Source organism: Meles meles, chromosome X, assembly GCF_922984935.1.
Source record: "Meles meles chromosome X, mMelMel3.1 paternal haplotype, whole genome shotgun sequence".
In the NCBI taxonomy this organism is placed as follows: Eukaryota; Metazoa; Chordata; class Mammalia; order Carnivora; family Mustelidae; genus Meles; species Meles meles.
The window spans coordinates 130,390,918-130,461,534 of NC_060087.1; the positions used below are offsets into that span (position 1 = coordinate 130,390,918).

Here is a 70,617-nt window from a genome sequence, read left to right on the forward strand (position 1 = left end):
GCCTCACGTCCTGGCTTTTCCGATCCCTTGTGATGAGAGCTAGACCCTTCTTGCTATGCTGAGATGTGAGTTTCCACCAAAGAGGGCTTTAGCCAGCCACTCCTTGACCCTGCTCAGGCAGCCTCTGAACTCTTCCATCCAATGTCTCAAAGACTATTTCTCTTGAGGAGATCAAGGCAGCTAAGCACTCGGGGAGGTTTCCAGAAAAGACTAATAGGAAAGCATACATCCTGAAAGACGTGAGTCACAGTAACCTGGCTCTCCTGTGTAAAAGAGTTTCAAGAATCCCCTGCATTTCCCCTTTCCAGGTAGGCATTTCCCAAGTGCGAGGGAATGCTTAACCAAAAAGAACAAATCAGAAACTCTTGGAGATGGACAGACCCTCAGGTTGCTGGGGCCTCAGCTCTACTGGCCAGTGGTTTAACCTGGCCAGGCTTAGCAGGGTCCCCGAGTGAGAGCTCCCATCCCTGCCACACAGATCTGTTCAGAGGTCAGTTTTCCCTTGCAGCCCGCTCCCCACCCCCCGCCCCGCCGCACCAGGTTCCAGCCCAGAACACCAGTCATGTCAGAGGCTCTCCACACACCCCAACACCGAGTCTGGCCTTCCTGTTTTTTGAGCAGGTGGTAGCTTCCACGCCGTTTTTCTTCTGGGCCAGTGCTCACAGTGCAGTGGAAATCAGTCTTTTGAGTGGGTCCTGAGAGTCTGGGCTGCTTCTGGGGCATTAGCAGGGCCTCTAAGGGGCAGGGCTTGGGACTGCCTTGGGGGAGGGGCTCTCAGCAGAGTCGGACAGCCTCCAAATTCCCCTGTCACTGGGACCCTCAGCATGGCCCCTTGCCCAGAGTAGCTGAGCTTGGGGAAAAAGGGGCACTGGGCAGGGAGCCCACCGTCTCCTCCTCATGACTTCCCTTCCTCCTCATCCCAGGAGCCTCCTTGCCGGCCAACTGTACTAAAACTCCGGAAAACCATGGCGGGGAGGTTTTCCAATTAGAACATTCTTTTTCCGATCTGTGGATGATTCTTAAAGCAGCAAAAGCCATTCTTCAGGGCATGCGAGGATTATCTGCCACCGAGGCCTTGGCTCAGCCTGTGCACTCGTGCTCTGGGGGCCTGGCCTGGGGCTGCTTCAGAGCCAGAGATGAGAAGCAGTCTGAGTTCTGGGGTATCAGGTCACATAGGCCAAAACTGATGGCAGAGTGTTTCTTGGACTTAGTCAAAAGCAGTGGACAGTCCAGCCTTTAGGGGTGGGAGATGTCAAGTTGGTCCTGACCTGCATGACCTGACCTCCCTGCTCCCAGGAGGGCCACTGTCCACAGAGCAAGAAATCCCAAGGCATGGATTCCTCCCCTTGGAACTGAACTGGTCTGCCTTTCCCATCAGACTGGGAGCTGCTCCAAGACAGGACTGGGTCTGACTGGTCTCTAAGTGGGTGGAGGGTGTGGCAGTGTGGTGGGGAGCAGGAGGCCCAAAGGGGACACTTGGTGAGTGAGAATCTGCATCTGTGCCAGGGAAGGGGACCAGCCCTATAGCTGGGAATACAGGCTGAGGGCAGGGTGGGGGCCCCTCAGAGGCAAGACTGGACAGGCGGGGTCTCCCAGGAACCTGGAGAGCTGGTTACAGATTCGGAGGTCTGGCCCTGCAGGTTCAGAGCTCCGTAGGGGCCACTGTGAGTGCAGCCATGCCTGGGGACCCCTGCCCCCAGGTGACCCACCCTGCTTGGAGCTGGCAGAGTCACCCAGCAAGTGGGAACTGGTTGAAGAGCTTAGGAAGATGAGGCAGCAGGGTGAGCCCTGGAAGGACGGAGGGAAGAAGGGAATTAGGGTGCAAACAGGAGCCCAGGCCTCCCCACACGTGAACCTGAGTGACTTAGCTGGACAGGGGCTCCATCCAGAGGAACTGGGGACCTGGCTTTAGTCCTAGCTTGGTTTCAGACTGCCCGTGTGGCCTCAGCTAGATGCCATCCCTGTCTGGGCAGGGTCTGGGGCAGGGCTCCGTCTCCAGTCCCCTCCAATATGAGGATGCTGTGCTGGGGGATTGGCTTTGGGGCCTGACAGCTTTCAGAGCCCCACCCATCAGCCCCCTTCCTGAGCCTGGGAACTCTTTGGCTACACTGGCTTGCCGGAGTTTTTTCCCGGCCCTGGAGCCTCCCTAGCGCTTAGGAGCGCTGCTGGCCAGTTCCTTCCACACAGCCACTTATACCCCTACTCCCCTTCAACCTAGTCTCCTAGAGAATCTGTCTTCTTGCCTGCTCATGGGCTGTGACCCCCCCCCCTGCTTCGGAGGGGTTGTCACGTGCCCTCTCCTGCCTCTGCCTTGCAGGCCCGGCAGAGGCAGAGCCCAGTCTGGAGGCAACCAACAGCCACGGGGTCTTGGCCCTCAAGTTGTAGGCCAAGGTGAAGTTCATAAAGAAGCCAATGTTGTGACTATGAGTAGGTAGAAGGTCACTATAAAGAACACATCTTGTACAGTGGTGTGAAAGCACTTGGTGTGTCTGGGCCCAGATCTGTGAGGACAATGAGTCAAAGAAGAGACTGATGAGGTTGGCCTGGCCTTGAAGCCTGGCTGAGGTGGCTGGGGGTGGCCCTGGCAGGAGTGGGGGGGGGGGTTCTGGTGGGGCAGTGAACAGGTGGGCAAGGCAGGGCAGGGTAGGGCAAGGCAGTTACCATTCGAGTCAAACCCGTTTTTGGTGAGATCAGCTGCAGGGCCTGGCAGCCTGGGAGGGAGGGAGGAGTTGAGGAAAGGCTGGTCTCTTAGGCTGGTGCTGTTGTGGCATATCTGGCCGGGGCGAGGGCTGAGTCACCTGGGACATGGGAAGAGCTCAAGGCCCCAGGGCAGCCCAACCCAGGACAGCCCTCATCGAGTGGCCATTGCTGTCCTTGGACCCCACTCTAGCTGGTGCTCTCTAGCTGGCCCACCCACACTTCAGGCTCTGGGCCAAACTTGCCCTTTCCCACTGGTGGCCTTGGGAGGCAAGGGCCACCCTCTTCTTCACCCTTCCATCTACCCATCACTGGGCCCTCCACATCCTACATCTTTAAGCTAGGGGTTTTGAAAGGGAAGGGGGCCCAGGAAGAGGATGTGACACACCTTAGGTCATACAGTGGGTATATTTAGGAGTTACGATGCCAAGCCAAATCCACGGCCACCAGCAGCCCAAGGTGGGGGATGGGAAGGCGTTAGATGCTGGGCACCAGACTGGAAGCAGAAAAATGTTGACTGGCAAGAGACAGATGAACCAAAGTGACTTTATATATAATTCCCCCATCACCACCCCCACACCCATCGTCACACAGACACAGGGTCATCTCCTCCCCACCTGACAAAACCCAGGAAGAGGAAATGAGAATACTTCAGAGTTTCAATCACCCTTCAATCCCCTCCTTCTGCAGTTCCTCTCCAACCCCTTGTGCTTGTCTCCGTGCCCCAGTGATGACTCACATGGGGCGCTGCCCTCCTGGAGCTCACCATCTAGAACAATAAAGGGTGATGTCCACTATGCGAGATCAATGTCAGCAGAGGAAACTGGGGGAAGGAAGCAATCTACTTGTCTGGGTGGCCCATGCAGTCAGAAAAGGAGCTACAGCCACTTGAGTGAAGGCTTGGAGAATGACCAAGACAAGGGGACAAAGAACATTCTAGTTAGTCTGGGTGCCAGGAGCAAATGCCCCCAGGGGCTAGGACTTGCGATCTATTCAAAAGGCAGAAGGAAGGGAGTGTGGCTGGATCTGCACCACATCTCCTTGTTGCAGTTGGGCTTTTATCCTGGGAGCAATGGGAAGCCATGAAGAGTGGCAGGCATCAGGACTACGTGGCGGCAGTGGGTGTGCATGGGAGTTTATGGATTGGAGGCCACTTGGGACCTAGCCTTGAGCCTGTCAGCCTGATAGGCCAACTTTGGCCAACTCTATTGGACTGATTTAACTCGCATCGGAGGCATTGCCTGCACCCATAGGTAGGGCTGGGGCTTCTTTTGATGCTTTCTCCTTCCTAGCCCCTAGCCCCGTGCCTTGCACTTAGCAAGTATTGGGTAAGCATGATTCAATGACACAAGCGCCCAAAGGGTATGAATGAATGGCACTTCTCAAACTGCACTGACCCTAGGGGTCTGGAAGTGTCGCCTGTGAGGTGGCCCTGCTTGCTGACTGGGTGCTCTAAGCATGGCTTTCCGGGCTGAGAACTTCCCTGGTGCGGTCGGTGAGCCCAGCTCCCTCACTCTTCTCCTTCCCAGCCTCTGGGACTTCCTGTATGACCTCAGCCTCTGGGCCCCCGACCCCCCCTGCCCGACCCTGTCTGGGATTTTCATCTGTAAAATGGATCTAGGAACAGCAGTTCTCAACAGCATTAACCCGCAGCGTCTGTGGAAGTCATTGGCCCTAGTGGGGGCCGGATCCCGACGGGTGCCGGCAAGGGCGTAATAGGCCGCCGGGGCCCTTCGTGTGGCGGAGACCTCCTGGCCTGGGGCCGCAAGCCCGAAGGAATTTGCCTGTAAGTTTTCCGCCGTGGCCCTTCGTGTGGCGGAGACCTCCTGGCCTGGGGCCGCAAGCCCGAAGGAATTTGCCTGTAAGTTTTCCGCCGTGGCAGAGCCTTCTGGAGCTTGCTCAGGGCTCCGCGTGGGGAGTGCCGGCCTTGATTTCTCCAGCAGCCCCGCCGGGCGGGGCTGGGAAGGGGCGGGCCGACCGAGGACACTGGCGGGAGAATGTGCGGAATGTGCCAGGCGCATCTACCTACCCCAAGAGAGGGCAGGGGAAGGGGGCCGGCCGAGGGGAGGGGCGAGGGGCGAGGCACTGGGCGCCGGTGAAAACCTGTTTGTTCTCCTGCGGGTGGAGCCCAGTCCGCGGCTTCTCGCTGCCCTGCGCGCTCTCCGCTGCACCCGCCGCCCGCTGCCCCGCACCAGCCGCCCCGGCCCGGCCCGGCCCGGCCCGGCTGGGCGCTGTCCACCTGACGGAGCCCGCGCCTCCTGCCCGCCCGATCCTCTGCCCGCCCCGCGAGCCGGGCACCTGTGCCAGGTAGGGCTGTCGAGTCGCCATTGGCGCGGCCCGGTGGAGAGGCGGGGGGGGGGGGGGGGGGGGCGCCTGGCCCATGGCCAGCCAGGTGGCAGGAACAGCTCAGAGCCTCAGTTTCCCCTTCCATAATCCTCACCCGCTCTACACAGTCCTTCTGGGCTTCCACCAGGGAGGCAAGGCACTTGCTTTTCTGGTTTTTCACTGTAAGCAAAGATACTACCCTAGAGAGGCAAAGAAGTCTGGCCTCCTTACCCTTTCTGGAAAAGAGGGATTGATTGTTACTGAATGACCTGGGCCAGGGTGCTCTGGGAGTTGATTTGCAGGCGAAAGAATCAGGACATTTCAGATCAGCTAGTTAAAATGTCCATTTCATAGGTGAGAACACTGAGAGCCGGAGGCTGGCTCACCGCGAAGCCCAGAACAGGGGGCTGTGGGGTTGCTTGTGATGAGGATGCGTTCGCCGCAGGTCAGCCTCCTGGAAGCCTCCCAGGAAGGTAGCTGTCCCAGACAGAAGGCGCCGAATCAAGTGTCACCGGGTGTTATCAACAGGCTCTGTGGCCGAATTGTTCGGAGTGGGCAGGGGAGCCAAGAGCCTTGTCCTCTTTGGAAAGGCAGAGTGATACCTGCCACTTCTCAGCTGGGGGCACCTGGGCAGCTCCGTGAGTCTGAGGAAGGAACACATCAGGCCTCCTCCCACCCAGGCCTCGTGGGGCTCAGAGGAGTTCAGTGTGACTGGGAATGGGCTCTGGAACATCTGAGGTGTGGTAGGAATCGTGTTCTCCCTGAGCCGTTTGCCCTTTGCTTGGACATCGTGGAAGGCTGTGCATCTTAGCATCCAAGGCTGTGAACCCTGAGAGAGCCCCTCCCACCCGACTCCGCAGTGGCGGAGGCCTCCAGCACCTGGACCCACTGTCGCTTCAGTCTCACGGCCCTTTAGCTTTCTGGTCACGGTACCTGGCTGGGGACAGGAAGCAGGGTCCCATGGGCTGGTTGATTAGCCTGGGCAGCGGGGAAGGGCTCTGGGTTCCCACTCCCTCCTCACCAGCTCACACAATGCTGCAGGGCCAGTCTGGGCGGAAGGGGAAGAAGGGGATGGTCCTACCTTCCCAAGGCCTCCACTGCCCCATCTGAAAAATCAGGGGCAGCCCAGGGGCCGGCTCAGAGGCCCTGCTTGCCACTTAGAGGCATCTCGCCAGGACACAGATGCACAGACCAGAGGCCAGCTTGCTGGCTGGCCTTGGTGCCTGTGCTGTTTGACTCATTACCCCTGGGCCATCCCAGATGGGAGGAGCAGATCCACCTCACTTGCCCTACCCCCTCCTTCCACCAGTTATGGGCTCCGGCCCTTGTGCCTTCCTGGCCTGGACTGCAGATGCTCCGGCCTGCCTGGGGGCTCTACACGTAGCTGTGGAAAGCTGGCGGAAGGTACCCAGGGCAGCACTCAGCGGGTGCTCGAGATCTGTTCATTTCCAACCTTTGGCTATTCCCAGCTCAGTGACACCATTCTGGGTGCTGCAGCTCTGAGTGGTATAAACACAAGGGGCTTCAGAGCCAGAACAGAGGAGCTACTCTGACTCGGAGGGTCAGGAAGGCTTCTTGGAGAAGGAGGGCTTGGAAACAAGGTGAGGAACTCAGCAGCTGCGAGGTCAAGGTCTCCATATCCTTTGAGGCTGCACGAGTCTAGCCTCCCTCTTATTCCTGAAAAACCAAAGGCAAGTTCTTCCCAAGCCCCTGTATGTTCTACCCAGAGCTGGGCAGTGGCAGCCTGGAGAGAAATCAGATGGCGGCCTTGCCCCAAGGAGTGACAGTCTGGCTTGAAAGATGGACAGCAACTCAGTAGGGAGCTGCTGCCGGCATGGAAAGCGTCTGCCTCACTACCTCCTCCGTTAGAGTCCAGATCTCAGACAGTCCCCGCCCGAGGGCAGTGAGCTCAGGGGTGGGCCGTGTTTCACCTCAGCCTCCCTCAGCATGCCTGGCACCCCTTGTGTTTCCACCTAGTGCCCCTGTATCCTCCCAGCATCTAGCAGCCCTGGTCCCTGAACCGTCCTCAGTCTCATGCCAAGAAAAGTCCGAAATCTGGCTCGGTGTCCTCTGGAAGCTGGAAGCCTGCCTCCTTCCTTCCACACTCGGCCTCCCCCGGTGACTGATCCCTTCCGTCTGGATCTTGCTTCAAGCCACGGCCCATGCCTAGCACCGGCTTGCTTTCTGCTTGCGGAGCCCCGAGGCTGCCCCCCCCCTCCCAGCCAGGCCCTCCGGGGATGGGCTGGGACCATGGCTGGAGAAGAGGAGAGCTTCAGAGCTTCGGAGCTCTGAAGAGCAGCCCACGTGGTGGCCCAGACTTTTGGACATCACCAGGGCCTCCGCATTCATTTCCACTGGCCTGCAGGGAACCGGGGGCAGGACAAGGGCACTGCACCGGGGGGAAGTAGGCATCTACCCTTGCTTCTGAGAGTCACTGAGCTGGCGGGAGCTCAGGAAGCCGAGGTGAATGGTGGTAGAGTGTGTGCTGGAAGAGGGAGGCGCCTCTACAGCCTAGTGGTGAGAGAGCAGCTCAGAGGCCGGTCTGGGTTCGAACCCCAGTTCAGCCACGATCCAGTTGGACAAACCTGAGCAGATCACACAACCTCTGGGGAGGCCTCGGTTTTGTCACTGCTGCAGAAGGGAGGCTGACGCACAGATGAGCCAAGACCACGGTGTCCCCTAGGGGGGAGGTTGGGGCCAGGCTGGGAGGAATGTGGGCTCCCCACCTAAAGAAAAAAGGGTTTAAAAATCACTGCTAGTCTGTCCCAATGATGTGTATAGTGTGTACCCACAGTTTAATTATTTGCCACAAAACACTGAATTCTTAGATCATTTCTGGATGCCTACTAAAATGTGATTGGCTTTTTTTTAATGTTTGCTGTTTTCATTTTTAACTGTTTATCCTGGATTGATTTAACTCACAGAAAATTTGTGAGAATGGTACCAAGAACTCCGTCAAAGCCTCATGTGGATTCCCTCTCTTGAACTCTTCTGACGATTTTCTTTAGGGACACTTGTGTGATGGTAACGTTCGTCGAGGAGTGGCCATGGAGGGCTCAGGAAGTGGGCAGGGTTAGTGTCAGGTCTTTTTTCCAAAAGGGAAACTGAGGCATAGAAGGGAACTCGCTAAAGACTCATTTGGTGTTTGCTGATTACTTGCCTGTGCTGCGCGCTGGGGCACAGCAGTGACTGAGAGAACGAGAAGGTGGAGGGGTAGGAAAGCAGGAGGGACAGGTCTGGGCGGAGAAGGGTCTGAAAAACGAAAAGTTAAGAGGCCCATTGTCAAACTCTTAATGTGGGGAGGCAGGAACCTACAGCTTAAGCACATGTCCCAGGAGTTTTGGATTCTAGAGGGACCCAGAGGTCACTTTCGGGAGCGCCACCTAGGTTTTTCCCATGGGAGGCATGCTCACTTCCCACTTCAAGGGAGAGCCAAGAAGCGGAGCCTTTGGTGGTGATGGTAGAGGTGGCTCTGGGGCCCGGTGGCCATGTCCTGGGTCAGAGAGGAGACGTGGCCTCTGGGGCCAGTGGTGGGCAGGTCCCATGTTGCCTCAGGTTGTCACGGATGGTCCCGGCCTTGGACCCCTTCATCTGGTTCCTGTGATCATTGGCTCCGCACACTACTTTTAAATGACTAGGTCAGTTTTCCAGAGAGCTTGATGTTGCAAGGGGTTCCAATCACGAGAAAGGGTGAAAAGGCTTACATCAGGCTGTGCCCGGTTTAGACTAAAAAAAACAAAGCCCCAGGATTTGTCTCACTACTTCTGCCTGCTAAGTTCCTACTCATTCTTTCATTCTTTTGGGAAGGCCTGAGCCACGGGCACTTCCTTGGGGGGGAAATGCAGCATTCTGGCAATGCTCTAGAAGGGCAGCTGCAGGTTCCTGACTGGCTGGCTGGCTGTCTGTCTGCCTAGCATCCAGCCCGGCCGCCAACTTTCCATAAATGGTTGTTGAATAAATGGAAATGTGGCCTTGGGCAAATGCTTTCTCCTCTCTGAGTGTCCATATTCTTATCAAAAATGGGGACATTGATAATGGGAAGGTGGAGTGCAGAAGCCTGGGTCTGGGCGGGACCGGAAGGGGCGAGAACAGCGCGGGGAGGAGGCCTGTTGGAGCTCTGCTGCGGTGGGAGGTGGTGTTGGGTGAGGACAGGGAGCTGGGGACGTCTCTTCCTCTGGAGCTTTACTCACCTGTAACTAGGACAAAGGGAATTCTTTGGCCAATGTTAGGGGCCAGTGGGGGGGGGACTTTCTCTGGCAAAGGCTGACGAGGTGGCAGCAGTGAGGGTACAGGGAGGGGGCGTCGGTTGAGCTGGGGCTGGGCTCCAGGACTGCTAGTCCCTCTCGGCCCCTGTGGCTGTGTGCGGACTGGGACAGCGTCTGTGCCCCGCTGTGATAGGCTTAGGACCGGCTTGGTTCCCAGGCTACGAGGGAGCAGGGAGTGGAGGATGGCGCCTGCTCAGGTCCTGAAGGAGGACTCGCGCCGTTCTGCTGGGCCCCTTCGCACGCGGCGGCAGGGGAGGTGGAGGCCCTGGGAACAATGGGAATGATCCACACGGGAGGCTGTGGCGAGGGGTTGTGTTTGGGGCGAGACCTCATGGGCTCTGCTATCCCCGCCATTTTGGCCCGGCCCAGGCCCCTGGCCTCCACAGCGCATGTCAGAGGGCCCTGCCCAGAAGCCCTTGCTGGCCCTTGAGGCTAAGCCACGTCCGAAGTGCCTCTGTCACCCCAAGCAGTCACTTGTACCCAGCCTGTAGACAACTAGGAAATGGGCACAGGAGAGCCAGGAGAAATCCCAGGCCCGCAAGAGGAACAGGCAGCCATGGGCTCCCTTTGCCCCTTTGGGTCTAGAATTCTCCATTGTCTCTGGAGAGAGGTGGCCTCCCTCAGACCCTCAGACAGCTGCCTCCCAGGGCCCTGCAGCACTGACGCCGAGAAGTCTAGATTCTGGGATGTTGGGGGTGGGCTGCGGGAAGGTGAAATTCCAGACTTTCATGTAGAAGTCATTTACCTGTAAAGCGCATTTACAAATACTCGCCTCGCAACACACACACATTCTTTGGCCACATTGCATCTTTGCCTCTGTGATCCAAGTCCCCTCCGGCTCTTTCTTCCACGTGGTGCGCTTCCTTCCTCCTGCCCTATGAGCCTCCGTGCAGGAGTCCCTGGGTACCCTGCTCGGCAGCAGGCTGGGTGGTGGGGAGCTCCGACACAACCCAGCCACGCTCTGGCAGGCCTCCGAAGGGCCCCCTACTCCTGGAGGGCGGCTGGGAATCTTTGGAGCGGCAGCACAGGGCCTGCCCCACCCCTGCTGGAGGCAAGCAAGCGGTCTGTATACCGTCGTCTGGCCAGACGCCGAGACTGGGAATCAGGATGTCCTCCATCGTGAGACCTGGCCACGGGCGGCTGCTTCATAAAACATTTGAGCATTCCAGCTATTGGCTGCCCGAGTGTTGGCCTGGGTCTAAACTTAGACATTAGGCCAAGTACCTTCAGAAAGGATTGGGTGAGGGTCACACCCAGTGGGGGGTGGGGGTGGGGTCAAACTCCCTGACTTTTGGCATCCCTGGCCCCTTCACACCCCATACTATATCCTGCCTGTGGTCTCACTCCATTCCTCTCTTTGTCCAGGCCTTTCTCTCACCCAGTGATGGGGAGCCAAGGTTCCATGGGAGAAAGGAGTCTCCTTCCAGCCAGGCCAGCTGTCTTCTGTGAGACCGCCTAACAGTGCCCAAGGGAATGATCAGAACTGGCTGGCTTTGCCCATCTTAGGAACAAGTTGCTGAGAGACAGGGGACTTTTCATCATTTTACCTCTTCCCTCAGGACCAGAGGAGAGCACTTACATTTTTGCTGAAGTGATTCTTGGGCTGTCCCTCTGTTAGGGCTCCCTGCTTTGAAGCCCCATGAAAGTTCTCAGAGAGAATTTTACTCAAACGTGGCCTGAAGTTGGCCTTGATACCTTCGAGTAGATGTCACTGGCCACATCCGTATTTGATCACTCGCCTGACTATATGGGCGACCCTCTTGTCCTAACCCACTGCTTCCTCAGTCAAGCCCTGAGTTACAGTTAAAGGATCAACCCAGACCTGAGCTGTGGGCTCGGGTTCCAAAAGACAGAACTGCATGTGACTCCTGCTGGCCAGGGATGGGGCGCACAGAAAGCTGGTACTCCCTCTCAGCTCCCTCTCAGCCCTCTGGGTACAGATCGTCAAAACTCACTCTGGGGAAGAAGTCCTGCCCCTGCTCTTCTGTCTCTGGCGTGCCCGCTCGTGCTTGCTCTCCGTGGCCGGCACCCAGCACCCAGCACCCACACATTCAGACAAGCCCCAGCACCTGTGTCCTTTGGCTGTGGCTCCTTCATGTGTGAAGTTAAGGGCGTTTTGTTCCTCTTCCCTGCCAGTTTACCTAGGCGGTCTCTGCCCGGCGTCCAGCACTCCCCCAGTCCCCAGCCGCCCACTTGCTCAGCTTTCTGTCTTCTTTCACACAAGCCCTTGGCACAAAGATCCCAGGCCACAGTCCCCAGGGCTGGGGTGGGGCGGTGGGACCAAGGGCCGGGCTGCATATGTTCACAGGCTCAACAGCCTTGCCCCCTTGTTGGTGTTCGCCCGGTCGTCTGGAAGAAGCCAGCCTGTCCCAGCTGTACGGGGGGCAGAGGCGGAACAGGACATTTCAGTCTTGGGGCAGGCTGGCAAGGCTCCGGGGGGGGGGGGGGCACATGCTATGCTGTCTGCCCGAGGTGGGCTCTGTCTCTCTACGCCTTCTGCCTCCCTATGGTCCCCTTTCCTTCCAGGCTAGTGGGCAATGCAGACGTTTTTCTTGCAGTTCAGCTGAGACTGGGACCAGGCTGTGTTCCTCAGCCAAGGAGCTGTGGGACTTGAGGGCTCCCCTGGGAGATGCTGCCTGGGCTGGGGCTTGAGGCCATTTGGCAAGGAGGTAGCTGCGAGGGCAAAGACACCAAAGCCTGCTTGAGAAAAGAGGCGTGTACGACATGGAAAATCAAGCAGGGTGGCAATTCCAGAAAATTTTCTCTGAATTAGTCTTCTCATCTTGGAGGCAGAGCACGCCCTCTCCTTGTGGGGTGATGGGATGCCCCTCCTCCTGCTGCTTCTCTCGCCATCTCTGTCTCCTGTGCATCAGCCAAGCATTGGCGTCACTGTCTTCCAGCTCCTTGGCTCGCTGCCTCCTGCTGATCTGCCCGCATCAGCTCCACCTCCACTCCCTGACCACACCACGCTTGCTGTGGCCTGGGGAGAGCAAGCTCCTGGCACTCCTTCATTGGCTTCTTGCTTCTCTCTATCTAATCAGGGCCAGAGGCCCCTTCCTGGGAGGTTGCTGGAAAGCCTTTGAGAGGCTTCCGTGGTAGGGAGGAAGGTACATTTGGAGGCCATCTGCGTCAGGAAGGGCCTGTCCCCATCTCCCCCACTCCTTCTTGCTACGCATGCACCCCCGGATTGGCCCAGGAAGCATCTGCAGGCGATGGGAGGGTAGAGGGAAGGGTGCGAAGGGCCATCTAGGGTCTGAGGTGGCCTGGCCTGCTCAGGGGATTAGGACCTGGTCCGGAACTGCCTTGGGACAGGCTGGTGTGGTCTGACTGTGGCGCCTTGCTTGGAGTTGGCCAAGGAGTTGCTCTATGAGGGAAAGCTAGGGTGAAACGTGGCAGATAAGCCACTGTTCCTAAGCAGGGCAAGATGGCAATTCCTACGGTACCGGGAGACTTCTCCATATCAAGGTTGAAACAGGAGCTGTTGTACTAGAAGTGTACACGGAGTGGCTGTCCTGACTAGAAATGGGGCCATTTGGGAGATGGCGACACCCGCTGGCATCATCACACCCAAACTGCGGGATGGCACAGAGCTGGCACCACATTCTCGGCAATGACACGTGCTCAGGCTTAGGGGTCTCCTAGCAGTATGAGACCCAAGGAGTAGGTCCATGGGCTTGGTGGCTTGGCACCACTGTACAAATGAGGAAATTGAGGCCCAGACAGTAGGACGATGCCACAGCCATGTGAAGCCACTTAGGGATGAGGAGCAAAGATGTGAGCTGTCAGGCCAGGTGGCCCTTCTGGATGGCAGGTCTCATGTGCCAGGGGGCCTAGAAGGGTTTGAAAGAAGCCCAAGTACCCAGAAGAAGAGGAAGACTAGAAGTGGGTGGGGCTCCCCCATGTGAGCTATGGGCAAAGAGGACCCAGGATTCTAGAGGAGGTCACGTGTGTGCCTGCAGGTGACAAGGCTCGGCTCAGAGCAGCACAGAGGGTCCCTATAGGCCCAGGGCACACCACCCCTACCCAGGATGTCTACCCTGAGGGAGGGAGAGAACTCCCCGCTGCATGCGTGACTTTCCTCACTTCCCAGTCCTTCCTCAGCACTGCTCCCGTGGCATCAGCTTTTGAGAGCCATCCTTGGCTATCCAAGCAGTCCCCGCTCCCATTTCACTTGCTTAAACCCCTGTTCGTTTAGTCTTTATCACACAGGCAATGCACATTCATTATAGGAAAACTAGAATACACAGAAGAGCAAAGTATTTTGGTATATATCCATTCAGGTGTTTCTTTCCCTGTGCACTGTAATGTCCTTTCTTTAGAGATCTTATTTATTTATTTATTTATTTATTTAGAGTGTGGGGAGAGACAGAATCTCAAGCAGACTCCATTCTGAGCCTGGAGCCCGATGTAGGGTTCAGTCTCACAACCCTAAAATCATGACCTGAGCTGAAACCGAGAATCTGACGCTTAATCGACTGAGCCACTCAGTCGCTCCCTACATGTCTTTTTTTTAAGCTTCTTTCACTTAATGATATAAGGAAACATGAAGGCATGTTAAATATCACTATATATCAATATCATTTGTAATGACTACAGAGTATTTTCTTGAATGATGAATGGATCAGAATATATTTAAACATGACTGTTGGGAGTTTAGATTATTGCCTGATTTTCACTATTTTACTCAACACTGGGATGCCACCCCTCTAGTATGCTTTATTCTGTTTACTCATTTGTGTCCTTAGGAGACATTGCTGTGATGGAGAGCTGAAGGACCAATGGTCTTACCCTGCTAGGGTTTTCAATACATGTAGAGATTTATCCTATGAAAAGATGTGTCCATTGACCCATGCACCAACAGTGCATGAGAGAGGCCTGTCTGTAGTGAGGCTTTTTCTGACTGTCCGTTGATTGGGGATGAAGGGGATGGCAGGTCTGAGAGGAGACCTGGATCCGAGGAGGGTGGCAATGTTTGGTTCATCAGTGCTGGGATTCAGTGCAGGCTGTGTGTTGGGGTGTGAGCTGGGGTGCCTGGGTTCTGCCATTGCTGAGGCTGGTAGAGGGAGCAGGTCTTGTCTGGGAAGACTTCGGTCAATAGTACCAAGGCACTCAGGTCAGAAGAGAGGAGAGCCCAGTAGGAGCAGAAATAAGCAAGACAAGTGGGCTTCTGAGGAAGGGGCAGGGCTTAGCTCAGCAGGAAGAGCTGGAGAGCATTCCAGGTGTGTGTGTGTGGGGGGGGGGTACCAGTATAAAGAAAGGCATAGTGATTACCATGGCAGGGCCACCTTCCAGGAATATTGAGACACACTGTCTTCGTGGAGCACACTGTCAACATCTAGGGGCATTTGTGAGAAAAGTGGCTGGGTCAGGGGACTGGGGGTTTGTCCCCAGGCTTAGAGACAGCGGAGAGCCAGCAGAAGCTGAATGAGAAGCAAGGGTTGATGTGGGCCAAGCTGCAGGAATGAGGCACAGATGAAAGGAGTCCAGGGCCGTGTGGGGCGGGGGAAGCTGGGAGTGCTGAGGTGGAGGGAAAAACCAGCTCTGTAGCTGGGACATGAATTCAAACCTCATGTGTCCGTCTGTCCATTTCAAAGGCTCCTTGGTCCAAGAGCTGCCTTCTTCAATCCCATGGGAAGACTCTATTTCCTCCCTCTTTCCGTTTTATCGTCCTATTGAAAAAGGACATTCGACTTCTGAGATGCAGCACCGAGCCTGCTCTTTGCGTGGTGAAGCGGGAGCACTAAGCCTTGAGTCTTCTGGTTGGGGTCTTAGCTGTACAGATGGGACCTGAAGCAACTCCAGTCCGCCTTGCTGTGGGCTCTTAGACGTGTGTCTGTCCCTTTGGCCAGTGAGTTCCTGTGGGCCCTCGTCTCTGTCATTCTGCATGTGTGTGCATGTGTCCTGATTTTGGAGGTGGCTGGTTTGTTCTGATTTGGACAGGAAACTTCTAGGCAATGTGGGCCACAGGTTTGTCAAGGGGCAACTGATGACTTCCTGCAGGAACCTAAAGACTCAGCAGTAGGAGGCCCTGAGCTGGAGCCCGGAGAAGGTGAGGACTTGCTCAAGGTCTCACAGTCAGTCGGAGGCACACTGCGGGGCTGAGATCCCAGGCGGCGACTCTGTCTGTGTGTCCCGCCCGGTAGGGTTACTCCATGGGCTGCTGGGATGGGAGAGTTGGACCTCTGAGGCCCAAGGATCCCCTCTGGAATGAGTTCTGCCCAACAGAACTCTGACGTGGCAGCTCCGGTCAGGGGCCGGGCGGTGGGGCTGCCGTTCACTGTGATGAGGTGCCGTTCCTGGCACGCGGCGGGCTTGGGCCTCCTGGACCGCTCATCCAGTGTGGTTTATGGGAAAGCCAGCTCTTGCTGACGCGGCAAATTTGCTCTGCTCTTGGCCCTTGCCTTACCTATTTTGGTGTGCCCCTGACCTCTAAGGAAACATGTCCAGGGCTTGCCAGCTGGCAGCAGGGCCTGGCCACTCTGGGCCTGGCCCTGGTGAGGCCCAGAGGGTGGCAGACTCCTAAGAGGGAGGCCGCTCTGCCTCAGGACTCTTCTGTGCAACCGTGGCAGCTTCAGCTGTGCCGACTGTGCCGACTGTGGCAGGCCGGCGCCGGCATCAAACTCGCCATGTGGGCCTTCCCTCTCCCTGAAGCACAGCGCTAATCCCAGCCTGCAGAGGCAGCTTCCTCACCCCAGCCCGTCCTGGGGCAAAGACCTTCATGGTGCTGCGAAGGCCTCAGAGAGCGACCACCGTGGTCCACCCCTCCCTGGCCACAGGAGGGAAGCAACGGCGAGAGGGCAGAGAAGAGGCAAGGAGGGAGGCAGGGCACGAATACAGAGAGGAAGAGAAAGAAAGCAGCACACCCAGGACAGGCTGAGAGCCCCTGCTGCCTGGCTCCTGTCCAACTGCCCTGAGATCTTTGCTGTGCCAGGTGGTGCCAGGCATTTGCAGGAACACGGGTGCATTCTGCGTTCATAGCAGTACTGAAGGGGAGACTTCTTAAAATCCCACTTGCCAAATGAGGACACTGAGGCAGACTGGAGAGAGGAAGCGGCTCCGGGCAGACAGTGGCAGACCCAGTGTGTGCTCAGTCCCTGGCCTCTGCCCACCACCCAGAACTCCGTCGACTCTTGCCTCCCAGGGCCAAAAGGACAGTCTGGACGGTGCTTGCCTTTGCCCCCGGGATCCCAGTGGAATCATCTGAGACGGGATCTGCAGAGCAAGCACCATGAGTATCTCAGCTCTCGGAGGCAGCGCCAAAGGTGAGAGCAGCAGACTGGGGGAACTGGGAGGGGATGAGAGCCGCAGACTGGGGGAACTGGGAGCGAGGCCTCATGGTTCTGGGGCTGGGCTCCTCTTCTGAGGCTGCCTGGCCCTGCCCCTTCCAGGGAAGCCCCTGCCGCCTGGCGAGGAGGAACGCAATAATGTCCTCAAGCAGATGAAGGTTCGAACCACGCTGAAGGGGGACAAGAGCTGGATCACAAAGCAGGACGACTCGGAGGGCCGCACCCTGTAAGGCCGGCTGGGGAGGGCGGAGCATGGGCAAGCAATCATGCTGAGGCCAGGCCCGAGCCAAGCCACCGGGTGGGAAAGCCCTGGGTGCTGCGTGGGCGTGTCCCTGCAGGCCTGTGGCCCGTGGAGGCAGGCCAGGGAGGGCGAAGGTGAGGTGGGAACGGTGGGCCGAGTTACCGACGAGCGTGAGCTGCACCCCGGCTCCCCTGCTTGGAGTCAGCAGCAGCCTCTAGGATGGTAGGGCGCCCTGTTTTCACAACTCCTGTTTCCTCAGAGAGCTGCCTTCTGGCCGGAGTCGTGCCACATCCTTCTCATCAGCTGGGGAGGTCCCGAAGGCCAGGTAAGAGGGGGCGCCCAGATGGCCGGTGGGGGGACCTCATGCTGCGGTCTTGAGGGGATAAGGAGGAGCCCAAGCTTGGAAGAGATGTCGGGGTCATCGGTGAGTCATTTCAACTCCACAGGAAGGACAGGCTTTTCTGCTCTCTTTCCTTTTGGGAAAGGGAATGCAGGAGTCACTGGGTTCAGGTGCCTGGCCTTGCTGTGTGACCTTGAAGCTGGCTGCCTCATGGACCTCCATGGTTCCAGCTGTCGACTGGACACTGAGAAGTCCCCGTAGGGGGTGAGACAACGTCTCTCAGGCGATCGGGCAGCTGAGAGTCACACATGACTCTCTCTCATCTGGAGCCCGGATTGCTGAGGACACTTGGTCATCAGCACGTGAGAGGAGACGCACACATTTGGTCCAACTGTCTCCCAGATTCAGGACGATCTATTTTGACAGCTGGCCAAAGGGAACAGCCAGTCACCTCTCAGTTTTGAGGACTTTCACATATTGGGCCTTTCTCAAGTGGTGGGAGAGGCAGCGGCAGCAGCTGGAAGGGAGGGGTCCGAGCACACTGCTGAGTCCCAGGGGCTGCCCCGATAACAATGGACATGCCCATCACCACTGTTCACTGACTCAGTACCCACAGAGGACACAGCTCGCTCAGGGAACTGACATCTTAGCAGGGAACACAGGCACGACCCAAGGAGAGAGAAGATTATAAAAGAGAATTATGAATTGTGACTGCTGCCATTGGGCTGCCGTTGGCAAGGTTGGTGAAGGCCTGAGGACGGCTCGAAGACTGTCTACTCACTGGGGCACTTGTTCACTTTGGGGGGTGCAGGTCTCGCCCAGGGCTTCTGTTTAGAGGTGTATTTGGAAAGCATATCCTGGGACCGTGATTCGGGGCCTAGAGCAGGGGTACCTGAAAGTCTATTAAACTTTGGCTCTCATTCTCTCCAAGGCATGGGTATTTCAACCTAAATGGGGGAAAAAGGACCTTTCTTTCTCAGGTCCCACCCCAAGTGTCCTTGCAACCTTGTCACTTCCGGGGGGCTGTCCCTACTGAGGGCAGGGTCTGTCAAGATGGAGAACGCTGGGGCTCTGTGCCGCCCTTAGACCCACTGCCCCGCCCCTGCTCCAACACTAAGCTCCTCTGTTCCTAGACAGAAGGGCCATCTGCCGAATCCTTGTCCCCTGTCCCTGCCCCTCACTTGCTCCCACGGAGGTGGCACCCAGCACGTGCGCTGTGTTTGTTTGCCAGCCACGCCCTCCAGTCACAGACGCATCCAGACTGTGATGTGGGCGTCTCAGGAGCTGGAGGAGGGAAGCCCCAAGGAGCAGGAAGAGAGGGGCCTCTGGCTTCAGTTCTACCCCTGGGGCCCTCACGAGCCTCCCCAAAGGAGGCCGCGCCTCAGGTCAAGGACCATGGCCTCTGGCCATGGAGCCTCCAGTTCTGACAATAGAGGGTGAGCGGGCTCTGTCAGCAATCCCAAATGACCTCTTCCTCGTGGGATTGTTGTGCCCTAGCAGGCCAGGGAAAAGTTGGAGTTTGGAGGGGAAACGCTCTTCAGGAAACGCTCAGCCATGAAATACACCTGCCTGGTACTTGGTGTGAGCCAGGACCGTCCTGGGGCCAGTCCTGGAAGAATCAGCCATAAGTACCTTTCCTGAGGGAGCATGAGCAATGGGCAGAGCAGAACAGGCACTCTGGCTTGGGTGAAGGGGTGGCTGCCCCTCTTGCTGTCTTCACTCTGACCACACTGGGACACCCACCGGCCGATCCACTCTGCTTTCTCCGGATGCAGGAGAACGTAGGGCATCTTCGCTTCCTCTCATACCTTCCTCTCCCTCGGCAGGCCTCCAGGCACAAGGGCTCCCACCGGCTATATCATCCGGTAGGTGACCACAGGACCCTGCCCACGTCCCCATGCCTGCCCGCACTGCTCCCCGGCTTCTCACAGGGGAGCTCACTGGACTTCTTCTGGGCTTTCTTTCAGGGGCGTGTTCACCAGGCCCATAGACAGCTCGTGCCAGCCCCAGCAGCACTTCCCCAAGGCCAACGGAGCTCCAAAAAGGTGTGTGTCCATGGGGTGAGGGCCTATGCCAAGCTCATGGCAGAGAGATGATTCTTCCTGTCAGCAAGAGGGGGCGGGCAGGAGGGTGGGAGGTGGCCGCTCTCTGCCTCCATGGGTCAGGGCCCTGGGTAGCAGTGCTGGGACAGAAAGGCTCGAGGTGGATGTATGGTCCAGCCTGACACTTGGGTTCCCAGCAGCCATGCCTCTGGGAGATCCTGGGCCACCACCTGACTGGTCCTCGCCACCGGGGCAGAGGCACAGGGAGGAGGCTGACTTGCTGGCTGACTGCACTGCGCTGTGTGCTTTAGTTTGCCTTCTTCCTGGCAGACCGAGGTGACACGTCGTCAAAGCACCTCAGTGTCAAGGTGAACCCGGGCTCCCTCAGAGAGGCAGGGCTAAGGGGCTTGGGCCTACCTATGGCAGGAGGGCTGCCCTGCTCAGGGTGGTGAGAGAAAAGAGGAAAGGCCCCTAGCCACATGTCTCCTGGGCCATGTGGGCAGATTTGGAAGCAAGACGGGACACACGGAAACTCCTTTCCTCCTTTTCCTCCTCCTTTCCTCTCCAGTGCAACCGGTCTGCTGAGAGCCACTCCTGCTGGCCCTCCCCGCCCCTCGTCGTCTGGCTATAAGATGACCACTGAGGATTACAAGAAGCTGTAAGTATGGTACTGCAGACCTAGCTCGGCTCCCTCCAGGGACCAGCCCAAACACCAGGCCTGCTGAGGGCAGCTGGTTGCTTGCCTCTGCACATGGCCCAGGAATGCCAGTCCCACCAGCCTGACATCGCTGCTGCCTGCCACTGTGACCTGGAGGTTACCAACAGAGTGACAAACCCCAGAAAGCTGGGCAGCTGTACACGTTGCACTTGCGATCGGAGGCAAAGCAAGGACTGTAAAGGAGCTTATTGAAGGGGCCAGTGGGTCTGCGGAAGGGGTCATGGCTCATGGCTGTGGGCCGCTGCTGGTTGGCTCTGTATTCTGGACATGCCTCTGCATGCCTCTGGGGTTCAGGCTAGGCTGGATGACCCCAAGCATGCTCACGGTCCTGGCAGCCTATCAGTTACTGGCATTTTGTGCAGGAATCTGAGTGGCTTCTTGGATATAAATCTTCTGGGCTCCCCTTCTGGCCCCTGTCAGAGAAGCCCCCCACAATGTGCCCAGGGAGGGGGGATTGTGGACAGAGGTGCGGGTTGTACCCGTACTTCCCAGGGGCCCCACATTTTTATATCCCTTGTCACAATCATCCAGTGACATGGAGCAGCTAAGAAATCTCTCTGCAGAAGGGATGTGAGAGTTGAGAGGCTTCAGCTGGGTCTTGAGGGATGGTTAGGGCTGGCCCAAGGAGAGAGGAGAGGGCTGGCCCTTGAGGAAGAAGTGGCATGAGCAAAGGCTCAGAGATGGGGGAGGAGGGGCCACAACCGACAGTCACCTCCTCCCCACCCCTCCCCCAGGGCACCCTACAACGTCCGGCGTAGCTCAGCCTCGGGGGCCGCCGAAGAGGAGGAGGTACCCTTCTCATCTGATGAGCAGAAACGGAGGTAACGGTGCCCACCCGACGTCCCACGGGCAGGGCAGGGGCCCAGGTTTGCGTGGCCCAGTGACAGGAATTGCGCCAGTTGAGGTGACGAGGTGCACAGCACGTACTGGAGAAGTGGCCGACCAGCAGCAGGTGCCACTGACTGAGGCCCAGAACCACCGACTCAGGGCTGGGCCAGCTCAGAAGACCCTATGAACCCTTTATGGAGCAAAACCTAGGAGATGAGGGTCTGTGAGAAGCCTCCACTGTGGGCAGACAGGCTGGAGGGAGGAAGGTGCTTTGGGACTTTATATCAGTTTGTTAAAAAGGGTCCTGAGCAAATTGGACCCAAATAGGCCCTGCCCCTGGGAGGTCTCTAAAGTCACTAAAGCTCCCTGGGCCTCAGTGTGCTCCTCTGTAAAATCTGGGAGCAGGTGCTAATTTGGCAGAGTGAGTCCCGCCTTATGGCATTAGATGCCCCCTCCCTGTGCCGCCCCAGGTCGGAGGCCGCAAGCAGTGTGCTGAGGAAGACGGCTCCCCGCGAGCACTCCTATGTTCTGTCAGCCGCCAAGAAGAGCACCAGGTTAGTTACGCAGCGGGAGACATGGCGGGGCCTGGCTCTGGGCCAGCCCAGCTACCGACCGGCTCCCCTCCCCTTAGGGCTCCAGGGTTCCTTTGGCTAGTGAGGGGTTAGTTGAGAGAACCCTCCTAGCCAGACCTTCTGGGATTCTCGATGTACTTTCTGGAAAACGGAGAGGTCTGGCTCCTGCCAGCAGGACCAGTGGGAGAGGAGACCGGGTCCCTGTAAAGCAGAGTGGTCATGATGTCACCTGTCCACGGGTTCTGTCCAACACGTTGCCTTTTCTGCTTCCTTTTCAGCAGCCCTACCCAGGAGATGCAGGCGCCGTTCATTGCAAAGAGGTAAATGTCAGCAAGGGAAGACTTGGAAGCGTCTCGCTGGCTGCAGAGACGGTCTCCTGGCCGCAGGGGTGGAGGATGAGCTCTGTGGAAGGCAGGCCTAGAGTGGGAAGTTGGAGGGGCCGGTAGCTTCTGTCGAGAGGCCCGGCGAGCAGCTAGGTGGCTTCGGTGGCACTTGGGGGCTTCAACAGGCAGTTCTGTGTAGGCACGATCCGGCCAGCAGAACGTAGCTTGTGGCTGGAAACTTCTGTTTGCTAACAGGGCTAGGGCCCAGACCCCCAATAGAGTCATAGTGTTTCCAAGGGCCTCTGAAGTTTTGAAGCAAAAGTAGCTACCAGGGCGAAAAGGACTTGTTCCCATCCCTCCCGCCCTGCCAGGGATAGGTTGGACAATGCCGTGGCAGGGGGGATTATGGGGCTGGGGTCCAGAGGTTTGTCATTGGGATCCTCGGCCTGGCCAGGTCCTTGGAAGTGACAGTGACGCTGGAGATGGGCCCTACAGTGTGAACAGGGCTCACAGGGAATGATCGGGATGCTACGTCACAGGCTTCTTTCCCAGCTTCTGGTGACCACAGGCAACCCTTGACATTCCTTGGCTTGTAGACATATTCCTCCAGTGTCCGCCTCTATCTTATGGACCTTTTCTCTGTGTGTCTGTGTCCACATTTCCCTCTTCTTATAAGGACACTGGGCATTGGATGTAGGGCTCACGCTACTCCAGTGTGACCTGATCTTAACTTAATGACATCTTCAGAGACCCTATTTCCAAATAAGGTCACGTTCACAGGTTCCAGGCGGACATGAATTTTGGAGGCACACTATTCAGCCCAGCACGCCACAGGGGACAAGCAGTGCATCTGTTTCTCTTCTTGTCCCCAGGGTTGAGGTGGTGGATGAGGACAGGCCTCCTTCTGAGAAGAGCCAAGACCCACCTGCTCTAGCAAGTTCCCCTCCTGGCTCAAGCAGGTAATGAACCCCTCGTCTCTGCCTGGGGCTGGGGGCTTGCCCTGCCGGCGTCACTGCGGGACTTCTGCTGGGTCGCCGCCTTGCAGGGCCTCAGGGTCAGCGTCCCCATGTGCCCAGCGACAAGATGGGGCACAGAAATCAGTAAGAGCCTGTGTGGTTGGATGTCCTAGGGCTGAACGGAGCACAACAGCCTGATGTCCAGAGACAGCGTGTCACTCTTGTCTGTTCGATGCTTATCTGTGTTAACCTAATGGCAGCCACAACATCTTAGAAAAAAGTACTAGCCTTAGGGTTTGAGAGGGCCTACCATCAGGGTCTTAGCCCTGCCATGCTTGAGCTCGTTTAGAGCTCTACTGTAAGTTGTCCAAGTTCAACGTGCCAACGTTGAAGGTGGAGCTGAGTGCATGCTGAGTCTGCCCAGCCCTGCAGGGAGCTGGGAGCCCAGGTGGGTGCTGTGCGCTGGCTCCGGCCTGTGAGCCAGTCATAGGGGAGGGTCTGGGACTGGAACGCCAGGGCAAGAGCGGGCTGAGCGCTGGGGATCTCACTGCAGAGGGGGCCCTGATTTGCTCGGATTGCTGAGCCCTGAGCGTCTGCGCACGTGACGGCACTCTCTTGTCCGCAAACAGAGAGCAAGCAGTACTTCCTTGTACTCTGCAGCGAACTGAGCCAAGTCCACTTCCCGGCAAGCTGCTACTCCCCTCCCCAGTTCAAGTCCCACGGCCATCTGTGTGTGCCCACCTGCCGTAACACAGACTGTGGGGGCCAGCGGCGCTGCAGACCTTCTGTGCCCGGGGGGAGCTGAGGTCACAGCCCCCGCGGCAGCGCCTCCTCCTCACTCCCTTCCTCTCTGGATACTCCCTTGCTTTTCTGTTTTTTGGCTTTTTTTTTTTTTAAGATTTTATGTATTTATTTGACAGAGACACAGCGAGAGAGGGAACACAAGCAGCGGGAGTGGGAGAGGGAGAAGCAGGCTTCCCGCCGAGCAAGGAGCCCCATGCAGGGCTCGATCCCAGGACCCCAGGATCATGACATGAGCCAAAGGCAGACACTTAATGACTGAGCCCCCCAGGCGCCCCGATACTCCCTTGTTTGCACGAACTCTCATCTGTAAGAACTTTGAAACAAGTGGAAGATTTGAGAGCTCTTCACAAGGCAGCACTGATGGGACTTGGGGGCTGCCTTCGTTTGCTAGGGCTGGCAGAACAAAGTGGCGCAGATTGGGGGACTTAAAGAACAGAAGTATCTTGTCTCCTGGTTCTGGAGGCTGGAAGTCCAAAATCAAGGCGTAAGCAGGATTGGTTCTTTCTGAGGCCTGGGAGGGAGGCCTGTCCTTGGTCTGTAGATAGCCACCCCTGCCTGTGTGTCTTCACGGGCTCCTGCCTGTGCGTGTCTGTGTTCTGATCTCCTCTCCCCATAAGGTCGTAGGTCATTTTAGATCAGGGGCCTGTCCTACTCCCGTAGAACCTCATCTTCACGAATACCATCTGCGATGACCCTGTTTCCAAGTAAGGCTCCAATCTACGGCACTAGAGGTTAGAACTTCAACATATAAATTTTGAAGAGGACATAATTCAGCCCCAAACAGTGTACATCTCTGATTTCTCCTTATTTGTGTTTTGTGTAAAAGGAAAAAAAAAAACAATGAATGGTTTCAGGTGTTTTTTTAAAAGAGGACATAGAAGAATTAGGTTGTTCTGTATTATGTATTTGAGAGGCATTTTAACATTTATTCTAAAAAATGACTTTGGATGTTTAATACCCATCAGCTGGCTGTCACAGCAAGTTGGCTGCCGTGGTTTGCTAGGGCACCAGTAGCAAAGTCCCCCAAACTGGTGGCTTGAACAACAGAAATATACTGTGTCACAGTTCTGGAGGCCAGAAGTCCAAGATCAAACTTGCCTGTGAGGCCCCAGGAAACTGAATGGGGACCAGATTACAGAGTGTTCTAGACACCAAAGATGTCTCACAATGGGGCAGCCTCCAACCGGGTGGAAGGAGTTGTCCGTAGTGTGCGACAGGGGCTGGTCAGGGAGGCTCCGTGTGATGTTGCCCTCAGATTCTGCAGTCGCAAAATGTCTGCCATCCCCGACAGCTTCCAGGTGAGCTGGTCCTGGGTTGCCTTCCTTTCTGACCCCGCTGCGTCAGGAAGGTCCTGCACTGGTCGGGTCAGGCAGCCGCCATCAGTTTCCCACACCCAGCTTCGCTCTGCCTGGTTATTTGAGAATTCCAGGCCTGGATGTGGCCTTGAAGGAGCCACGCCCTGTGGGGAGCAGTGACTTAACCAAATTCTGGGTTCTGTAACACTTCAGAAAAAGCTGGCTTACGGCAGAGTGGGGCAGGAGAACATCACAGCCTTGTCCCCAGCTACGGCCCTGCTGAGGCTGCCGCAGTAAGTTCCCAGGACGGAAGGCCTTGTTCTAGGTGCCAAAGCCTACAGGGACTTCAGGGAGGGCTGAAAGTTTGGGACCTGCAGGCTGTGTCCTTGGGGCTGTCCAGCTGTCACTTTCCTTCCATCAGATACCAGACCTGCCTGGCATCCCAAAGGCCTCTCAGCTCCAAGTTCATCTGAACTCCTTGTCTTCCCTCCATGCACCCTGGGGCTTGATTTCTTGAGTTCATCTTGTCTTGAACCTTCTCATTGTGGAATGACTCGTACCTGCCTTCTGGACTGAGCTTATTCAAATACATTATTCCAGAGAAAGTGGCTGCTGTCCCCATCACAGCACTGGTCAAGCTTCCTTGGCTTTCTGCCTCACCCGATCATGGCAGGGCCTGTAGGCTGTGCCCCAGCGTGCTGCCCGGCAGACGAACTGGAGAGCAGTAACAGCACAGCTTCCGGCACAAGGCTTTGTACTTTAACCCCCTGTGCCTCAGCATCCTCGAGTATACAACAGTGAGTAGTGATACTGACCTCGTGAGGCTGCCCCAAGTTCTAAATGCCACAGGCATCTGGGGCCACACTAGAGGAGTGCCCGTGACCTCCAGTGGCTCTCAGCCTAGCTGAGGAACTAAGGCTGAACTAGAGCGATCTGTGGCTGAAGCTCTGGTAGGGGGTGGAGCTGGCGGGCCGCTGCAGGAGAAGGGAGGCTGGAAGGTCCCTGTACCAATTTGCTGAGGCTGCTGTAACCAGTTACCATCACCAGCTAGAGGTGGGGATGGTTAAGGGAAGGCTCCCTGGGAGAAGTGGCATCCAAGATGAGGCCTAATGGATCTCTGTTCCTTTACTCTCCTCTTTGACTCCTCCTCCACATCCCCACCCCAGTCAGGCACTGAGTCCTACCCATTTTACTTTAGGGACATTTCCTATTCTTATTCTTCTATTGCCCCATCCCTAGACATGCCACATCTCTACCTGGTGAGATTTCTAAAAGGCAGAAGTAGTTATGCCAGCACCCTGGGGAAAATCCTGCCGGTGCACAGTTGTACACGAATAGATCATTGTTCCCCAAGGACTCTGAACACCTGCCCTTAAGTGTTCCATACATTCCCTTTGGACCAGAACAGAAATGCAGGAGTGTTTGTTACTGGAATGATTTCTTTAATAAGGCAGTATCGAAACCTGCTTCATTGATTTCCCTAAGGTGACCAATCTCTGAGAAACAAGGGCAAAGTGACCCCAAGAGATGTAGGAGGAAGTCAGGCTGCCTCTAGTGAACATCCCTGGTATGTCTCCTGTCTTCAGAACCCACAAGGCTTCGGGTACTTTGTCTGGGAGCGGCAAAGCTACAACAACCCATTGATCTCCCACTTGCCAATGGGAGAATCAAATTGGGGGAAGAAGAAAGAGGGAAAGCTAGAATTCACCAAACCCTACTCTGCCCCAACAGCCTAGCAGATATCCTCATGCAGGATGTAAACACAGTCACTGTGTCCATTTAATAGATGTGGAAATTGAGACCCTGAATGGTCAAGTAACTTGCTCAAGGTAACACGGCCAAGAACAGGCAGATTCAGGACTCCCACAGAGGCTGCTTGACTCCCACTCTATGCCTTTTGCTTCATACTTCAGTACACTCCTGGGGACCAGGGTGAAGGGGCAAGAAGGGGTGATATAAATACTTGTTTTTTTTTTTAAAGATTTTATTTAGTTATTTGACAGAGAGAGAGAGAGATCACAAGTAGGCAGAGAGGCAGGTAGAGAGACAGGAGGAAGTAGGCTCCCTGCTGAGCAGAGAGCCCCATGCAGGGGCTTGATCCCAGGACCCTGAGATCATGACCTGAGCTGAAGGCAGAGGCTTAACCCGCTGAGCCACCCAGGCGCCCCTAATACTTGGTATTTTTTAATGAATATGTGATTTCACTTGTGGGCATCCAAATGCAAATTGCCAGGCGGTATTTGGGGGTTTGAAGTTGAAGTTTTGGAGAGAGGTTAGGGCTCAAGAAATCTCCTTGTTATGTGTAGACAGATTAAAGTGAAACAATGGGATTCAATGTTAGTGTTTACATGGGGCACAGTGTCAAGGGAGTCAAGGAAAGAAGGGCCAGCAGGCTGAGCACAGACCCCTGTGTGGAGGTGGCAACTACCTGGTCATACCCCCTGAGGGCAGCCTGATGGCATTGGAGGTATGGGTCAGGAGCACAGAGAGGTCAGAACAAGCGGAAGTCACTGGTTTGAAGGTAGCAGTTGATGCCATGAGAACAGAGGAGGTGGGCAAGGTGGTGGAGCATGGGCATGGAAAGGAATGCTGAGAGCACCAAAATTACAGAGCAGAAGAGGAGAAAAGGTGAAGGGGACTGGGAAGGTATGGCAAGGGAGGTAGGAGATGGTGTCACAGAGTTATGACAGACAGATGGAGGAAGGAAGCCAGAGGTGTCCCACTAGGTCAGAAAGAACAGAGGGAGGTTGAATTAGGAGGTTAAGAGCAGTCTTAACGTCATGGAGAATTATAGTCTAGAACTCTGCAACCAGAGTTCTGGACTAATTTGAACCATTTGGGTTCAAATCCTAGCTCTTCCCCTTGTTACCTGGGGAACTTGGGGCACATTGCTTGGGCTCTCTGTGCCCTCATTCACTCATCTATAAAGTAGACATGAACAAATACAGTGTGCATATCCTGGGGTTTACGTGGAGGATTAATGCATGCAGAATCATGAGAATGGAGTCTGACCTTCAGTCAACAGTCACTATTAGTAATGAGAATTTGAGAATTGGCCAGTCCTACAATATCAAATTTTAAGTTCCTTGGAGATAGTTGGCATTTAGGGATGAGCTAACTGTCTTCATCGAAGTGTGGGTGGCTACTGGGTGGTTGACCTATGTTCCTTTCCTCCATAGTTCTTCCCCAGGCTCCAAAGACAAAGAGGGCCCCAGCCCTAGAGAGGCCAAGAGAGACTTGGTTGGTGAGGAGGCCTGCAAGAGCCCCAGTCTAGACCCTGAAAGGTAACTTGGTGCAGGGACGTAGAGCCCATGTGGCCTTTGGTCTATGGTCAATGGGTAGAGCTGGGACCAGGACTGTCCAGTTCCCCACCGTGTCCCCAGTGTCTGAGGCAGTGCAGGTCCTCAGTGAATATTTGTTGAAAGAATAAATGAAGGAATGCATGAGGCCTGGAGAGGGGCAGGCCCCTCCCTCAGGGAGCCAGTCGCAGAGCTGGACAAATCTCTAGGCCAGACCACCCTGACCCCAGCCCTTGGCCTGTCTTCACTGTGGCTTTGTCCCCATTGAAAGCAGTCCTGCTGATGGCCAGGGCAAACAAGGCTGCCAAGTCATCAGTTTAGGGTAGTCAGTGACCGAAGAGTACATGGGCCTCAACAGAGTATCTAGCATGGACTTCCAGGATGACCTGTGGCTGAAGGGAGACATGGTAGAGGCTGGTAAAGATGCGAGGCAGAGCTAGTTGGGGACGGTGAGTCCAGAAGGGGTGGTTGTGCCCAGCCATCCTGTGACCATCTCATTGAGTTGTCCTCCAAGACAGACCAGGGAAGCCTGGGTGTGATGAGCAGTGGCTGAGAGTTAGACATTTCTTTTTTTTTTTTTAATTTTTAATTTATTTGGCAGACAGAGACCACAAGTAGGCAGAGAGGCAGGCAGAGAGAGGAGGAAGCAGGCTCTCTGCTGAGCAGAAAGCCCAATGCGGGGCTCGATCCCAGGACCCTGGGATCATGACCTGAGTTGAAGGCAGAGGCTTTAACCTACTGAGCCACTCAGGCACCCCGAGAGTTAGACATTTCTCCAATGAGATGCTAGTAGCCAGTAATGGATAAGAGCCACAACCTTGCCTGCCTGCCATCATTTTCTCAGTGTGGCATTCTGGACCCCCGTGGAGACTCAGCCATGGAAACGAGGGAAGGGAATCTAGGATGTCTTGGGGATCTTGTTTCTGCCCTGGGCTCTATGGTTTATTAGTGACCCCAAATGCCTTGATCCCTCCATTGTGCCAGCCTCCTCCCGAGTTGCCACTTTGTTCTGTTTTTGGTTTTTGGCTCCACTCTTGCTCCCAGTCCATCACGTTTGGAAGAAAAGCAGAAATACCTGCTAATGTCAGATTGACTCTAGTTAGAACAGCGCAGGGTGGCATCCGAGAGCCAGGGCTTCTAGTCCTTGAGGCTTGCTCTCAAGACATCTTCATTATATTAGATCAAAGCCTAATCAGAGTCAGCAAATGCTTCTCTTCCCAAAACAGGTCAAGTGCACAGTCAAGTGATGGCAATGTGGGATCCGGAGCCATGGGCTTTCTACCTGAAGGCTTGACTGGAGCAGACATTGGCTCTGAGAGAGAAAGGTAAGCTGCCTGGGGGAGACAGGTGGCCCCAACTTATTCTCTCATGTCTCTGGTGACAAGCCAGGGTCAAGCTGCCAGATCTGCTTGGGTTGCTGGGGACTGAGCACTATCATTTCCCATAGTCTTGTTTATAGCTTCTCCAGTTGCTGCCACCACATCCTTTGTCCCTTGGCTTTCCACTTAAGGGAATTGACCATGCTTGAGTTTTGTTCTGTCTACCTTCTGCCATTGGCTCTCAAGATGCTCCAGAGCAGACACAAGGGCCCCCTTGCAGCTGGAGGCCCAGCTCCTTCTTGGGCAGGCATCAGGAGGTAGGATGAATATGTGGGGAATGAATGAAGGGACAAACTAAACAAAAAAATGACCAAATGATGGTCATTTGTTTCTTCTTGGCTGAGCTCTGAGGACTGAAGTTGAAGAAGGTCCTTCATCGCTGCTTTCCCCATTCCCTTCCAGAAGCCCCAAATCTCCTTTTCCTGCCCCACCAGCCTTTCCTGGCCAGTTATGCTTTGTGGTTCAGTGAGAGGAAAAGCAGTAGCCCCTCTGAGAAGACAAGCATGTCTGGCTGGGCTCAGATTCCTCGACCTGGGTGGAGTCAGGAGCTGCTTTCTCAGTTGATTCAGGAAATGGCAAGGTCCCACCTGTCCCCAAGTGGTTTCTAGCCAAGCATGAGTCATCCTTGGGGACAAAGGATGGGAATGCTGATGTTGGCCCAGTTTGTTCAACTCCAAGTTGTGCTAGCTCCCTTATGGTTCAGAGCAAACGGACAAAGAGGAATGACAAAGCCAGGATCTGCCCTACCACTGTGCTTCAGCAGTTGCAAGGAAAGACTGCTGGGCTGGGGCCTTGGCTCTTTGAGGAGCCACTAGTGGGGAGGGCTCTCTGAGAGCCCAGTACCTGCAGACTGCGTCACCACTTACTGGCCAGCATCGTCGTGCTATTAAATGAATTCGCTCGTTGCTGTTGTAGACTTCTGCTTCACGTTTGACTATTCATATAGATCACCCTTCTTACTTACACACCTTCATAAAATGAAGTCTTTGCTTTCTGCTTTCATTTTCTTTAAAGTGAAGCCAAATATCAAGTTACCTTACAAAATATCTGAAGAATCGTCTAGACTTTTATACCTTTTAACCTTACGAGATTCAAGAGTTTTTTATGTTGTTTTACCTATCCTTATTTTGACTATGATTTTAAAGAAACTTCCTGTTATTATCTTTCTAAGGAAAATGTTGGTTTTTTTTAAGATTTTATTTTTAAGTAATCTCTACACCCAATGTGGGGCTCAAACTTACAACCATGAGATAAGAGTTGTATGTTCTACCAACTAAGCCAGCCAGGCACTCAAGAAAATGTTCTTTCTTTCTTTTCATTTAAATATTTTATTTATTTATTTGTCAGAGAGAGAGAGAGAGAGAGAGATGGTGTGCATGCGTACAAGCAAGAGAAGTGGCAGGCAGAGGGAGAAGCAGGCTCCCTGCTGAGTGAGGAGCCCAATGTGGGACTCGATCCAGGACCCTGGGATCATGACCTGAGCTGAAGGCAGATGCTTAACCCACTGAGCCACCCAGGTGTCCCAGAAAATGTTATTTCTTGTGCAGAAAAGAACCACTCCTTTTCCATTCACTTTTCTCCCCCATTCACTTTTATGAATAATTGAATTTAGTAATTACGGTTGTTAAGTACAACTGGGATAAATGGATTTGAGAACAAACATGAGTATAGGCTTGCATAGGTATTGAGGTGAGCTATGACTGCTTAGCATGCTGTGAACATCAATCTGCCTGATTTACAGAGGGGCAAAGAATGCAACCTACCCCTGGGAAGACTGGGCAATTCAGCCACCCACTCACTCAGTCTGTATCAAGGTGATGGATACAGATGGATTGCAAAGGGATGCTGCTTCTATAAATGGCCACAGGCCCCAGTAATAATAACAGAAGCAATTTAGCACATGATACAGATCAGGCATTATTCTAATAATAATAATAGAATAATTCTATTCTATTTACTTGGCATAAATTAATTCATGTATTATTCTTGGAAAACTTATGAGGCGGACACAGTTATCATCCCCATTTCACTGATGACCAAACTGAGGCCCAGAGGAGTCAAGTGATATGCCTAAGATCACACAGCTGGGATGTAGCAAAGTGCTGATTTGAATGTAGGCAATGTGCCTTCAGGGAGCATATACTGCCCCAGTGTCAGGCAGCTGTGGTCTCTAAGTATTATGCCCTGAGCATCTATTTGAACAGTCCTTCAGCTCTCATCATCTGTTGGAGATGGAAGCCATTGTTTGGGGAGGGAATAGACATACAGACACAAAGTCCTGAACCCAGACCAAGCTTGGACTCCTTCCATAGACTCTGTTTAGCTGCTGGCTTCCCCCCCGTCTCCTGAATGATCAGGATGTGTGTGTGTGGCGCCAACTCTCAGCCTTGTAAGCCTAGTACCTACTCACAAGGATCCAAGCTGAGGTAGCAGAAGGGATGGCACTGGGAGACAGAGCTTGGGAAGAGACCATCCTGTAGGGACTGAAGCTCAACCCAGCAAGCAGAAGTCAGGAGGAAGAATCCCAGGGACAGCCGACCAGTCCTAGGAGGCTCAGTCCCAGGAAGCAAATGGAAGTGGTTGAGGAGGGCCTATGGGTCCAGGGGTGCTAAGGGGCAATGGGAAGGGGTTGCGCCCTATTTCATCTATCAGTCCGCCAGCAGGAGTGGCTAGTTTGCTGTGGGTGTGTGGAACATTCACTAAAGAGCAATCTTCCTGTACTCCCACACAGCCCCAGGAGATCAGGCAAGGATACTGGAACCCAAAACCAAGAGCTGATCAGAAGCAGTGCTTGATCTTGAACTCAGGTGCTAAGGGTTAGGGAGATGCCATCCTTTACTGCCAGATACTGCGTCCCCTTTCCTGTGAGGAGACATCTGGGAAGGGACTTCAGTCTCCTTTGGTCTGAGGCCTCAGTAGGCATGTGTGCTTTCTCCCTCAGTTCCGGTACTACTGTCTCCTCTGCTGGACCAGCTGACCAGAAGAGTGACAGTCCAGCAGACCTGGAGGACAGAGAGGCACACCTGAAGGGGTAAGGCATCAGGCAACAGTGCTGATCTTCTTAGGTGGAGAGAGCAAGTCAGGTATGTGTTAGCCTTTGGCCTGGAGGGTAAGGCCAGCAAGGCCTGTGAGCATGTGGCAGGAGCTGAAGCCCCAGCCAGAGCCCTCTGGCCTCTGCCTCTGGGGCCACAAAGCTTTCCACTACACCTTGTTGCCTCCAGCCAGGAAGTCTTCCATAATCAGGAAGTCACCCACTCTTTCAATCAACAATCACTCAAATGGCACCTACTCTGTGCTGGAGGCTGGAGCACACAGATATGGCTGAAGGGAGGCAAAGCCTGGCCCGCACTGCAACTATACATTATGTGGAAGCAGGGAAATGGGAGGCAGCTTCATGGGTTAGGTGGCTTTTGAGCCGAATCTTGAAAGGTGAATAGAGATCCTTCAAGCAAAGGAAACAGGATATGCAAAGGATTCCAAACAGCCGGCTATTTCCTGGGCACTATATGTAGTTGAGTGTGGCTAGTACTGAGGGTCCTTGTCAGGGACTGGTGGAATAGAAGGGGCTGACTGGCATTTAATACTAGATATTGTTAATGATCACAACAACTGTTTAACTTTGGGTCACCTACTGTATGCACAGCCCTCAATTCACTGTGTCTTTGATCCCCACAATCCTGTGAGGTTTGCACCTAATTGGAAGGAAGAACAAACGTCTGGAACCTAGGTATCTGTGCCCCCTGGGAAGAACAGTGCTCTGAAAGAAATAGCCAGGGTGCTGATACAGAGTGGTGGAAGTGAAGAAGTCTATTACTTACATGGGATAACTCAGGCAAGTTCTTGAGGGAGGAAAAGGAACCAATTCTAGGAATATCAAGGAGAAAAGAGTTGCAGATAGAGAACTGCAGACAAAACTTGCAGTTGAATATACTAGAGTGGCTGAAGCCTAGCCAGTGACAGGGACCATAGATAGAGCAGGGCTTTGGTAAGCTATCAGGCATGAAGCCCTATTATGTGGCTTTTTGGATTCAAATTGCATTGACAGTTAACAAAGTGAATACAGTAACTGACACCTATAGTGTGCTCTGCTGGATGCTTTACAATCTTTCCAGCAACTCCATAAAATGAGTAAGCTAGGAAAACTGAGGCAGAGAAAGGTTAAGTAACTTGCCCAAGGGCTTACAAGTGCCAAAGCTGAGTTCCAATGGAAGAGCCTCTAAAAACAACACTTCAGGAAGAACTTCAAAAAGTTATTTTATGAAATCTGTTGTGTGAAGCGGACTGTCAAGATACAGAACCAGTAAGTCTTAGGTAGTTAAAGTGTAAAGCACCCTGTCTGCGTGATCTCATCTAATAGTCCCGAAACTTGGGGCAGGATCTCTCTTTTTTATTATGCAATATGACAATAGAGAAAATTCTGGCTGCACTTGAGAATCACTAGGAAAGTTAAAACAAACAAAACTTCCTGAGCTCCATGCAGAGGTACCTAGGCGCCCCTAGATTTAATTGTTGTGTGGTGGCTTACAGCACCCAAATCTTTAAAATCTCACAGTTTATTTTCACGTCCAGTCTGGGTTGAGAATCACTGCCCGCTTCGCGCGTCACTTCCGATTGGCGCGCGCCCACCATTGTGGAGGGCGACACCGTCTTGTGTGCGCCTGCGCGGCGGGGCGAGCGCGCCGCAGCTTGTGTGCGCCTGCGCGCACCGCCATTTCCTGCATGGGGCGCTCGGGTCGCAGTGCCTATCGGGAAATGTGACCGTCCTGAAAGCGAAATGGCTGTCCAAGGCTGCGAAGGTCCCGGTGTAGCTTCTCCTTCTGCCGTGCTGGTTCCGGGCGCTAGATGTCGCGCGAGGATCAGAAATGGGCCGGAAGCCCCGTCGGGGCCGCCCGGGCTCCCGCCGTCCTGGCGCCGCGGGCCTGGAGGAAGCCGGCGGCGTCACCGGCCTTGGGGTTGCCGCTGGCCCCTCGGACCCCGTGTGGACCACCGGCGCACTCCAGGCAGAGGCGGCTGAAAGCGGGCGGGCTCGGTGCCCGCAAGGAACCGAAAGGGGCTCCTGTGGCCCCAGCCTGTTTGGCGGGGTGCCGTGGCCTTGGTTGTCCCCGGCCACTGATCTTCAGAGCTGCCCGGAGGCAGGGCCTGTGGACACACGGGAGGGCAGCCAATCCTCCGTCCATGAGGGACCACCTGGGCGGATCTGTCTGTAGGGCTCTGGGGTTCTGGCAGCTTAATTTCCAAGAGTTGTGTGGGGAAGAATGATGGGGTTGGGCAAGGAGATCCTGTAGAAGCTCTATCACTTACACGTTATGTGGCTTTGGGCGGGTTTCCCATCTCCAAGCCCATTCTGCTCACTGCGGGACAGGCCAGTAAGTGGAGAGACAAGATGTTAGCCTAAGGAAAGTGACTTTATCCAGAAAGCCAGCAAACCAAAGAGATGGTGGACTGTTATCTAAGGAACTGTCTCCTCTTGGCATGAAATTTGAGCTAAAAAAAAGTCAAAAGAAAGTTAGCTGAAGGGCAAAGCATGTTAGATTTGGATGAGGGCTGGCTGTTGTTCCCCTATACAGTTTTATTGACCTGATTACTTTTAATAAGACACAGAGTAGTTCATCCCCTCCCCACCAAACTTCTGGTATTTTTACATCTAAAACATAGAGATTTCCTCTTTGTTATGTTGCAAGTCTGGGGTTTCCACGTTTATGTTCTTTCTGTACAAGGAACAGGTAAACCTTAAGCACATGTATTTGCTGTGAACAACCATTATCTACCAGCAGAGGAGTCTTTTGGAGGTAGTGTAAGAGTGGAAGGGAGTGTTATCTTCCATGTGGGCAGTGCGATTGTGTGCAAAATAGACAGAAGCTCTATTAGGCTACTGAATCTTTAATCTAGTTACAGCTAGAAGTATTACTTTGCCTATCTCTAAACACTTGACTTCCAGGCAATTCATTAGGGCCGTAGGGGACATCTCTCCTGTGACTGTTTTACTAAGATTTCCTTTTTATAGGCCAGATGGATTATACCTCCTATAATTGTATTGACTTTGCACTGAGGCCTAGGCAAAGAAACCTTATTCATCCATTTGTCTTTGTGTTGTAGTGGACCCCCAAATTACTCTTTGCAGAGAATCTTGGATGTAATTCACAAATTGATGATGTCAAACTCTGTTACCATAATTTTATGAAGGACAGGAGATGGGACAGGATTCTGACTGACTCCATGGCAAAGCTAGTTCAGGGCTTACAGAGGCAGGAAACAAGCTCTCCGGGCCTTCTAGGTTTGTCTTTCATTCAAGCATGTATGTCACAAGTACGGGTGTGGTGGGTGCGTCCTGCTGGCTAAGGGACTGGCATTATCTGAGAAGACCACTTTTGGCATCTAGCTGGACTGGGACAGACAATCATGTTAGAAGCAACACAGAGAGAGACAACATCTACTTGCCTGCAGATTTTCCTGGGCAGCTGGTAATGGTAATAATCTTATTATTCCTGCTTAGGGTATTTTGGTTCATGTCACTTGAGGCTGAAGAATCACATTGCTCCCTTTGTTATTTCTGCTTGAAGGCACAGAACATACCTATTATGGGATTAACTTATATGAATAAAGAGTCTCAGGGTTAGAGGTAACTGGTAGTGTTATCTTCTTGACCCTGGGTGGCCCTGCCAGTAATTGCAGGCATGCTGCTGATGTTGTGAGGCTTGAGTTCAGATTAAGCCAGGGTCCAAGTAATGATGAACTAGATTTTTCTTTTCTAGAATGCTGGGCTTATGTACTCAATAACCCGACTCAGTGTCCTTGGTCTACTGAGCATATATCTATGAGGCCTCCAGGTAATAGTACCATCACACATAGAGGTCATGAAGAAGGCATGCAGAAGGCACCAGGAGAAAGAACAGCAACGCTGGAAGGGTCGCGGTGGGGATGGTGTTGGTAACGGTGTTCAAGTGTACGTGTGACATGAGGCCAGGGAGGAAGAAAGATCTCCCAAAGAGCTCGAAGTGTGGGATAGCTGAGAAGCCACTTTCTCCTTGCCAGATTCAGGCGATGGCAAAAGCATCAGAGGTTCAGGCTTTGTCTACTGTGAGTGGACACTGCTTTTATCAGTGGCAGGGAGAGAAGTAGTGCTGGGGTCATTCCAAAGAGGACACAGACTCTCCGTGTGGTGGGGGCCATACTGGGCTCTTCTCTTCCCCATCTTCTGGAAGAGGAGCCCACTGTGGCCACAGGAGGTAACATCAACAAGCTTTGGGTAAAGGAGGACTGGTCCCAAAGCACTTGCTCCATAAGGGTATTTACTCTTCCTCAGCACGTTGGCTGGTTCTGAAGAGAAGAATGTGGCTGCCAAGGTGGGAGAGACCTGGCAGGAGAAGCCTGCAGCCCTGAGAGGTGGCCAGGGAGACCCAGCTGCACCCTCCCAGCAGCCTGCATCCCCCCGGACCCCAGAGCCACAGAGCAGCCCCAGAAGACCTGAGCAGTTCGTGGAACTGGACAGCCAGGCCAGCAGGTAAGGGTTATGCTGTGCTGGGCCCCTGCCTGCCTGAGCTGAAACTTTGTCAGGGCTGTGATCCAGGTAGAACCCACTTTTTAAAAAAGATGTATTTATTTATTTTAGAGAGAGAAACACGCCCAGAGACAGAGAGAGAGGAGTAGAGGGAGAGAATCCTGAAGCAGATTCCCCACTGCATGTGGAGCTTGATGCAAGGCTCGATCTCATGACCCATGAGATCATGACCTGAGCTGAAACTAAGAGTGGGCACTCAACCAAGTGAGCTACCCAGGCACCCTAGATGGGATCCACGCTTACCCCATGTTCATGCCAGTGCCTGGCACTCAGTCAACCAGGTGCTCAAAATCCTGTCCCATGAGTGGAGTTGGGATCGTGACTCCCTAGGTGTGAAGCAGTGTTGAGGGGCTTCCTGTGGTGCACATAGCTGGGATAGGGACTGTGATAGAAGCGGCTGTGTGTCCCCAGAGGTAAGAAGCCCTGGCTGATTTTTGACATGTGGAGCAGGAAGGCATCCCAGCATGGGGTCCCAAGTAGGATGAGGATTATTTGTATGTATAAAATGGCACCATCAGGGAATGAGAGAGAGAGAGATTGAGATTGAATAACACATTTTCTAGGCAACCTCATCCACTCTATCTCCCAGTATAATCTTCACTCAGCCCCAGACCTGTTTACTCAATAGTCTGCTGGACATCATTATCCACATCCCTACAGGCACTTTACATTCAGCATAACTCAAATGACTTTATCGTATTTCTGCATAGCACATCCCCCCAACTTCCTTGCTGTCTCTCAGTTTGGAACCGTTACTATCCACCCAGTTGACCAATCCCAAAATTTTGGGAGAGCCTTGGTTCCCACTTCCCTTCATCTGTACCTTTTATAAGACAACAAGACTTGTGGCCTTATCATCTCTCCCTTGGCTGAGCAGTTTTCTAACTGGTTTCCTGTATCATCTTACTTTATATCCCCTGGCCTGATTGTCCACATGGCAGCTGGAGGGAATCTTCCTACAAGTCATGTCTGGTCTGTTCATGATGAATATAACATATTAGTATTATTAATGTCAGTTTTGTTTTTGTTTAATGAATATGGAGTTTCCCTGGTTTCTTGTTTATACTATTAGCCTCCCTTCCTCTTCCTCTTCCTCTTCTCTTGGGGAAGAATGGCTTATTGGTTGCCAAATTAGGAATAGGAACTACATAAATCCAGTTGGCCCAGTAGTTCTCCTTGTATTTGGAAGGAGATGGCTTCAGATGTACAGCCAAGAAGGTTCCCCTTGAATTCTTTGCTTCTGTCTATAAGCCCCCAGGGCCGATTGTCCAGCCAGGCCTTGGCTGGGTGAGTAAGGACCTGTGGTTCAAGGATGCAAGGGGAGCCTTCCTTTTGGCTCTACGTGTAAAGCCATCTGCTTCATCGGCTGACATTTATTTCTATTTTCCATTCTTCTTTTATCTAAAAGAAGGAGATGTTAATTATCGGCCCCCCAAAACTCTGAGTCTTTACAGTGAAAAAGGTAAAAATGAGAAAGACAGATGGGTCAGAGTTCTAAATAGTCATATTGAAAGGTCTTACAGCAGAAGAGGACATGAAGAGGGGTACTGAGAAGGAAAGTTTTGGATAAATGAAAGAACCTGGAAAGAGTACCATCATAGAAACTAAGCCAGGCGGAGCTACCTTTCCAGTATACTGCAGACCCTTAAATAAGTGCACAGATTTGGTAAAATGGAGTCTATGGCTGCCTTAGGCAGGGGGCATATTGGGAGAGCAGAGACAACGATGGAATGAGGAAGAAGTGGGCAGTGAGGTGGTGCAGTTGGTGGAGGTGTACAACTCTTTCTAAAATGTTGGCCAGGAAGTGATGGAGATTGGATGGGTGAGCAGAGAAATACAGCTACAGGATGATGGTGAGGGCTTTCTAAAGTGTGTGCTTATGTGCCCATGTGAGGAAATGCACTCTGGGTAAAGAGAGTTTGATATTTGAAGAGGGAGCAGACCCAAAGGTGAAGGATCACTGAATTTATGGTAAGGGCTTAGGGTGGTGGGTTCAAAGACTTGGGAAGGAAGGAGATGGCTCTGTCTTAGAGATGGAAGGGAAGGATGAGGGCAAATGCAGGTTGGAGGGCAGTGGAAGGAATAGGCAGAGTGATGTGGGCTTCTTGTTTTTTCTGTGAGTTAATGAGCCACACCTTCTATAATTAAACCAAATTTTACTTCGTGACTCCTAGCCCATGTACTAAGCACTGAGGATGCTGACAAATAAGATTTGGTCCCTGACCTCAAGGAGGTATGGATAAGGTATAATGGCAGCATAGTAGGAGTATGTGACTTGGTTGGCCTCATTGAATTAGGGAAGGCTTCACAGAGGTGACAGTTAATGTTCCTCTTGGAGAAGTTCATGAGAAGGTGAAGGAGGACTCCAGGGGTAAGCAGAGTCTCCTGCGCTAAAGGGCAGCTGGCAGTGTTGCATGCTGGAGGTTTGATATGGCTGTGGTTCATGCTGCTGGTAAGATATGCCTCTGGGAACTTGAAAAGGTTAACGGTTCTCTACACTTATTTGAACCTTTCCCTAAATGATAAGAGATAAAGCTGACCACCTGGATAACCAGTACAAACAATATACTTTATGCTGAATCTCTGCTTGCCTCCTGGGAGTTGGGAATTTCGGTACATGCCAGGCAGAAAGTGCCTATGTGACCAGTCTCTAATAATAATCTTGGGCTATAATGAAAACACTGCCTTTTCCTTCCATTGATTTTGCTTGGTATCCTTTTATGGTCATAAATCTTAGCCTTGAGGATGACTATATGCTGAGTCTTGGGAGTCCTCCTAGTGAATCACTGACCCTGGGGGCGGTCTTAGGGACACCAACACACCGTATCAATCTCATAAAGGACAAAAGCCACATGTTCACAGATGGGCATGGTCAGATCATTATGCCTTAACAAGGACTTGGACTTTCTCCAGAGGACAAAGAGAAGTCAGGAAAGTTTTTTTAAAAATCGTTTTACAATTCATGCAACATAAAAATTAGTATCTTAACCGTTTTAAAGTATGCAGTTTAGTAGCATTAAGTACATTCATGTTGTTATGCAACCAATCTCCAGAACTTTCTGTCTTGCGAAACTGAAACACTTCCCCCACGAAATAACTCCCCAGCCCCTTCTGCCCAGCCCCTGGCAGCCACCAATCTACTTCTTATCTCTATAAATTTGACTACTCTAGGTTCCTCATAGAAGTGGAATTATGCAGTATTTGTCCTTTTGTAACTAGCGTCTTTCAGTTAACCTAATGTCTTCAAGGTGCATCCATGTTGTGGCATATGTCAGTATATCCTTCCTTTTTAAGGCTGAATAATATTGCGTAATATAGACACATTGCATGTTGTTCATCCGTTCATTTGTCAATAGACAGTTGGGCTGCTTCTACCTTCTTGTCATTGTGAATAATACTGCAATGAACATAAGTGTACATATATCTCTTTGAGATCCTGCTTTCAGTCCTTTTGGGTATATACCCAGAAATGGAATTGCTGGATCACGTAGTAATTATATGTTTATGTGTTTTGAGAAACCGCCATGCTATCTTCCACAGTGGTTGTTTTCTACCATTTTACATTCCAACATACGAGCCAGAAAAGTTTTAAGCAAGGGAGTGATGATATGGTCAGAGTTGTGATTTAGAGTTATCTCTATGTTGGCAGTGTGAAGAATGAACTGGAAGTGGGAAGAGTGGAGGCAGGGAAAAGAGGTACAAAGTGGTTCCAGTCCACCAAGTAAGAGATGAAGGGCTCCCACTAGGGTAGTCGTTATGGATATGGACAGAACTGTTAAATAACTATAATGAACCTAGAACTGGGCAACTGATAAGACTTGAGGGAACAGTGACAGAAGGAGGAGTGTTAAGTCAGAAAGCCATATTTGTGGCTCCATGGGCATGGTGGGGTGTGTGACCCCTTCTGGCCCAGGTTGTGGCCAGGTTATCTCCCAGCTACTGGGCAATGAAGCCAATAGAGCAAATGCCCCATCCATGGAGATGCCAAGCCAAGGAAGCACACTTAAACAAATTGGCAGACAAGGGCATCTGAGGCAAGGTTCTGGCTTTCAGATGGAAGCTCTGCCTGGGCCAGTCTGGATGAGTTGTCCTTCCTTTTTTCCCTCCTAGTAGTCCACATCCTGGAGTATGCTGGGTATAACTGTAGACAGTTTTCTTTCTAGAACCAGCTGGGTTTTCTATTTCCAGTCTTTGGTTCTGGCCACTCATAGCATCTCAGGAAGGGAGGCATTTGGAATTTGGGAGTCAGGGGATTAAGGACCAATTCTGCTAGTAGTCCAAAGTAGTAAGCAGTCCCTCAACCCCAGTCTGGGCATACACCAGGAGGAAAGTCAGTCAACGCACACCTACTAGTAGATAAGGTTTAACTCACCCTGGGATTCCAGGAAGTGTAGAGTGAGGCTGACTGAGAACTGCAGTGATGTAGGCAATGATAACAGCAAAATTGTAAGGGAGAGTGGACAGAGGATTGGAAAAATCCTTTTATTTTAGAATGTCTGAATTAACCAAGTTAAACTCTTCCAGAGCCCAGACAAAATAGGGATTTCTCCTGGGTGGATACTATTTCAGATGGGGAGAATTGGTGTAACCCAGCAGAAGAGGGTCAGAGGACACTCGATGCTAAGGGTAAAACCTGAGGCCATGGGAGATTGAGTTCTTCCAACAGTTTAGCAGACTTTAATTTTTTTAAAGATTCCATTTTTAAGTAATCTCTACACCTGACATGGGCTCAGACTTAAAACCACAAGATCAAGGGTCTCGCGTTCCACTGACTGAGCCAGGAACCCCGGCAAGCTTTAATTTTTATAGTTCATGAGTGCTATCATTTCAGAAAACCAACAATGATAAGGACACTGTAACTGGGGATAGAGGAAGAACATGTTGGATTTCTTTCTTTTGCTTTTAAAGATTTTATTTATTTGTCAGAGAGAAAGCAAGAGAGTGCCCACAAGGAGGGGGAAGGCAGAGGGAGAAGCAGACTCCCTGCTGAACAAGGACCCTGATGCGAGACTTGGGTTCTGGGACCCTGAAATTATGACCCGAGCCAAACACAGATGCTTAGCCAACTGAGCCACCCAGGCATCCCAAACTTGTTGGCTATCTTACATGACTTAACTGGTGAAATGGATTCCTGAGTCGCTTGAAAGAGCCAGAATTCCCCATGTGCGTGTACTTGTTCTAAAAGGTTAGTGGCCCTTTTGTAATAATAGTGACCCTTTTAAAAGGGAAAGCTTCAAGCTGTGAGAGAACAAACATATGGTAGTAAGAACATATTTAAGTTACATTTAAAAATAATTGAAATTGTGACTGATAACATTGAGCTGTTGTTGTTGAATATTGGGCAAGGCAGCACCAGGACTCTGAGAAATGTCATGGATAGTGAGGGCACTAGCAAATCCCTAGGAATTTTATATAATTTCTGAAATATTTTTATCATTAAACTTTTACTCCTTAAAATTTAATTTAGGAAAGGCGCAGCATTATTATTATTTTTTGATTTGACAGTGCTACCCATAAAATTTATACAGAATTAAATAAACACAATTAGTTTACCACTTCTCTTGTTAAAAGGTGAAAGAACAAACTGGGCCCTCTGGGAAATCCCAGTGTCAGTTCTAGGTGTAAAAGATATTTCAGATTTGATTTGGGAAAGGCAAAATGTCAAATGTTATCAGGAATTTTGGACATTTGATTAAGATTATGGAATAGTGAGAAATAATACTTGTTATTAAATCAAAGTGACAAAAAATTTTAAGTAAACATAGAACATAATATAATTGTAAACACTCTCAGCTCTTTTAAAATTGAGGCCTTTTAAAAATAATTGAGAACATGATAAAGCCAACAAAAAAATAAGACATTAGTTTGATAAGACATAAAAACTTAGCTTTTTAGATCCTGTTACCCTCAAAGATAAAATTGGCATTTATTTTACCAGCAAAATGGATTTAGTTGGGTATAGCAGAGAATTGTAATTCAGGACACAAAAACTATAGCAAAACCAAGTCTGAGAACAAAGGAGAGGAACACTTTTTTATAGAAGAAAAGGAAACACATTGGGAGGCCTTGTTATAAACAAAAAGTCCATTGGAGTAAATTGGGACTTCTAAATGTAGTGGCCTCTCATTAGCTGAGTTGTGACAACCTCTCGTGGGCTTGGCTGTTGTCAGGTGAGGAGAAAATCTTCCAGAAGATTCCTTTTGGAAGATTTTCTGTAGTAGTAAAACATAGGCTTCTTTCCATTGGTTTTGCAAAGGGCATGAAGGAGTGATAGGGCATGAGAACTCTCACTTCTGGCCTCCTGACTCCATTTTAGTGAGGTTTCCCTTCATTATTTTTCACAATAGATTACTGAGGAAGAAAGAAAGACCAGTAACCTTTTATTAAGAGCAGGCCAATTAGCCAAAAAAAATTTTTTTTAAGATTCTATTTATTTATTGGGGGAAGGGGCAGAGGGAGAGGGAGAGAGAGAATCCCAAGCGGACTCCATGCTGAGTGCAGAGCCCAACATGGGGCTCGATCTCATGACCCTGAGATCATGACCTGAGCCAAAAGCAAGAGTCAGATGCTCAACAGACTGAGCCACACAGTCAGCTCAAGAAAATCTTATTTTAACAGAGAGAAAGCCAAATTTTAGTTTTATATCATACAATATTTGATACTAGAGTTCTTTTTGAAAATATAATCTCATTCAACTTTAGTAAATTTTAACCACAACAAAAAAATTTCTATAAATCTTTTATAATTTTAAAAATGTCCATTTACCTTTCATCTTGCAAAATTTGGGGAACTGCACAAAACTTATATTTACAAAAATATATTACTTATATATAATATATTTATATTTACAAAAATATATTATAACAAAATATATATTTATATAACAAAAATAGATTTGAATACCTTGCATACAAAGTTGTTCTCCTTGGGTGCCTGGGTGGTTCAGTGGGTTAAAGCCTCTGCCTTCAGCTCAGGTCATGATCTCAGGGTCCTGGGATCAAGCCCTGCATCGGGCTTTCTGCTCAGCAGGAAGCCTGCTTCCCCCTCTCTCTCTGCCTGCCTCTGCCGATTTGTGATCTCTCTCTCTCTGTCAAATAAATAAATAAAATCTTTAAAAAAAAAAACCCCAAAGTTGTTCTCCTTTGCTGTTATTATTTTTAGTAGTCTCATTTATACATATTGATTATAATTTTTAACTGTTAATAATGTAACTTCTGTTTTGCAAAGAAAAGTAGGAGGTAGATCATTTTGAACTGTTTATCATATACCAGCATTTTACAGTAGACTAGTAAAGCTTATGAATATATATCTCATAAAATTTTTCAGTTATATTATTTTTATAATATAATTTTTCAGTGTGGACAAATGAAAACTTTATCAAGAAATCTATCTACAGCCTCTCCATACTATAAAAAATAAGCAGCAAAAGGTATATAAACTTAAACTTAGGCTTAATAACTAATGTTGCACTATTTTTTCTTACTTTGAAATTATCTAGGTATTTAGGGAATATCTGTTAATTTAATTTAGCATGAATGTAAGGTTTTAAATTTCCAAAAAGATCTTAGAAACTAGGGGTGCCTGGGTGGCTCAGTGGATTAAGCCGCTGCCTTCGGCTCAGGTCATGATCTCAGGGTCCTGGGATCGAGCCCCGCATCGGGCTCTCTGCTCCGCAGGGAGCCTGCTTCCTCCTCTCTCTCTGCCTGCCTCTCTGCCTACTTGTGATCTCTCTCTCTCTGTCAAATAAATGAATAAAATCTTTAAAAAAAAAAAGATCTTAGAAACTATCTTTAAGCTGACATATAAAACATAGTTACTGTTGAAATAGAGTTTATCAGAATAATGACAGTTTGATTAAAAGCAAATGTTTTTTTGTAATCTTGAACATCTAATAGATGTAATACTAGCTTACTGGGCTAGTAAATCCATTGAGTTTAGGAAGATTATACTCAAGTAGAATAAAAATACATGCTTATATCATATGTGAGGTTGATAACTCACAAGACATAGCTGTTCTTATTAAACTAGGAATGTTAAACAGTCTTGCTTGCCAAAGATTTAGCTAAATGTTTTAAACTTGAATTTTTAAAACATTTGGGTTAGTTTTTATAAGAATACTGGTTTTTTACATTCAAAATTTAGAATTTATTTATTCTATGAAAGTCTCAGGAATATTTAATTTGCATAAGTGCTTATTTATCTCTGCGTCATTTAGAATAGAGGATAAGGGACTTTGTAAGTTAATTTGGTATACTTTCCAGAGATAGGAACAAATTACACATATATAACATATATATATATACATAAACATAGAGACAGACAGAAAAAGAGAGATCTCATGACTTTAATTCTAAATTTTCAGGCATGAGTCGGTTATAAACACCCAGCCACAAAACTCGCTGGTTTTATAAGTGTTGGCTCTCATCTTTGCCCCACTTTATTTTTTTTATGACAGTTGTGTTTATGGCAGATGGGACAAATTGAGGTTACCTGATCAACATGAAGGGTAATAGTTCCTAATAATATTTGTAAAGGAAGCTTTTAAGAAGTTTTTTTGTCCTGGGGCACCTGGGTGGCTCAGTGGGTTAAAGCCTCTGCCTTCAGCTTGGGTCATGATCTCAGGGTCCTGGGATGGAGCCCCACATCAGGCTCTCTGCTCGGTGGGGAGCCTGCTTTCCCTTCTCTTTCTGCCTGCTTCTGTCTACTTGTGATCTCTCTCTCTGTCAAATAAATAAAAATAAAGTCTTTCAAAAAAAAAGGAAGTTTTTTGTCCTAATAGTAATCTTATGGAGACTGTAGACTGAGTTTGGTGGGGCGGACCAAGGAGAAACTGCCTTTGTGGTGTCTCCAAGGTTCATCTACCTGGATAAAATATCTAGAGCATTCAAATTACGTTTTTCAGTTTCAGATGGTTGCTTTTGAGATCCCCGAGATCCTGGAGAGCCCCCAGTGGGTGCCTGGACCTAAAGGACCACATAGTGGTGCTGGGCACAGATAATTTGGGATATTGGGAAGCAGTAGTAGCTTCGAGGGGGAGTTGACAAGGGAAAAGGAATGAAAAGTCACAAGAATAAGTGTGGACAGCTCTGCCATGTTTGGCTGTTGTGGGGGAGGAAACTGAGGTTGAGAAGGGTCTTTTTTAAAAAGATTTTATTTCTTTATTTGACAGACACATAGAGAACACAAGAAGGGAGAGTGACAGGCAGAGGCAGAGGGAGAGGGGAAAGCAGGCTCCCTGCCAAGCAGAGAGCCTGATGTGGGGCTCGATCCCAGGATCCTGGGATCATGACCTGAGCTGAAGGCAGAGGCTTAACCCACTGAGCCCCCCAGGCGCCCTTTGATTGCCATTTATGAGCTGCAAAGGGACCCTCACCCGAGATTGTTCATCTGTAAAAAGGGGATGAAAATGCGATTGACTCATAATAATAGCTGTGATTACTTAGCAATAAAGGACAAATTACTACCAACTGTGAAAACAAAGCTGGCGCAACAATATGAATGTGCCTGCTTGTGTGTGTGCTGCGCTCCTGCACATTTCAGCATGTGTGCATCCACGTGCGTCGCCATTTCCTGCAGCCCAGAACTCCGACGGAGGTGTCCCCTGGGAGATGTGACCATCAATAGGGAAAATGGCTGCCCTGGGCAAGATAGATCTTGGCATGCTTTAAGCTGCTGTCTTGCCCACGCCGTCCAGCAGATGGCGCGCGAGAATCACAAATGGGGCTGAGTCACACACTTCTGGTCTGGCTGGGAGTCTTTGAGTGTTGGTGACCTATTGTGGGGTCACCCGCCTGTTTGAAAATTAGCGAGCAAAGTGATACTGTTTCTCTTTTGTCACCCTCACCCAGCCCGCCAGGGGAGCCTAGGGGAGAAGCTCCTTCTGGGAGAGCTAGGCCCCTGTAGGGCTGCCTGTGTTCTTTTTTTTTTTAATTGACAGTTTTTCCCCCTTTTTTTTTTTTTGAGATTTTATTTATTTATTTGACAGACAGAGAGCACAAGCAGGCAGAGAGAGAGAGGAGGAAGCAGGCTCCCTGCTGAGCAGAGAGCCAATGCGGGTCTTGATTCCAGGACCCTGGGATCATGACCTGAGCCGAAGGCAGAGGCTTTAACCCACTGAGCCACCCAGGTGCCCCGCCTGTGTTCTTAATTCTTCTGAGCACCAGGGCCTGGCGAGAAGACCAGATGGCTTGAGGCTCTTTAGGCAGGACAGATGAACTGGAATGGGGAAGTCTTGGAGAAAAGAAAGATGGCAGTGGGAGAACGGGAACAGGAATACCACTGTTTGTTTCCAGCTAGAAAGACTGTCTTTCAAAACCTCTTTGAAGTCATCGTGTATTCTCACAGACTCTGTCAAGTGGGAAGGGATCAGTAGTCCTGGGGTTCTCCCAAAGACAAGGAAGATTGGTCTCTGTGTGGTGGGGGCCATACTGGGCTCTTCTCTTCCCCATCTTCTGGAAGAGGAGCCCACTGTGGCCACAGGAGGTAACATCAACAAGCTTTGGGTAAAGGAGGACTGGTCCCAAAGCACTTGCTCCATAAGGGTATTTACTCTTCCTCAGCACGTTGGCTGGTTCTGAAGAGAAGAATGTGGCTGCCAAGGTGGGAGAGACCTGGCAGGAGAAGCCCGCAGCCCTGAGAGGTGGCCAGGGAGACCCAGCTGCACCCTCCCAGCAGCCTGCATCCCCCCGGACCCCAGAGCCACAGAGCAGCCCCAGAAGACCTGAGCAGCTCGTGGAACTGGACAGCCAGGCCAGCAGGTAAGGGTTATGCTGTGCTGGGCCCTGCTACAGCCCAGGTGTGTTTTTTTGGTTTTTTTTTTTTTTTTTTTTGATGTGCCACCATGCAGAACAAACTCTAACATGTTTGGCAAATCTGTTACTCTCTGCAGGTGTGAGTGGCTAGGAGGCAGTGGGAAGGTGACCAGCAACGAATGCCCCAGGGATAGGTCTTCTTGGGCTTCAATCTGGAGCTATTGCATCCTATCTATTAGACGAAGCCTGGAACAAAGAAAGTGCACAGAGTACCATGCTTTCTGGCAGCCATTCAGAGCAGGAAAACCTGGGTCAGGAGAGGATATGGAACGCCCCTGCCATTAATGGAGATGGAGGATCTCTGAGGACGATGTGTCACTCTGAATGGGGCTCCCAGGAGAGAAAAGATGTGGGATGAACCCGTCCACTGCCATCACTGCCAGCCAGCGTGGCTTTCATGGCAACACGGTGCTCCCTTTCCTCTCTGGAGATCTTTCCGCAAGGTGGCCATGAGTTTGGAAAGAACCAAGAGCTATGGGCCTAGAGACCGTATATAAGTATCTCCTGTGAGCCAGTTGTAGGTAGCAGCCACATACGCACGGAACAAGAAGGGACAGAAGGGCCCTGCCCATTCACCCTCAGGGAGCACATGGTGCACCAACAAATAAACACGAGAGCAGTAACACCGTAATGATAGCCATTATGCACCTGCAGGCACTGTTCTTGTGCACTTGATTCTCACACCAACCGTATAGCGGAGGTACTGTTATTATCTCAGATCTAAAGAACACAAACGGAAGCAGATGAGGGTTGACTAGCTTGCCGACCGTCATTCAGCCAGGCAGTGGCTTAACAGGGATTAGGAAGCAGAGTCCAGAGCCTTTACTGCTTACCGCTGTGCTGTATCTGTTGCCTCTCCATTTGTGATAAGCCCAGACAAGAAGGAAACTGGGTCCTCTCATGGAGATAGGCCAGGACAGGGGGTATTGTAGCTCGGATGGTTGGGGAAAGCTTTTCTGCTAAGAAGGGGAGAGTGCAGTAGGGACCCGAAGCATAGCGAGGAGCCAGACTGGAAGGGACCTGGGAAGACACCAGTGGGCAGCACGTACAAAGACCAAGACGGGAGTGGGAGTCGAGGAGAAGAGACTGGAAGAAGGGCTCTGTGGTTGGAGGGCGGGAAGTGAGGCGAGGATGGAGAGGGACACCAGGTGGGCAGGTGTAGCCTTGTAGACTAGAAGGAGGAGACTGAGAGGGAGATGGGATGTTACCTGACCTGGGGGAAGTCTGTCATTGCTCACATTGCAGTCATAGAAGGATCCCCGGGGGATATTTTCTTACCTTGCCTTCTCGGTTCTACTGCCCCTTCAACTCTTCTGCTGGGTGTGGAGCACAGGATGCCAGACACTTGCTAGTTGTGCCTTCCTCTCGAAGTCTTTTTCTCTAACTCTCTGGCCTTGTATTTTATCCCCTATCTGTCTTTCCAGGTTCCCATGGGGCCTCTCCTCCCAGCTAATCCACCTCCTCCAGTTTCTGTGGTTCATTCCTATACCATAAGGTGACATAGGAATAGGCAGAGGATGACGGGGCCCAAGGAAACAGGGCGAGAGCAAGTGCTCCAGAAGGGCTTCCCAGAGGAGAAGGTGGTGTTATGTGCAAAGGTACGGGACAGATCAGTCAGTGTGGCTAGAGATTCAGGTATATGCGACAGAGTTTGAGAAGGTGAGACTGGGGAGCCAGGCAAATGCAAGACGATGCTTGTTACCCCCTCACCGTTAAACTAGTTGTGTTCTTGGACACTGGATTCTCGAGCAAGGGAGTGGCCCCAGTGGCTCCAGAGCCCAGGCCAGAGGTGGGTCTGAGCAGCAACGTGTTGGAAAGAAGCCAAATTCAGCCCAGGACAGTGTGTGCCCATAGAGCTGTCCCAAGGCCACGGAAGAGTGGGCATATGTAAAGGGGATGGCACACAATGGCGGGGGGGCAGTGCCCAGCAGAATACCCTGACCTACAGAGGGCAGAATGAGAGCAGGTAAAGGCCTGGTCAGAAAAAGACCTTGTGAGTCAGCTAGGAGGTCAGATCGCAGGCCAACAGCTGTGTGTACAGCCAAGTGAGGGAAATTCAGGCCGGCCGGCCGTCCTTCCTGTCAGTTTCTTGCCCATGGCAGACGCCTTCTAGAGTGAGGGGCATCCAGGTCTCTTCTTTAGTGCTGCCCAATTGTATTTATTCCTCTCTCCCTTGGTGTTCTCTTCTCCAAAGAGTTCTCTGGAGTATGAGGGGGTCGAGCTTGATCCTAGGAAGGGGCTGTCTCATCCAGCAATGAGGTGAGCCAGACTGTGTCTGTCAAAGCCCTGGTAGTCCTCATACTCTCTTCAAGCCAGGTGAGTTACAGGTCAAGGCCTTCACCTGGGTTTCCTTACCTGTAAAGGAAGGGGTTCCACCCACTCATCTTAGGAACCTTGTAAAACACAAGCTCAATGATTTGCATGGGTTGTTTCAACACATTGGCATATTTTTATACTCCCTTGAAGCGGCAGTCTCGGGGTAGGCCCCCCAAATCCTGTTTGATGCTGGAAGACGTCAGCTCTCAATGTTTACACACTCACCCCTCCATTTCCCTCCTTCAGGATAAGAAAGCCCTCGGGGTGTGTGGTCACTGTCACCGTCACTGCCTCTCCTGAGCAGCCTCACGTTTATGTCCCAGCCTCTCCAAGTGAATTGGACTCCAGTTCATCCAGGTAAGAAGAGACAGCCTGGAAAGTGTTCTCTGGGCTCTATCCTCCCTAGAGCTAAAGAACTTGGTTTTTATCCCATTATTGCAGGGAGGCTGAGGAAGTGGAGGGGGGCAGCGAAATCAGAGGTCCCTGTGACAACATCAAGCCAGCTTGATACAGGCCAAATTCAGGGCCATGGTGAGCCCAACATGAGGCAGATGTCCAATGTTGCCAGGGACCTATCTAGGACTGAGATAGGGAGAGATTAGATTGTTGGTGGAGATTCACACACCGTGGCAAGGACCAACAGTCTGTCTACAGCTTTGAGGCTATTCTGCTCCAGATAGAAGGGAAAGAAAATGCAGTCAGAAGGATGGAAAGTTCACTGTACTGGAGACTGGGGATGTGGGGGACAAGCCTCCCATAGTGTAGAGATCTGCATGAACAAAGAAAGCATATTGACATTGACTCCAAAAGCTTTTTTCTAGGGTTCTCAAACCTGCACACAGAAAGCTGAACCCACAGGCTTCAGTTTCAGCCCAGTCCACGGTGGGCTCAGTAGGGCAACAGCTCCTGTTTGCCATTTTCCTTGCCTGGTGGTGGCTAAAGCCCATCAGCACTTCTCCTCCGGGGATTTGCCATAAGTGTCTTCCCTTCCTTCAAACCAGGCGGGAACTCTCCCAGCCCTGGACCCCTCCTTTGGGCCAGGCCCTGTCCCCTGGCATCTCTCAGTATACCTCTTTCTGTCCTACTGTGCTCCTTCTACAGCAAAGGGATTCTCTTTGTGAAGGAGTACATGAATGCTAGTGAGGTATCCTCTGGGAGGCCGGTGTCTTCATGCTACAGCAGGTAAGAGCGAGTCCCAAATCTTTCCATGATCCTGAATCCTCAGTAGCTCTTCTGGGGCTTGGCCCAGGGTTGTGTATGTGTAATCATTTGTTGAATGGGTGAATGATGGAGTTGCCCACAGTCATGGTTTATGAATTTCAAGCTGTTTTACCGAAGTCAGTGCCTGTTGTTAATTTCATCCTCTACCCCACTTCAGTGCTGTCTCTTTCTGTCTGGCTTTGTTTCATGGTAGACAAACTTCCTGTAGTAAAATTCCGAGAGCATTGCTCTTTACAGAGCTGGCGAGGCCCTTAGGAACTTTTTACCTAGTTAATTCCATTGTGTTTCAGGGCTCCTCTCTCAAGCTCCCACGCTTTTTCCAGCATGCTAGGATGCCTCACATTTGACTGCACATGTTGGAACACACCCTTGACTGCAGGTCCTGATATGTGCATAACTTTTCACTCATCATCTGAAAGATACCTTCATGCCACCTTCAGTTAAAAAATAATCGCACGGAGACAGCATTCCTCTGGGAATGTCTTTTTTTTTTTTTATGACACATCATCTCGCTACTAGGATGAAGATTTTAGTAACAGGAACATCCTGGCCTTATTTCAGGACCGGGCCTCTGGGGATTCTGAACCAGCTTTCACTGGTACTGTGGAATAATGACCATAGGTGTCAAGTTCAAGCCCCAGCTTGACCCCATTGGTTGGGTCATTTTTGATGCTCAGTCTTCCGGAACCTTAGTTTCTTCATCTGTAACTCCTTAGGGTGGTTTTTGTCAATAACTTTTTTGAAATGCAACTCCTGCCTCATAAAATTCACTCTTTAAGTATATAATTCAGTGGTGTTTGGTACATTGCAAACACCATGTTTGCAACCATAAACACCATCCAATTCCAGAACATTTTCACCACCGCAAAAGGAAACCCCATACCCATTAGCAACCCCCCATACCACCAACCACAGCTCCTGGCCACCATTGATCTGTTTTCTGTCTCTCTGGCCCTTTTTTTTTTCAGGGAGCTCTCCTTGCCATCTAGCATTTGCGTCTGTGAGTGTCACTTGACTGTACTCTTGGTTTTTCTTTTCCCATTGCCACCACTGCGTTAAATTTAATTCTTACACAGTCTGACAATTAAATTTATTTTAAAATTCAATTTTACATTCAGTTAAAATGTTGTATCTTATGAAGAAAGCAGTAGAGTTTCTCTATTGGAAGATCGTATATTCTAGGGTGATTTCCCCTTTTGCTTCACCTTCCAGGAAGCTTAGAGATAAACTTAGTGCTAAAAACAAAAACAAAACAGAACTTGGGATGAAATTCTAGCTCATGGCTTATTCTAGGTCACTTAACCTCTGCACAGCCGTTTTTCTGGCTACCTCTTAAGGCCACCACATGGGTCCTGTGAGAAAGGCAGTATCACTAAAGTGTGTCCTGTGGCTTGTAGCTAGTCACACTTTCCTGGCAATAGGGCTTTTTAAAAAACCATTTATGTTTATTATCAAAAGTCATATTATTGAAAAATGAAGATACAAAAAGGGAAAAAACCCTTCTCCTCAATCCCCCCCTGTAACTCAAGCATAGGTAGTATGTTAGAATGTTTCCTTCTTTTATTTGTTTCCATTCCTAATGCCTGGTTTCTGCTATGAGTGGACTCCTGGTGACTGTCCCATTGTAAGGCAGTCACGTATGTGGGAAGAAAAGCCCTGATCTCATCCACCTGGCCAATGAATTGCAGCCATTCCTCTTGTCATCTTCTTCAGCATGGCAGGCATTCTTTGCCCCCCACTGGAAAGGCTCTTCTCCAAGAGAATTATGCCTCCCTGGCATGAAGTTCAAAGCTTCCCCTGCCACTCAGCATAACAGATGATGGCAGGTCATGTAGAGTCATGTCTCAGCTTGTGGCCGCAAGGTTAATAATATCAGCAAAGCAGTTCCTCTCATGACTGTGGTAGTCATCTTGCTCCCATCTTCTGCCCTCCTCTTCCCCATCACACTCTCTGCAGTATGAGAAACACTGGAGACTCATGTGACGTGGAGAGGAAACCTGCGTGTGACAGCTCTCTGGACTCTGAGAGGTAAGTCTGCTATCTTACCAGGAAGCTCTCAGGTCTGTAGAGAAGAAACAACCGAGGGACATTTCCACACTAAGTCCATTTGCTTTTGTCTTCTGCTTGACTGCTTCTGGTCCACTTGCAGATCTCTCACACCACTCCTTGGATGGTGCTTCCCTTATTGAGATGTCACATTTATGGTGACCTTGAAACCCAGCTAAGATCAGAAGGCAAGCTCAAAGGGCTCCTGAAGGCAGATGGTGGTGTCTGAAAGGCTGGGGAGCTCATGTCAGCAGGAGAGGCCCTTGGGATTAGAACATAAATGATCACTTGAGAAACCTGCACATATGACCAGAAATTTTAAAAAGCTAAACTACAAAAGGGAGTGCTGGGTGGAAAATTAAGAAAACTGGGTTGCTGTCATCAAAAAGCCAGACAGAACCATTCATTTGAATTGAATGAAGCTGCAGAAAGAGTCCCATTCAGGAGTTTCAAAAGCTGTCACTAGATCACAGTGGTCACAGGAGGCTCGTAATGATAAAGAAGTCCTATTCCGCAGTTCTTGAAACAGAAGAGAAAGGACTCTTAGAGTTGCAGTTCGTTCAGGTCACAGTGGAGGAAACAAGACTGGAAAGAATCAACAATGTGCCATGTGTGACACACTGAGTGAGTGGCGGAGCCAGGACAAAACCCCAAGTCCATAACCACTCTTAGGTCAGGGAGGTTTCTACTGTATTATCTGCCTGTGCGCTGAAACTGGTAATGCCAAAATACGTGGTGGGGGCGGGCAGGGTCTTGAGGAAAGAAGGAGTCCTTAACAACACTGTCAAGAGACTGAGCCCTGGGCCAAGAGCATGAAGGAGGGACCAAACCTGAGATGCTCACAGTAATTCTGGGCCCTTGAAGGGAGGAGCCCGTGTGGCTTCAGGTTGGTAGCACCACCCCTAGTTCCCGTCAAAAGCATACTCAAATCTCTAAAAGAAAGCACTCCCAGTTTACACCTGAAGGATCAGGGCAGGCAGGCACTTTCGTCAGGCTCTCTCTGAGGAAGAAAGGCAGGGGTGACTCTCAAGAACAAAGGATCCTCAAAGCGGGGAGATGTGCAACCTAGAAGTTAGTCTCTAGAACTTCAACATGAGATCCCAGCAGGATCTGTGGATCTGCAGCCACACTGTCTTTGTGATGGTCCTTGGAGTATCATGGGGCAGGGTAGGTTCAAGAGTATAGGATCTGCGAGGCAGGTTTACTGGTCACAGGCATGAAGAGAAGGGCCATCAAGACAGGGGGCCAGGAACGGCATACAAGGGCATGTCTCCTGTAGAGGAAGACATGGGTCTTTCTGTTCTAGAGGGGGTTAGTGCCCCCAGGATGCTAAGCAAGGGGTCAGGGAGAGGCAAGCTGCCTGGAGTAAGAATCATACCAGGAAGTCTTCCGGTCGTCATATGATTGCAAGTAGGGTAAAGATACATGACCACCTTCTGGAAATATCATGAGGGTCTTTTGTGCGCTGAGATCCAGTCCAGCCAACTGCACACTACAGAAAAAGAGGGCAGGCTGAGTGTCTGGGCGTCTAGTCACATCAGTAGTCTGCATGCCAGCCTGACTGCCAAGGTCTTGTTTTTCATCTCACAGAATAAGTGGAAGGATCTGTACTTACTGCAACCAGGAGATCAGAGACTGTCCAAAGATTACCCTAGAGCATCTTGGCATCTGCTGCCATGACTATTGCTTTAAGGTAAGGAAGAAGGGCGGTGCTGCTAACATGGTCCAGAGTTAGGGAGCCTTCTGGATCAAAGAGTATAAACAAGGCTTGTTCTCTGTGTGATTGTGCTCCATGTCAGAGGCTTGGCAGGACTCGGAGCTGAATGAGCAGAAGGCTCAGCACAGGGTAGTCTTGGAGATCGTTGGAGACCCAGACACCTGGAGACTCATGACTCCTCTTATTCAAGACCGACTGCAAGAAGGCCTGCTGCAGATAGCTGGCCACTCTTGTTCTGTAGGTGGCCACTAGAGTGGCAGGTGTAAGAGTCATGAGGACGGCAGAGGCATACTCCTATGATAGCCTTCCCTTTTATTAGATTTTCATATCCCCTTCTTTGGACCTTAAACGTCACAACTAAATTCCCACAGCCCTCCTATAACAGCAATGACTTCCTTTGTGTGTGACCCCAGTTTGACGACCTCACTATATCCTCATGCTAACTTGCCACTGTGCCTGTTTTGTATATGAAGAAAGAGACACTCAGAAACTTCCCCAAGCTCATCCAGCTAATAAGGAGTGGATTTGGGCCTCAAACCCAGGCCCATTTCTGAAACCTGGGCGCTTAGCTACTGTGTGATCCCATTTCCGTTGCTTCATTTGCATGTTGACCTCCAGCTTGCTTTCTCTTCCAGTGCGGGATTTGCAGTAAACCAATGGGCGAGCTCCTGGATCAGATCTTCATCCACCGTGACACTGTCCATTGCGGGAAATGCTATGAGAAGCTCTTCTAGGTGGGTGCCAAGGAGCCAGAAAATTTATTAGGGAGAAGAAATGTGCCCTGGTCTCTCCTCGAGTCTCAACCCAGAATATTCTTATCTCTCTTAACCTTTATGTTTGGGGAAGCCCTATGAGACTCTGAAGCTTTAGGTGGCACAGATAAACACCCTCCCCACATATACTTCTAAGTTGCAGGGGTCATGGTCTCTTCCTCTCAAGAAGCACCTTCCGTGAACCACCTCAGGTGAGCCCTCCAGCTATCTTGGGATGCTGGCCAGGCCTGTGTTGTTAGCCTCATTTGAGGGCAAGCAGATAGAGACCTAAAAAGGAGAAGGGCCTGGGGAAACACCTAGCTACTGGATGACAGACTCAGGACCTCACCCAGGACTTTGAGTTCAAATCCAGGGCTCTCTGCTACATTCCCTTGGGCTACCTCCACTCGCGTACAGCATCAGATCAGGACTCAAAAGCCAAGATGTTCAATAAAACAAGATACAGGTGGGGGACCAGCAGCAGGTAAAGGCCAGGATAGTGTATGTGTGGGCAGGGATGGTGCCATCCTGTGGCTGGCCTAACCAGGAAGGGCTGCTTAGGCAGCCTCCGGACTGCATTTTCAACACAGCCTGAAGACAGGTTTGCATGCAAAAGCCAGCAGAATTGACCCCAGTGTCTGAGCTGCATGGGGCCCGGTGCCTGTAGGACGCTGCCAGTCCAGATCCTGGCAACCCCTTCTCCTTAGCACCTCCTCAGCTAGAAGCACAGAGCAGAATATCTACCTTGAAGGCAATGGGAATGAGTAGCAATCAGGCTCTCCACCAGCTACAGGCCTGTTCTGCCTTCTCTCTAGAAGATGCATTAACCTGGCCTGTTACTCCGAATGCCTGGAAACATCAACCACCCAAAGAACTTCAGACTGGTTATTGGATTGGATGTGTATTTCCAATCTCATGGCTGCTACTATTTTCTTTTAGCTCTTCCAAGCTGAGAAGAAGCTGATGACTCCTGGACAAGTTTGGCTGTCCCCAGTTGCCCCAAGTTGCTGGCTCCTCTTCCCTCACTTTCTTCTCCCCATTTGATTTCTTTGTGCTTTTGCCCCTCTCTCAAGTTGAACTGCTTACATCCAGTAGAGCATCTTAATGATGCTATGATAATTACTTATGTGTGTAGCTTTTTATAACTTAGAAAGCACTTTATGTCCATGATCTTATTTCAGGCCCAAGAAAAAAGGATTGAACAAGAATTTAATCTTAGCTTTCGTAAGACAGGTTGGCCTCCTGATGAGTTTAGGTGGCCTGGTACAATAGGCAGGAGCATGGGTTTCAGTGTGTCCTGACTTTTGGGACAGAGAGCAAACCCACATTCTGCATCACAGCTCTAAGTTTATCTTTGGGAGTCGAGAGCAGGAGATCCCCTGAAGCTTCTGAGGGGCCAGGTTGAAGATCTTTGATGATGTCTGGTGGGTAAATTGCAACATTGAATGCTAGGGATTGGCATGTATTTTATATATATATATAAATTTTTTTAACTTTCCATACACGTTTAAAAGTAGCTTGTTGCTTTTGACTGAATTATACAGCAGATTTTAATTATATTCTCCTTCCCACTTTTCACTATAAATTGAGGGTTTTTTCTTTTCCTGTAAGCATGTGGACATGTATTAGAAAATCTACACAGTTAAGTTTAAATTCCATAGGATGTGATTCTTAGGAGGCCACTGGCCAAAGAAACATCTGTGTCTGAATCTTCATAATTGATTAATACCTTTGCCCTCGATTCCCGATAGTTACAGGGAAATCTTCTAAAGTAGGTTTTAGGGTGTATAGACTCCAGAAGGATTAAGAAAGGAGGAAAGTTGTTAACATTTCTCAAGGCCTTACTACATACCAGGCATTGTCACAAAGGGATGGCATTAATTCTCATACTAATCCTATGCAGAGGGTATTCTTGTCCCCAATTTACAGATGAAGATACTGAGGCTCGGAAGGTGGTCATTGCATTGTTTGGATCCATTGCTGTCTCTCTCCAGAACCCATGTTCTCTTCAGTAACAATGAGCACAATACCAAGCATTGATTTAGTAGTGACTGTGTACTGGGCACTGTGTGTATCTCATTTTACCAGGTAACACTGCCCTCCACAGGCCTCCCCTGAGGCATACTCTTCTTACAAAGACAGGAAAGTATTAAATCATGCTTCTCCTCTGGGCATCCTACGTCTCCCCATAAAGTGCCACAAATGCCAAACAGCCCTCCCTCCCTCTCCTCCCCTTTCCATGAAAACAATTCTGAACTAAGATGCTCTTCTGAACTCAGATTTCTCTGTTGGATAGAGATTTGATTCACAGACCTTCCTAAAGAAGAGCTTGTCAATGCAGGGAAACCCCAGTAAGCTAACCGATCTGAGCCCAGAGCCTTCAGTAACTTATTTTTCACTACAGACTATCCCAAGATATCAGCAACTACTGGGGTCCCAGGTGCCTAGAACACAGAAACATGTTGGTTATCTAAACAGATTGCAGGCCCATCCATGACTCTGCTTGCGTTCAACTAAGCTTCTTTGCCCTTGGGACCAGCATCCCTGTGTAAGGTCCTTGAGAGAAGGAAGAAACTGTGAGTTTTTCTGATGAAAAATGAGTGTCTCTTCTCTTGATTTGATTAGAAAATGTCTCCATCTCTCTCCAGTTTGTGAGTCCTGTGCACACTGGGTGGTGGATTTGTCTTCCCACCAAATGATGGAGGGGAACGCTCCATTGATTTGCATAGATGTGCATTAGATTTGCACTGGAGGAGAAACGTTGTACAATGTCATGTACCAACACTAAATGTGAGCTGGTATTACTCAAGTGTAGCCCACACGATGGGACTTGGCTCTTAGGAGATGCTGATACATAGGTGTTGAATGAATGAGTAAAAGAGAAAGAAAGGCTGCTCCTTATTGGGGGACATACCAACCCTGAGTCAGTTGATGGAGTACAGGATAAAGAGCTCCAAGATAGCCTGACTTCTCCACCTTTAAGATACATTTAGCCTTTAAAGGGGTTTTAGAGTCAATATGCAAGAAATTGAAAGAAAGCTTGTAAAATCAATATTGATTTTCTATTCAAAACAGCCTCTTTCATTTTTAAAAAGACACAGAATTCTGCATATTTAAGAGATGTGCTTGCATTATATTTTTGCTTCTTTTTAATTGTCTAGTGTTTTAATCATATTTGCTTAACCCAGAATAATGTACACGATTAAAATAAATGTTGAGATATTACAAGTGTCAATGTTGTCAATGTTAAGGTTTTCTTTCTTTGAGTGTACTAACTTGGTGTATTTGCTGGTGTAATTTGTTTTCTCCTATTACCTGAAGCCATTCTTCTTTTTTTCCTTAAAGATTTTATTTGTTTGTTTGTTTATGAGAGAGAAAGAGTGATCAAGAGAGAGCACAAGCTGGTGAGGAGGAGGCAGAAGGAGAAGCTCATTCTGCCTGTGGACAGGTCCGGTTTCAGAAAATGCATTCTTGGGTACCTGGGTGGCTCAGTTGGTTGAGCGACTGCCTTCAGCTCATGTCATGACCCTGGAGTCCTGGGATTGAGTCCCGCATGGGGCTCCCAGCTCAGCAGGGAGCCCGCTTCTCCCTCTCCCACTCCCCTTTCATGCTCTCTCTCTCAAGCAAATAAATAAAATCTTTAAAAAAAAAGAAAATGCATTCTTCAGTTGAGTTAGAATGTTTCCCTTTAACTATTGCCCATTGGTAATCTATCATCCCTCTCCTATATGCCAACCCCTAAATTAGATGACGATGCTTATTGGGTTCTCCCTTCATCGTCTTCTCCCATTTCAATACCCCTGGCCCCACCAACTCTTCTTTGACAGTAATTCTAAATATATGCATCTCTCAAACACCTCTCAAAGGTGCCCACACACACACATCCAAATCCATTCCTCCAGATGTGTTCCAATAGTCAAGATTTTCATCTTGCTCACTAAGGCCAGTGCTACAGAATCCTGCTGAATTGTCATTCTATCTGTCAAGTGATCCATGCTTCTGAGTTTTGTATCCAAAAATACAATTTGCATGCTATCTATGCCTTGATCCAGCCAAGGGACCCCTGCCCAAAAAAAAGGGCAATCAAAAAGTCTGGGAGCGCCTGGGTGGCTCAGTCGGTTAAGTGTCTGCCTTCAGCTCAGGTCATGATCTCGGGGGTCCTGGGATTGAGCCCTGTGTCAGGTTCGATGCTTGATGGGGAGCCTGCTTCTCCCTCTGCCTACTGCTCCCCCTGCTTGTGTGTGCACTCTCTGTCTCTCTCTGTCAAATACATAAAACCTTTTTTTAATTTAAAGTCAGTCCAAAGATAGCAGACATGACAGAGGATTCCTTCCACTGCTGAGCAGGGACCTTGGAACCAATGTTCACTAGCTATTGAACTAGTGTCCCTGGAGCTAGTATCTCACCCCAACCTCAGTCACTGTCTTAGCTACAGGAGTACAATTGGGAAAGGAAAAAGAGGTTTTACTACTTCAAAAGACAAGGACTACAGCAGTAGCTCCTAACCAGATATTTCTAGGACTCTGTTGGTGACAGTATAAAACACAAATACCTAAAAGAGAAATACAGTAGTGTTATTTTAAAAAATCACTTAGCATATCAGGTTTCTATCAAGCAGGTTGATCCCAGTACTTGGTCTCCTCCCCCATAGATCTACACTTGTGAGAGCCCCAAACCCATTCATACTCATGTGCCCTCTAAGGACTCTGCTTATGAATGTCTTCCACCTGTGAGTCTCCATGGAACGCATTACTTTTGTGATGCTTCTTTGCACAATATCGTCTCTCTGTGAAGGTCCCAAGGAGGGAAGGCTTTCACCAGGTGAACCAACACTGGTTTCATTGAATAGAAAGTTATACTGCCACCTGGCAATTTGGGGCTCCTCATTCTACTGAACAAAGAAGAGAGTTACTGGGTGGTTGATTGGTCCTGATTATCAAAGGGAAATAGGATTGCTGCTACACAGTGGGGGCAGGAAGGACCATGTCTGCAACCTAGGAGACTGATCCTCTGAGAGTATAAGTTAATGGAAAACTATAGTGACTCATGCAGGGAAGACCATTAAGGGTCAATAATGAAGATTTGTATCTTCCTACCAGGTAAACAACCACAACCACCTGAATGAGGTCATAGGGAACTTGAAATACTGGTGGAAGAAGGACATTATAATTATTAGTAATAGTTATTAATCTTCATTTAAATTGTGTGGATGATGCTTAATCTTATAATGTAGTCTATGGATTATAGCATATCAAAGTGTAATTGTAACAGAACTAGAAAAGGAACAGATATCCCCCAGAAAGTGAGAGTGTGCCCAGTGGGATTTTTGACACCCCTTCTTGGAGAAGGTGAAGTCATAGTTACCTATATGAAGCATAGTGTTGCTATTGATCATTTAAGAGAAAAATATGGATGGAAGAGTATTATGGGTGATGAGTGGTCAAAGAGGTGGGCCATGTTAGACTGACTGTTAGCAACTAGGCAACATACTTTCCTCTTTGTACATTCTCTCCTCAATATAAGGGAAATCCAAAGAAATATGCATCCCAGAATCCATCATCAGCATGTTTCTGGGCTCAGTCCTCCAGGTACTCAAGTACTCTGAGAGTTACTTTTACCAGATTTGGAAGGCAGAAGAGAAGAAGGCCTTATTGTCTGGCAGCACCAATGGACACTGGGGTGTCAAAAATAGGGTACACATGTTTTTTCCCAATGGCTTCTGGGAAACTTGCTGAGGATCATCCATGACATTCCTCTAGTATGCTGCAATCATTGATTTTTTTCCTCTTGTGTGCCAGTGGCAGCCTCCCTGATCTTTGTGGCTTTAGCCTTATATTGATTGTGTAAACAACTGATTCCCTGTTTTCAAGCCTTTCTGCTTGAGAAAGACTGGCACTGCTTCCCTGTTAACACTATCTTTACCCAGCCTTCTTCTACATGAATGGCCTCTGCAACATGCTCTCTGCCTGTGAATGTTTTCTACCACACCATCTGTTCTGTGAAAGACCCATTCTCCAGGCCCTCCTCATTATGCACTGTTTTTGAACACTTTCAGCACAGTGCTGTCTTCCAGGGAGTAACTTGTGTGCCAGGCCTGTTATCTAATACCATCTGCAGCATTCCATTCCCTCTGAATATCTTTCGAAAATTGGGCCCTGCCAATGAATGCTGCCTGTGATCCCAGGTACTCCTTTTGTCTGCTGCATTCTTTGTAATGTGATCAGCACAATCTCTTCCTCTGGGTGCCTTCTGTATCTACTTTCTCCTTGGAAATATGTATGTCTCTCTCTAAAGTTTTTTCTGGCTGTGAGAGATGATTATAGGGCATTTTCTGTGAATACTGTTTGCACATTCATATTTTTTATTAGCTTCAGGGGTAGAATTTAATAATTCATTGGTTGCATATAACCCAGTGCTCTTGACATCAAGTGCCCTCCTTAATTCCCATCTCCCAGTTACTCCATCAATTCCACGTCCTGTCTAGCAACTATCAGTTTGTTCTCTAGAGTTAAGAGTCTCTCATGGCTTGCCTCCCTCTCAATTTTCATCTCATTTTATTTTTCCTTTCTTTCCCCTATGTTCATCTGTTTTGTTTTTTAAAATTCCACATATGAGTGGAATCATATGGTATTTGTCTTTTTCTGACTGACTTATTTTGCTTAGCATTATACCCTCTAGTTCCATCCACATTGTTGCAAATGCCAAGATTTCATTTTTTCTGATGGTTGAGGAATATTCCTATATATATATATACCACATCTTCTTTATCCATTCATCTGTCAATGGACAGCTGGGCTCTTTCTACAGTTTGGCTATTGTGGACATTGCTGCTATTAACATTGGGTGCATGTGCTGCTTCAGATCACGATGTTTGGATCCTTTGGATAAATACCTAGCACCACAATTGCTGGGTTATAGGGTAGTTCTATTTTTAAGTTTTTGAGGAATGTCCATACTGTTTTTCAGAGTGGTTGCATCAGTTTGCATTCCCACCAACAGTGCAAGAGGGTTCCATTCATATTCCTATTTTTAACAGCTTTATTAATGGATATTTAACATATAAGAAGTGAGGCATATTTAAAAAGTGTATGTGTTCAATTTTATTAATAGATATTTAATATATAAGAAACAGCATGTTTAAAGAGTATGTATTCAGTTAGTTTTCACACATGTATACATCTGAGAACCCATCACCCCATTAAAATAGTGAATGCACGCATCCTCTTTCCTTGTGCCTTTTTGTAATCTGTCACTACGGGTTCGTTTGCATTTTTTAGGGTTTTACATAAGTGGAATTATACAGTGTGCATTCTTTGATGCAGTGATGGAAACATTCTGAATCTTGATTGGGATGGTGATTATGTATGTGCGTACATTTATCAAAATTCAGTGGACTGTACAGTTAAATTGGGTGTGTGTTATTGTATGTTAAGTATTGTCAAAAAATATAGACTTAGTAAGAAGAGTATAATAAGAGAATAATAACTACTAGAGGGGAAAGGGACTACTGCAATAGGGAGACTGCTGTGCTGTGACTATAAAGTCTGAAAGCATTTGGATTATGCAAAAAGTGTTTTTCTGTTATAAAGAAGAGTCAGAAAGGCTAGAAAGAACCAAATGTGGAAAAGTGGGCTGAAACGTGACATGATCACATAGTATATTGGAGAATATTTTCCCCTGAGGCCAGCCTATTCTCAGAAGGGATTTAGGCTGGGGGTAGGCCAATGTTCAGGGACAGCGTGCGGATGGAATTGTGGATTGATGCTGCAGTACAGATACATATTTAATAGCTCCTCAGTTTATTCTCATATCTATTCAGTTAGTACAGCTACTGTTGTAGAGGTTTTAAGATATTTGTGGGAAAACCAGAGATTCTCGATTGGAAAGTTAAAAGGGTGAGATTCCACCAGCCTTCCAGAGGTCTGGGCAGCAGGAATACAAAGCGTTCAGCTTCGCGCATACACTTCTAATTGGCCCCTAGTGCAGGGCGACACCGTCTTGTGTGCACCTGCGCGGCGGGGCGAGCGCACCGCAGCTTGTGTGCGCCTGCGCGCACCGCCATTTCCTGCATGGGGCGCTCGGGTCGCAGTGCCTATCGGGAAATGCGACCATCTCGAAAGCGAAATGGCTGTCCAAGGCTGCGAAGGTCCCGGTGTAGCTTCTCCTTCTGCCGTGCTGGTTCCGGGCGCTAGATGTCGCGCGAGGATCAGAAATGGGCCGGACGCCCCGTCGGGGCCGCCCCGGGCTCCCGCCGTCCTGGCGCCGCGGGCCTGGAGGAAGCCGGCGGCGTCACCGGCCTTGGGGTTGCCGCAGGCCCCTCGGACCCCGTGTGGACCACCGGCGCACTCCAGGCAGAGGCGGCTGAAAGCGGGCGGGCTCGGTGCCCGCAAGGAACCGAAAGAGGCTCTTCAATTATGTAAGTAAAGAACATTTGTGTGTCTGTGTGTGCCTTCGTGTTTTATGTCATCAGTCTCGGCATGCAAAGCAAATCTGGGGGTGGGGGCATCTATTTATGTCTTTGGAAACCATTGTTAAAAGCCATATGAGAGGGGCGCCTGGGTGGCTCAGTGGGTTAAACCTCTGCCTTCGGCTCAGGTCATGATCTCAGGGTCCTGGGATGGAGTCCCGCATCGGGCTCTCTGCTCAGCGGGGAGCCTGCTTCCTCCTCTCTCTCTCTCTCTGCCTGCCTCTCTGCCTACTTGTGATATATCTCTGTCAAATAAATAAAATATTAAAAAAAAAGCCATATGAGAGTCTGTACTACTGCACCCTCTGTCATGCACACACAGCCAAGAAAGTGAATTACAAACGGTGACACAAGATTAGAGCGACTCTTAAAGATTTAAAGGATGGAGAGATGATGGGTACCATCACCTTTGCCAGTCTTAATGACTCTATACTACCCAGAACTTCACCGACTAGTAGTTCCAGTTACATGCTGTGTGCTGGACATGGTATAATTGCCCAACCAGATTAATAAGGCCTTAGGTACCAAAAGAACCAAGTACAAAAGCAGAAGTTGAAGGGCTCCTGGGCGGATCAGTTGATTAAGTGCTGGATTCTTGGTTTCAGCTCTGATTAGGATCTTCTGGTAGTAGTGGGATTGAGCCCTGTGAGGGGCTCTGTGCTCAGCTCACAGTCTGCTTCTGATTCTCTCTACTTCCCCCTCTGCTCCTCCCCAACTCCCCTATTCACTTGCGCTCTCTCTCTCTCTCTCTCTCTCAAAGATGGTTAAATAAAATATTTTTTAAAAAATAAATCAAGGGTCGCCTGGGTGGCTCAGTGGGTTAAAGCCTTTGCCTTCAGTTCAGGTCAGGATCCCAGGGTCCTGGGATTGAGCACCGCATCGGGCTCCCTGCTCAGCAAAGAGCCTGCTTGTCCCTCTCCCTCTGCTGCTCCCTCTGCTCGCTCATTCATTCTCTCTCTCTCTCCGTCAAATAAATAAAATCTTTTTAAAAAATAGAATAAAATCAGATGTTGAAGCACCTGGGTGGCTGAGGAAGTTAAGTCTTGGACTTGATTTCAGCTCAGTTAATGAACTCAGGTTGTGGGATCCAGCCCCACAACCAGCTTGGAATCAGGGTATGGAGTCTGCTTGGGATTTCCTCTCTCCCTCTCTCTCCACCCCTCCCCAACCCACATGTGGGCACTCTCTTAAAAAACAACAACAACAACAACAACAGATTTTGAAGCCCCTCTATCTCTCATGAAAGTATGGCATGTCTTTCCCTCACAAATGAATCTGTTGGTGGATCTTTTTAGTGCCGGTAATAGTGGTAAAGATTTTTGTTCCTCTTGTTTGTCTTAATGGTTCAACTGTTACTACAAAATATTTGTGGAATGATAGCTTTATTTTAATTCTGGAAAGCAAAAAGACATAACTAAGTACCCAAGGAATATTTTTTTAAGATTTTTATTTATTTATTTGACAGATAGAGATCACAAGTAGGGAGAGAGGCAGGCAGAGAGAGAGAGAGAGAGAGAGAGAGGAGGAAACAGGCTCCCCGCCAAGCAGAGAGCCCGATGCGGGACTCGATCCCAGGACCCTGAGATCATGACCTGAGCTGAAGGCAGTAGCTTAAACCACTGAGCCACCCAGGCGCCCCCCCAAGGAATATTTTAAGACCTATATGTCAACTTTTATAAAACGACTTATACATTTTCAAGTAAAAGTTCTTAATTAAAGTAAAATAAATTTATTTAAAGTTTTGTCTTTAAAAATGACACCTTAGGTACATAGTATATAGCCACTGACCTGATAAATGCAATCATTTATGTCCCAAGCAGTTAAGAAAAGGATAAGAAGCAGTTCTCAATTATGCATACAAAAATATTTATTTACAATTTGTTCCATGGCCATATTAATTCTACTGCCCTATGTCACACCTACCGTCTCATAATTTAGTCAGAGACGTGAACCAACTGGACAGTCTGTAGAACATCCGAACATCAGTCATCTCCATTACACTGACAGCATCATCCTGATTGGACAGGATGAGTACAAGGCTTCCATAAGACACAACATGTTCCCCAGGGTAGGCGATAAACCCTGCGAAGACTCAGGAAGTTATCAATTCAGTGAAATTTTTAGGAGTCTAGTAGTCAGGGGCATATCAGGATTCCACCTCCAAAGTAAAAGACAAGTCGTGTCTGGAATCCTCCACCACAAAGAAGGAAGTAGTGTACCTGGTAGGCCTCTTTGGGTTCTGGGGACAAAACATCCCACCCCCAGGATTATCGCTCTTGTCCATATATCAGGTGACATAGAAGGCTGAGAGGTGTGGTGCAGGACATTAATCTGCAGCAGACGCAGGCTACTGGGCAAGGAGTACTGGACCGTCTCATCTGGCAGACTCCATGGCATCAGAAGTGTCAGTGGTGGGCAGGGATGCAGTATAGAGTTTGAGACCTGCCTTTGTAGGAGAATCACCACCCTGGCCCATAGGGCTCCAGAACAGGACCATGCCATGCATCTCAGACAATTATATGCCTTTCTACAAACAAAATTATATGCCTTTCTGCTGTGTTTCTGGGCCATGGTAGAGGCAGAATTCTTGACTATGGGACACCAAGTGACTGTGTGTCTGGAACTTTCCATTATGAGCTGGGTCCTATCACAGTCATGAAGCCAAATTCAGATGGTCCATCAGCAATTCACTGTAGGATATAAATGGTATATCTGGAGTATAGCCTGGGCACAAAGAGAGGTAAGAGTAAGCTCTGTGAACAGTAGCCCAAACACTTATGTTATCCATCACAGTTACACTATAACCTCTCTCTCAGCTGACACCTATGATCACATGATCCCATATTGGCCTGGTATTTGGGTAACAGTTGAAAGTGAATGGCTGCTACATTCCAGATATACCCAGGGATGTCCCTGAAAGACAATGGAGAAAGAAGATCTTCCCAATGAGTGGAGGTAAAAGGGATGTACTTCATCATCATTTTTGTGTAAGTAGCCCAGGATGAGATTATATAGATTCCTGAGCAGGGGCCAATACCTAACTGAGGGCCTAGAAGGAAAAGACCTGGAAGATTGGAGACAGGAAGATCTAAGGTTGAAGCCTATAAATGTGTGTGTGTGTGTGTATGTGTGTGTGTGTGTGTGTGTATGAAAGTAGGCATGGAAGGAGAATGATTTTATATCACATATTAACGCCCACCAGAAAGCAACAACAATTAAAGAGGAACTTAACAGCCAATTAGAAAAATATGACTTTTGTGGGCTCCTGGGTAGCTCAGTCAGTTGAGCATCTGCCTTTGGCTCAAGTCATGATCCTCTGGTCCTAGGATCGAGTCCCACATCATCCTCCTTGTTCATGAGGGGACCTGCTTCTCTGCCTGCTGCCCCCCCACTTGTGCTCATGCTGTCTCTCTAACAAATAAATAAATAAAAATCTTTAAAAAGAAAAAAATGACTTTTCAAGTTGATATTAGCCATTTTTCATCATTATCCAGTCTGGAACTGACACAATGGGTACATGAATGGAGTAGCCACAGGACAGATGGACACTACTCTTGAGTCCAGCATTATTTAATCCTAGTTACCAAGGCCTACCTTGCCACTGCTGGCTCAGAATATCCAGTCTTCCAGCAACACAGACCCCACTATGTTACCATTCTTCCATGTCAACTACATGTGTGCCCCTTCTATCTTGGAAGGAACATTGTTTCTTTCTTATAAGAATAGACACCTATTCTGAGAATGGTTACTTATCTTTCTGGCAGAGCTTCAGCCAACATCACTCTCCAAGGAATTCTGCAGGCCTAGAATCCCACACAAGATAATATACTGTCAGGGGATATACTTCAGAATGAAAAATGTGTGTAGTTGGGCCCATAAGCATGGGATCCTCTGGTATCACCCATTGCATTATCCAGAAGCTACTAGCTTGATAGAATGTCAGAATGTCCTGCTTAACATGCAGCTGAAGCACAAACTTAGAAGTAATACTACGTAAGGGTGGAGTACCATCCTCCAGGATACAGTATGTGCATTAAATCTAAGACCTCCATGTGGTGCTGTGTCCCCCTTAGGAAGAATACATGGATCTGGGAATTAAGGAGTAGAAGGTAGATTGGCCCCACTTTCTATCTTTCCCAGTGACCTATTCAGAGATGGACCTTCCAATCTCCTGAGCTCTGAACTCTGCAGGGGTAGAGGTTCTGGTCCCTAAAGAGAGTGCTCTCTTACTAGGTCACACAACCAGAGTCCTGTTGTGCTCTAGATATGACTGCTGTGTCCAGAAACCAGCAGGCAGGAAGTCACTATTTTGGCAGGGGTAATTGATATTTATAAAGAATGAGGTAGAACTGCTATTATGATGGGGACAGAGAGGAATATGTGAGGAACCCAGATGATCTCCTTGGTTGACTCTTGGTACCCCCTTGCCCAATTATGACTGTGAATGGGCAGAGCAGACACTTCTCCAAAGAAGACATACAAATGGCTAACAGCCACATGAAAAAATGCTCATCATCATTAGCCATCAGTGAGATTCAAACCAAAACCACATTGAGATACCACCTTACACCCGTCAGAATGGCCAAAATCAACAAGACAGTAAACAATAAGTTTTGGAGAGGATGTGGAGAAAGGGAAACCCTCTTACACTATTGGTGGGAATGCAAGTTGGTGCAGCCACTTTGGAAAACAGTGTGGAGATTCCTTAAGAAATTTAAAATAGAGCTTCCCTATGACCCTGCAATTGCACTATTGGGTATTTACCCCAAAGATACAGATGTAGTGAAAAGAAGGGTCATCTGTACCCCAATGTTTATAGCAGCAATGGCCACGGTCGCCAAACTGTGGAAAGAACCAAGATGCCCTTCAACGGATGAATGGATAAGGAAGATGTGGTCCATATACACGATGGAGTATTATGCCTCCATCAGAAAGGATGAATACCCAACTTTTGTATCAACATGGATGGACGGGACTGGAAGAGATTATGCTGAGTGAAATAAGTCAAGCAGAGAGAGTCAATTATCATATGGTTTCATTTATTGGTGGAGCATAAGATATAACTCGGAGGACATGGGGAGATGGAGAGGAGAAGGGAGTTGAGGGAAATTGGAGGGGGAGATGAACCATGAGAGACTATGCACTCTGAAAAACAATCTGAGGGTTTTGAAGGGGCAGAGGGTGGGAGGTTGGGCCAGCCTTGTTGTGGGTATTATGGAGGGCACATATTGCATGGCACACTGGGTGTGGTGCATAAACAGTGAATTCTGTTACGCTGAAAAGAAAGAATGAAACATTTTTTTTTAAAGGAATTGGCTCATACAATTGTAGGGTGGGGGCTGCTGAGTCTGACATCTTTAGAGTAGGCAGAAAGGCTGGAGACCCAGGGAAGAGTAAATGTTGCAGCTGATGTCTGAAGGCAGTTTGGTGAAAATTTTCTTCCTCCTTGAGGAACCTTAGTCTTCCCTCTTAAGGCCTTCAACCATTTAGATGTGGTCCACTCAGATTATGGAGAGTAATCTGCTTTATTCAAAGTCCACTAATTCAGATGTTTATCACATATAAAAATATCTCCACAGCAACATTTGTATAGATGTTTCACCAAGGAAGTGGGAAGTATAGCTTAGTCAAGAACTCTGCCTGTCCCCTTAATATTTATACATACAAATATATACATATATAATTTGATATTATTTTATGTAAATGGGATCATTCTATAACAATTGTTTTGTTCTTGTTTTCCCTCTTGAATGGTAAGTCATATATATTTATCTTTTTTGTAACTTGGACAAACAAAACATTTATTCAATGTTTACAACATTGAATAAATGTTCAATGTTTACAACATTGAATAAATGTTGTAATGTTTACAACATTGAATGATACCATTGAATAAAGAGCAAAAGAATCTCTTTGACTCTTTCCTGAACTTCACTGTTCTTCTCAAAAGTAAATGTTGTTATCATTTGGTATGTACCTATGAAAACTGTAGACAGAATATTATATACAGAGGTGAAGATGGCAGGGTTTGACTCTGTCTCCTTTTTAAATAAAGATCTTATTTATCTATTTGACAGAAGGACAGAGCACAAGCAGTGGGAGTGGCAGCAGGAGAGGGAGAAGCAGGCTCCCCGTGGAGCAAGGAGCCCAACGGTGGGGGGGGGTGCTTAGCAGCGGGGGTGGGGGTCGATCCCAGGACCTGATTCCAGACACTTAACCAACTGAGCCACCCAGGCACCCCCGGCTCTCTCTCCTTTATGTGCTTTCTTCCTCTCCATTCTCACTCCTGCATAAATTATATCCAGAAAAGCATGATATGACATTGAGATTATGTCATATGATATGATCTATATGAATAG

The 70,617-nt window shown here is 49.6% G+C and overlaps 1 protein-coding gene across 2 annotated transcripts; it reads left to right on the top strand.

Annotated features, from left to right (window-relative positions):
- Positions 1–4,887: 4,887 nt before the first annotated feature.
- Positions 4,888–58,994, top strand: ZNF185 (zinc finger protein 185 with LIM domain). Of its 2 annotated transcripts, XM_045996544.1 has the most exons (22): positions 4,888–5,004; positions 16,429–16,549; positions 16,676–16,799; positions 17,074–17,139; positions 18,981–19,019; positions 19,122–19,199; positions 19,765–19,854; positions 20,649–20,735; positions 21,213–21,296; positions 21,593–21,634; positions 22,510–22,596; positions 27,872–27,976; positions 29,218–29,316; positions 32,312–32,401; positions 36,674–36,871; positions 47,488–47,685; positions 50,302–50,412; positions 51,157–51,237; positions 53,233–53,304; positions 54,913–55,015; positions 55,675–55,773; positions 56,731–58,994. In XM_045996544.1, exons 2-21 carry the CDS (start codon positions 16,516–16,518, stop codon positions 55,771–55,773), a joined length of 1,887 nt encoding a protein of 628 aa, XP_045852500.1. In that variant the 5' UTR covers positions 4,888–5,004; positions 16,429–16,515; the 3' UTR covers positions 56,731–58,994. The 2 variants fall into 2 exon arrangements, with proteins under 2 accessions (XP_045852500.1, XP_045852501.1); XM_045996545.1 differs by lacking the exon at positions 27,872–27,976.
- The last annotated feature ends 11,623 nt before the right edge of the window (positions 58,995–70,617 follow it).

Bases quoted from the DNA above. Each gene is read 5' to 3' on its own strand.
- ZNF185 (XM_045996544.1), top strand. From the start codon at position 16,516: ATGAGTATCTCAGCTCTCGGAGGCAGCGCCAAAG. The intron at 47,686-50,301 runs GTAAGGGTTATG...TCCCTCCTTCAG, and splicing joins CTGGACAGCCAGGCCAGCAG to GATAAGAAAGCCCTCGGGGT. The intron at 55,016-55,674 runs GTAAGGAAGAAG...TTTCTCTTCCAG, and splicing joins GCCATGACTATTGCTTTAAG to TGCGGGATTTGCAGTAAACC.